Here is a 70952-nt window from a genome sequence, read left to right on the forward strand (position 1 = left end):
TTCGATATTGTGCAGGTAGTGTTATAAGCCCTAGGTAGCCTATGCACACACAGTTTACTGGGTTTTAATAGTCGTTTTCATGTCAAACCAGTGGAATATAATATTCTAATCTAATTCAAAAGCCTACTTGTCCGTGTTTTCTGTCCGACAGTTACATTCTCATTGGCACACAGACCAGGGGTGTATTCATTACGTCTTGCAACGGAAACCTTTTACCATTTAAGAACCAAGTGGAAGCAATCAAAATGGGAAATTAGCTACTTGAATTTGTCCAATAGAAACTCTCGTTTTCGTTGCAAAACGTTTTCTGTTTGGCGTAAACTGTTTCTGCAGCCGAAGCGTTTTGCAACAGAATCGTCGTAATGAATATATCCAGGGGTGTGTTCAGCAGAACGCAACGTTTTAGAACGTTCAGATAGAAATAGTCTACGTAGAACAAACATGCATCTAACACGTAGAATAAGGAATCACATTGGCGCCATTCGTGACATTTCTATCTGCAACGTTCGACAACGTTTGGCAGCTGAACATTGCCCTGACCTAGAATTGCTACTTAGAATTCGGACTAAACCAACACGCTGGGACGGGCGGGGGAAACAGTAGGAAATCTTGGCTATAATGTAGTAGGACGGACCGCTGGAAGCTCAGGCGAAGGGGGCGACACATTGCTCTTTAATATCGTTGGACGAATAATGTTGCTATTTGATTACTACAATCAGGCTATAGAACGTAGCCTACTACACGAAGCAGGCCCGAGGAATCATTCCAGGTGAGTTTTCGGGGAAAGTGTCGCTGTGGCCGCTTGCCTCTTGGCAAGGCTACACGCGGGTCCTCCTCCCAGGGACATCTCAGTCCGGTATCCGCTGTACCCCTGTTCCCGAAGGATGGCCATAAAACCCGCTGTACCTGGTTTGACACAAGGAGTGATCGTTTTTTCACATCAACGGTGATTTAAAAAAATATTTTGTGAAAACAGCGGATTATTTCACACAACGTTGACAGGATGTGTTATTACGCGCGGAGGAATATTTTTTTTAACACTATACAAGAGGAGGACCGATCGTGTTTCGCGAAACTGAAAATACGGTGCAACATGCATGTGCCACATTCTTCAACACAATTCGGCGCAGGCATTATACAATACAATTAATATTTGCTTTAAAAAGGCGTAGGCTATTTTAGGTTCACTAAATGGCCTAACATATGTAGCTCCTACCTACCCTATTTGGCTATCCACACAGAGAACCTATATCCTAAGTGGTATTAAGCTGAAGCGAATTTCGTTCACGACAACATTGTTACATTGTTACAGTACTGAACTTCAAAATGTAACACTGACTGCCGTGGGAGTGGCTTTATATTTCTCTTAGACAACGCTTCAAATGTTTCCCTTGAATTGTTGTCTGTTTTGTGGGCGCTGATTTGGACAAGCAGGGTTATGCCGTGGCAAAAGCCGTGAGACCCCCCCACCTTTCGGGGCCGACTTTGTTTGCGCTGGCCGGGGCTGTGTGTGTGTGTGTGTGTGAGAGGAGAGCGCAGTATAGTCCCTTCCCCCCAACTCTGGTGGAACAGGAACAACTTTTTTTTTTGATAAAAAAGTTGCTGGAGTTTGGAGCGCCCTGGAGTACTGAGGCCGCCAAATACTGGCCAGTGAGGCGCTGAGATTTCGGGGGGGGGGGGGGGGGGGGATTTCGTTTGCAAACCTAGTCTACGGTTATGTTATTTGACGGTGTATTTATGGCTGGCAATGTAATGCGGTAGTAGACTAGCTATACAGTTATAGGGCTACAGTACCCTATCTGGCTGTAACCTCTTGTATTGGCCATTCTGCAATTGGATCACTTGAAATCAAGTGATATCACTGATAATGCCCGATATGTAAACTAACCAAGGCCAGATAGGCCTACACGATTAAGTGGTATTGAATGTGTGTGTCAACGGCTACAGTCCTGCTGGTTTTCGTTTCTCCCAGTCACGTAATTGATCAATTATTATTATTGATTGGCTAGAGTCCAAACACCTGGTTACCCTGAACCTTAATATGTCTGACGGCAACAATACGAACCAGTAGACATACGCTGCCCCTTCTGGACTGAAGTCTTCTCTCTTCTAGTCCAGTGTTCACCACCAACCCTGAGTGCTTTTTTTTGTTCCAGCCCAGCACTAATACACCTGAATCGGCTCATCAAATCATTTTATTTGTCACATGCGCTGAATACAGGTGTAGACCTTAGAGTGAAATGCTTACTTTACAAGCCCTTAACAAACAATGAAATAGAGTTAAGAAAATATTTACAAAATCAATTAAGGAAAAAAAAGAAGAAAAAGTAACAAGATAATTACATATCAATAACAAGGCTATATACAGGGGGTACCGGTACCGAGTCAATGTATGGGGGTACTGGTTATTCGAGGTAATTTGTAAAGTGACTGCATAGATAATAAACAGCTAGTAGCAGCACTGTAAAAACAAATGGGACGGGTGTGTGTGTGTGTGTATATGTAAATAGTCTGGGTGGCCATTTGATTAATTGTTCAGCAGTCTTATGGCTTGGGGGTAGAAGCTGTTAAGGAGCCTTTTGGTCCCAGACTTGGCGCTCCAGTTTCGCTTGCTGTGCAGTAGCATAGAGAACAGTCTATGAAGTTGAGTTGTAAGAGCTCTGGGCAAGAAGAAAAGCTTGAACACCCCTCAGGTCTCCAGGACCAGGGTTGGAGACCATTTAACCTTTGAGCTAGGCTAGTTCTAGAGAGGGGAAACTAATTCCTAGATAGAATATATTCTAATAAAGAGGGGCTGAACTAGTTCACATTTGAAGAATTGGCGCTGTTGTATCGTTCATGGCAGTGTAACATGTCTTTATGCAACAGACGATTATTGGCTGAGTATAAAAACTCTGTCTCTCGTAGGTGTGTGTTTGGCTGCGGTGATCTGTGTCTGTGAGGGTGTTGCCAGTGACTGAGCAAGGATCAGCTCCTGTGTTCAGGTGGCTTTGTCTGAGTGGGAGGAGTCAGGGTTCAAAGGTTGTGGCTCTGGGGACCCAAGGGATGGATCTCCATATGAGGCCCTACTGAGAGGGCTGGGGACCTACTAAGGTAATCAATCAATCACTATAGTCTGTCTGACACACACACACACACACACACACACACACTACCTTTGCCTGTTTCAATGCCTGTTGAACATTCAAGGCTGTGAGGGGAGAAGAGATGACCCTGGATTGTTTTGGCCTAGCAGTGCTATCTGTGATCTATACATGGTGAAGACACAGGAGGCTCAGGGTGTTCTGCCTGAGAAAACCATCCACGCGGTTTATTTATCTGTTATCTAATCCATAGACTGTTAACCAAAAACCACTGCAAGGAAGAGGCCAGGGAAATGGATATGGGTGTATTAAGGACAATTTATTTTTCTCCTTCGTGAATTTGGCTCATGTTTCCTGTATAGTTCACTTCATGGCTTTTAAAATTAAAATCCCGGGGTAAAACTGTCCTCACATCAATATGAGATGATTAGTAGGAGAGAAATGTGTGTTAGGGATCTATTCAATCTGTGGTGCTGAAGATCTGCTTTATAGCGCGATTGACAGTTAAAAGCATCGTTTCCGTGGTCGCGGAGATTCACTGTAAACGTTGCATATTAGGGCTGTGACAATACCATTATTGCAATATTTTTTCTGTGGCAAATGAAAACATGAAGCAGACCAAACTTTTTGGACCTTTAAAAACCTGCTGTCAGTAAAATAAAGTGTGCTATAGCTTGGAAAATAAATAAATGTGACTAGATGACAACACAATGATGTTTGTTTCCAACATTTTTCCTAAAGAAGTGAAATCGGCTTTGTGTTCTGTTTCCTTGCCACGATACTAATGAGTATCGCGATACTTGTATCGTCCCGGCCCTACTGCATATGCCATGTCAATCGGAAACGATCATTAAATGAATGGTGATCTTCCACGGTACTTGTATCGTCCCGGCCCTACTGCATATGCCAGCTCAATCGGAAACGATCATTAAATGAATGGTGATCTTCCACGGTACTTGTATCGTCCCGGCCCTACTGCATATGCCAGCTCAATCGGAAACGATCATTAAATGAATGGTGATCTTCCACGGTACTTTAGCAGTACGGATTGAATCCAGCCCTATGTGTTTAGAGAGAGATGCATGATGTGCTTTAGCCACACACACGTACGTACGTGACTGACAGCAGGGCGTCAGTAAGGCAAGGCACACCAACATACACCCACACACTGTAGGTAGGTAAGTAGGGGAAACGGAACAGTGACACGACATGAGGAACCAGTCTTTCAGACATAGGCTATGACTCACTGTAGAAACCCATTCCCCAGCATGGCGAAAGCCACTCTCTGTCCCAGATAATATTCCTCTCCGTTTAACCATCCCACCAAATCTGTCTTTAAACTCCAGCTGACTTCTTAGACTCTCCAATCCCTTTTGTCATGTGCCTCTCCTCTCTGTAGCTACACGCTGTATAGCTGCTTTAACAGCTGAGGTCTAGAAACAGTCAGTATTGAACCTGGCATGTCCTACAAGCCCACAGAATACAGGCTGCTGGTGTGTTTTGTGCGTGTGTTGGGCTATCCTCACATCTGGGTCAGGCCGTAGTTGGGCTATCCTCACATCTGGGTCAGGCCGTAGTTGGGCTATCCTCACATCTGGGTCAGGCCGTAGTTGGGCTATCCTCACATCTGGGTCAGGCCGTAGTTGGGCTATCCTCACATCTGGGTCAGGCCGTAGTTGGGCTATCCTCACATCTGGGTCAGGCCGTAGTTGGGCTATCCTCACATCTGGGTCAGGCCGTAGTTGGGCTATCCTCACATCTGGGTCAGGCCGTAGTTGGGCTATCCTCACATCTGGGTCAGGCCGTAGTTGGGCTATCCTCACATCTGGGTCAGGCCGTAGTTGGGCTATCCTCACATCTGGGTCAGGCCGTAGTTGGGCTATCCTCACATCTGGGTCAGGCCGTAGTTGGGCTATCCTCACATCTGGGTCAGGCCGTAGTTGGGCTATTCCACAGAGTGATGCTGAGAATCCGATTTCTCACTTTAAAATGCAGCTCTATGCACAAAAGACAACTTTTAACAATTTCCTCTAAAATTTGACAAACACAGTTACTTGAAGAACGGTTTGTTAACAGAATAACGGCACCAACAGCACAAACCGTCATTCTGTTACCAAACCTGGCATCTGCACTGTTCTTCAAGTACATTTATTTTTGTACAATTCAGTGGAAATGGTTAAAAATAGTCCTTGTTCAGAGTTGTATGTTTTGTTTAACTCTGCAATCATTGTTTTTAGCTTGACATTCATTTTAAAGTGAGAAATCATCTGAGTCTCAGTGTCACTGTTACTGTGGATTGCCCATCTGTCACTCGTCCTCCGTGTTGCTGTGTGTTGACAGACAGTTTGGCCTGTGTACAGGCTGTTCCCCCTGGCCCTAGGTGGGGAATTGGAGACAGAACCACAGTCTCTGCTTGTACCCAGAAACATGGTAGCCACTAGCCTGGCAGTTGGTCTACAGATGACACCGCTAAAACAGTCAATATTGTCAGCAGGGTTGTGAGCATCCGGCACCAAATCGGAAGAAAACGGACCCAAATGTTTTGTTGCGGTTTGCCCTAATGAATGCAACCCGAATGAGCAAAATCATGAGCTATTTGTTCTTAATTAAGGGGTAATGGATGAGGTTAGGTAGATGGCATGCCGTCTCTCTTTTTGCATGGCCAGAATGTGATTGTACAGTTCCAGCTGGTAGGTTTGTCTTCTGGTCTGGTGCTGTTCCAAGGTTCCAGAACCCTGGGCTCCTTTATCGTTCCAGAACGTCTCATTACTTTGTTCCCCACTAAGGTTCCATATGATCCTTCTGCCCAGTCTCAGTGAAACTCTCTGTGTCTACCAGCCTGTGTGTAACTTGTGTGTCTGTGAATGTGCCTGCATGTCTATAATATGTGTGTTTCTGTGTCTGCCTGTGCGCTTTAATTAGGCAGGTCTTTGCCAGTGTGTTTAAACTTCCATGGGAATGACACACCAGGGTAAAGTGTGGTAATTCAGGGACAGACCATGGTTCATGTTCTCTCCACAGGGCTAATGTTGGCCTACAAGACAGGAGAGGAGGTGGGTGTGTGTGTGATGTAATCATCAAAGATAAGAATTACTGCCACAAATATGCCCTCTGCAGCTTTTATTGTGTAAGCCTTGGGTCAGTAGGACCTTATTCGAGGTGTGTGTACAGTATGTTAGACACAAAACAGACAGACTTTGAGCTCAGCTAAATCTGCTCTCTCTGTCCCCATGCTCCTCCCATTCCTCAGGATGACTAATCAATGACTTGGTCTCACGCCATCAAAAATGACCACACGAGGGCCTCCTGGGTGGCGCAGTGGTTAAGGGTGCTGTACTGCTGTGCCACCAGAGACTCTGGCTTCGCGCCCAGGCTCTGTCGCAACTGGCCGTAACCGGGAGGTCCGTGGGGCGATGCACAATTGGCCTAGCGTCTTCCGAGTTAGGGAGTGCTTGGCCGGTAGGGATATCCTTGTCTCGTCGCGCACCAGCAACTCCTGTGGCGGGCTGGGCGCAGTGCGCGCTAACCAAGGTTGCCAGGTGCACGGTGTTTCCTCCGAGACATTGGTGCGGCTGGCTTCCGGGTTGGATGCGCGCTGTGTTAAGAAGCAGTGCGGCTTGGTTGGGTTGTGTATCGGAGGATGCATGACTTTCAACCTTCGTCTCTCCCGAGCCCGTACGGGAGTTGTAGCGATGAGACAAGATAGTAGCTACGAAATTGTGGAGAAAAAGGGGTATATTTAAAAAATAAAAAATATGTAAAAAATTATCACACACTCCTGCTGCTCACCAGAAAATGATTGGGGGAGGGGAAGTGTACAGTATAGAAATGGACCACATAGATTTAACATCACAATATCCAGTTGTATGACAGACCATCAAATGTTTGCATGATAGACTGGAATGTTTCAATGTGTGTTACACACCAACATATTTATTTTGTTGTTGCACATCAAATTGAAATATTTGCATTGTGCTATTTCAGTGGTGCCTACATTTTAGCCGGGCGTATCCAGCTCCTTCGGGGGAAAGGGAAGTGTGTGTTGTGTTCCCTCTGTGGGGCACAGGGCCTCACAAGGCTCCCTCTGACCGCTGGGATTTCTCACAATGTTTTGAGCCGCAGGGAAATGTCCTCACAGCATGAGCTAAGGAGGAATGTGGACAGAGTGTGGGAGCGACCAGAGGGATGGAGGGAGGTAGTCACAAACGAGAGAACACTGCAGAGGGTGGGGAGGAGGGAGGGCAGGAGGAGGGAGGGAGGGCAGGAGGTGAGAGGACAGGGAGGTGAGAGGACAGGGAGGTGAGAGGACAGGGAGGAGAGAGGACAGGGAGGAGAGAGGTCAGGGAGGGCAGGAAGTGAGAGGACAGGACAGGAGGTGAGGTGAGAGGACAGGAGGTGAGGTGAGAGGACAGGAGGTGAGGTGAGAGGACAGGAGGTGAGGTGAGAGGGCAGGGAGGGTGAGAGGACAGGGAGGGCAGGGAGGGTGAGAGGGCACTGAGGGTGAGAGGACAGGGAGGGCAGGAGGTGAGAGGACAGGGAGGGCAGGAGGTGAGAGGGCAGGAGGTGAGAGGACAGGAGGAGAGGTGAGAGGACAGGGCAGGAGGTGAGAGGACAGGGCAGGAGGTGAGAGGACAGGGCAGGAGGTGAGAGGACAGGAGGTGAGAGGACAGGAGGAGAGGTGAGAGGGCAGGGAGGGTGAGAGGGCAGGAGGTGAGAGGACAGGGAGGGCAGGAGGTGAGAGGGCAGGAGGTGGGGTGAGAGGACAGGGAAGGCAGGGAGGTGAGAGGGCAGGGAGGTGAGAGGACAGGGAGGGCAGGAGGTGGGAGGGCAGGAGGTGAGAGGACAGGGAGGGCAGGGAGGTGGGAGGGCAGGGAGGTGAGGGGACAGGGAGGACAGCGAGGTGAGAGGGCAGGGAGGTGAGAGTGCAGGGAGGGCAGGAGGTGAGAGGACAGGGAGGGCAGGGAGGTGAGAGGGCAGGGAGCTGAGAGGGCAGGAGGTGAGAGGTCAGGGAGGGCAGGAGGTGAGAGGACAGGGCAGGAGGTGAGAGGACAGGAGGTGAGGTGAGAGGGCAGGGAGGGTGAGAGGACAGGGAGGGCAGGGAGGGTGAGAGGACAGGGAGGGCAGGGAGGGTGAGAGGACAGGGAGGGCAGGGAGGGTGAGAGGACAGGGAGGGTGAGAGGACAGGGAGGGTGAGAGGACAGGGAGGGCAGGGAGGGTGAGAGGACAGGGAGGGCAGGGAGGGTGAGAGGACAGGGAGGGTGAGAGGACAGGGAGGGCAGGGAGGGTGAGAGGACAGGGAGGGTGAGAGGACAGGGAGGGCAGGGAGGGTGAGAGGACAGGGAGGGCAGGGAGGGTGAGAGGGCAGGGAGGGTGAGAGGACAGGGAGGGCAGGGAGGGTGAGAGGGCAGGGAGGGTGAGAGGACAGGGAGGGTGAGAGGACAGGGAGGGCAGGGAGGGTGAGAGGACAGGGAGGGCAGGGAGGGTGAGAGGACAGGGAGGGCAGGGAGGGTGAGAGGACAGGGAGGACAGCGAGTTGAGAGGGCAGGGAGGTGAGAGTGCAGGGAGGGCAGGAGGTGAGAGGACAGGGAGGGCAGGGAGGTGAGAGGGCAGGGAGCTGAGAGGGCAGGAGGTGAGAGGTCAGGGAGGGCAGGAGGTGAGAGGTCAGGGAGGGCAGGAGGTGAGAGGACAGGAGGTGAGGTGAGAGGGCAGGAGGGTGAGAGGACAGGGAGGGCAGGGAGGGTGAGAGGACAGGGAGGGCAGGGAGGGTGAGAGGACAGGGAGGGCAGGGAGGGTGAGAGGACAGGGAGGGTGAGAGGACAGGGAGGGCAGGGAGGGTGAGAGGACAGGGAGGGGTGAGAGGGCAGGGAGGGTGAGAGGACAGGGAGGGCAGGGAGGGTGAGAGGACAGGGAGGGCAGGGAGGGTGAGAGGACAGGGAGGGCAGGGAGGGTGAGAGGACAGGGAGGGCAGGGAGGGTGAGAGGACAGGGAGGGCAGGGAGGGTGAGAGGGCAGGGAGGGTGAGAGGACAGGGAGGGCAGGGAGGGTGAGAGGACAGGGAGGGCAGGGAGGGTGAGAGGACAGGGAGGGCAGGGAGGGTGAGAGGACAGGGAGGGTGAGAGGACAGGGAGGGTGAGAGGGCAGGGAGGGTGAGAGGACAGGGAGGGCAGGGAGGGTGAGAGGGCAGGGAGGGTGAGAGGACAGGGAGGGCAGGGAGGGTGAGAGGGCAGGGAGGGTGAGAGGACAGGGAGGGCAGGGAGGGTGAGAGGACAGGGAGGACAGGAGGTGAGAGGAGCAAGTGTGTTGAAAGCACTGGAGTTGGAGGTATCAGGTTGTATCAAGCTATATTACGTACTCTGTGAATAAACAATCTAGGTTCAGCGCTTCTGTGCTGTTTCTGCCCTGATATTTGTCCTGGTATTTGTCCTGGTATTTGAGCAATATAAAAGTGTGTATCTTACGGTGTATGCACTTCTCTGTGTGAGAGCCAGAAAGTTGGAGCAAGAGAGAGAAGGATGAGGTGAGGTGTGTGTGTGTGTGTGTGTGTGTGTGAGACGATCAGTCAGTAGAGCTGCAGAGTGCCAGTCCTGCTGCCAGCTCTGACCCGTCTGGCCGACACGCATGGCACCATGCATGCCCAGGCACAGACGGCAGATGTGAGTCAGCTCTGTGTGTGTCTCCTGTAAACTTTTCCCTGTCTCTCCTGCCTGCAGGTTTTGGGGTCACACACACTTCTCTTCCCGGTGCAGTGATGGCCACATCATAACCCTGATGGACATGGTGAGTGCCTTCGCATGACATTACAACATTACATAACATATGATGCAGCATAGCAGTGGGGAGTGAGACTACTTTGTTTAGGCTACAAGACGCTAGTGCTAGCTCAGTTGAATACACATAGAGACCGGGAGAGAGAAGGAAGATGGACAGGGAGAGAGAAGGAAGATGGACAGGGAGAGAGAAGGAAGATGGACAGGGAGAGAGAAGGAAGATGGACAGGGAGAGAGAAGGAAGATGGACAGGGAGAGAGAAGGAAGATGGAGAGCGACCGAGGTGTGTGCTACAGGTATGTATAGTGAGTGAGTTAAGTATTTGGAACAGTCAAAGTTCATGGTAAATATTTGACATATTTGACATTCACAAGGAACAAGAGCTCACTTATAACTCTGTGTGTGCATATACGAATATGTGTGTGTGTGTGTGTGTGTGTGTGTGTGTGTGAATGCTTGTGTGTTTTGTCTTAGCATGGTGAATGTATGTCACACCCCTCCTGTGGCATCCCAGCTGTACATTTAGCCATTACCCTGCGTTCTGAGCGTTGTGTGTTATATACAAGGCATGGTGTGTGTGTGTGTGTGTGTGTGTGTGTATCTGGCACCGTGTACAGGAAGCCACCTGAACAGGTGAACTCCCAGGTGTCGGCTGTCAGCCGAGCAGGAAGAGCAGGGTATCCCCGCGTCAGACATGTTGGTGGGAATCACGACTCCGTGAATTTAACAGGGAGCTTCATAGAGATGAATGTTCCCTCTGCTCTCTCTGCTAAGTCCTGTGGTCTGTCTGTCTGGGGGGGTGTACAGTCAAAGGGATTTACTGTCTTTGTCTTAGACTGTCCATTAGAAGGTGTGTGTGAAGCTAAGCTAACATAGCCGTCCCTTAGACCTGAAGTAACCATAGGTGTAGACTAGTGGTACTGATAGTTGACATTGCAGTGTGGGGTGGTGGTGTTACATTGTGTGGAATCCAGGCTGGGTTGATACATGCTACCTGTGTGTTTGCATGTATATTTTCACTGTGATTGTGCAAGATTGGTTGTCTATGCTACTGTGCCAGTGGTTATACAGGCTTAGCTGGGTGTGTGCGTGCTTCTGTTTGTGAGTCATTGTCTTGCAGAGAGAGAAGAGAAGCGAGGGAGAGTTTAAGTGGAAACAAATAGTGGGAAAAACTGATTTAGAGTGGGAAGGAGAAGGACCGAGGGGAGAGAGAGAGAAATAAGGGGGGGGGGGGGGCGAGCTACTCACTGCTCTGTTGTGGCTGAGCTGCGAAATGGGATTTGCATAAATGAGGCTAAAACGTCAGCAGGCCTTTTACATCCAGCAGGCCTAAGAGGTGTGGGTGATTGACTGATCAGCTAGTTTATTTAATAGAGGGAGAGGAACCTCTCTGATTATCCCTTTCTGTATGTGTGTGTGTGTGTGAGTGCTTGTGTATGTGTGTGTGTGTGTGTGTGTGTGTTAGAGGTCAACCGATTATGCTTTTTCAACGCAGATACCTATTTTATTAGAGGACCAAAAAAAGCAGATACCGATTAATCGGCCGTTGAATTTTTTATCTAATTATTTGTATAAATATATATATATTTGTAATGATGACAATTACAACAATACTGAATGAACAATGAACACTTATTTTAACTTAATATAATACATCAATAAAATCAATTTAGCCTCAAATAAATTATGAAACATGTTCAATTTGGTTTAAATAATGCAGTATGTGCCATGTAAGAAAGCTAACGTTTAGGTTCCTTGCTCAGAACATGAGAACATATGAAAGCTGCTGGTTCCTTTTAACATGAGTCTTCAATATTCCCAGCTAAGAAGTTTTAGGTTGTAGTTATTATAGGACTATTTCCCTCTATACCATTTGTATTTCATGAACCTTTGACGATTGGATGTTCTTATAGGCACTTTAGTATTGCCAGTGTAACCGTATAGCTTCCATCCCTCTCCTCGCTCCTCCCTGGGCTCGAACCAGCAACACAACGACAACAGCCACCATCGAAGCAGTGTTACCCATGCAGAGCAAGGGGAACAACCACCAAGTCTCAGAGCGAGTGACGTTTGAAACGCTATTAGCGCGCGCATAACTAACCAGCCATTTCACATTGGTTACACCAGCCTCATCTCGGGAGTTGATAGGTTTGAAGTCATAAACAGCACAATGCTTGACTCACAACGAAGTGCTGCTGGCAAAACGCACGAGAGTGCTGTTTGAATGAATGTTTACACGCCTGCTTCTGCCTACCACCGCTCAGTTAGATACTTAGATACTTGTATGCTTGTATGCTCAGTCAGATTATATGCAACGCAGGACACGCTAGATAATATCTAGTAATATCATCAACCATGTGTAGTTAACTAGTGATTATGATTGATTGTTTTTTATAAGATGAGTTTAATGCTAGCTAGTAACTTACCCTGACTTACTGCATTGGCACAACGGGCAGTCTGTGTGTGTTTGGTTTCGGCTGTGTGTGTGTGGTTTCTGCTGTGTGTGTGGTTTCTGCTGTGTGTGTGGTTTCTGCTGTGTGTGTGGTTTCGGCTGTGTGTGTGTGTGGTTTCGGCTGTGTGTGTGTGTGTGGTTTCGGCTGTGTGTGTGTGTGTGTGGTTTCGGCTGTGTGTGTTGTTGGTGTGTTGTGTGTGTGTGGTTTCGGCTGTGTGTGTGTGTGTGTGGTTTCGGCTGTGTGTGTGTGTGTGGTTTCGGCTGTGTGTGTGTGTGTGTGGTTTCGGCTGTGTGTGTGGTGTGTGTGTGTGGTTTCAGCTGTGTGTGTGGTGTGTGGTTTCGGCTGTGTGTGTGTGTGTGTGTGTGTGTGTGTGTGTGTGGTTTCGGGCTGTGTGTGTGTGTGTGTGTGGTTTCGGCTGTGTGTGTGGTTTCGGCTGTGTGTGTGTGTGTGGTTTCGGCTGTGTGTGTATGGTTTCGGCTGTGTGTGTGTGTGTGTATGGTTTCGGGCTGTGTGTGTGTGTGTGTATGGTTTCGGCTGTGTGTGTGTGTGTGTATGGTTTCGGCTGTGTGTGTGTGTGTGTATGGTTTCGGCTGTGTGTGTGTGTGTGGGTTTCGGCTGTGTGTGTGTGTGTGGTTTCGGCTGTGTGTGTGTGTGGTGTGTGGTTTCGGCTGTGTGTGTGTGTGTGTGTGTGGTTTCGGCTGTGTGTGTGTGTGTGTGTGTGGTTTCGGCTGTGTGTGTGTGTGTGTGTGGTTTCGGCTGTGTGTGTGTGGTTTCGGCTGTGTGTGTGTGGTTTCTCCTGTGTGTGTGTGCTTTCTCCTGTGTGTGCGTGTGCTTTCTCCTGTGTGTGTGTGTGCGGTTTCTCCTGTGTGCGTGTGCGGTTTCTCCTGTGTGCGTGTGCGGTTTCTCCTGTGTGTGTGTGTGTGGTTTCTCCTGTGTGTGTGTGTGTGTGGTTTCTGCTGTGTGTGTGGTTTCTGCTGTGTGTGTGTGCTTTGTCTGTGTGTGCGTGTGCTTTGTCTGTGTGTGCGTGTGCTTTCTCCTGTGTGTGCGTGTGCTTTCTCCTGTGTGTGCGTGTGCTTTCTCCTGTGTGTGCGTGTGCATTCTCCTGTGTGTGCGTGCGCTTTCTCCTGTGTGTGTGTGTGCGCTTTCTCCTGTGTGTGTGCGCTTTCTCCTGTGTGTGTGTGTGCGCTTTCTCCTGTGTGTGTGTGTGTGTGTGTGTGCGCTTTCTCCTGTGTGTGTGTGTGTGTGTGTGTGTGGTTTCGGCTGTGTGTGTGTGTGTGTGCTTTCTCCTGTGTGCGTGTGTGCTTTCTCCTGTGTGTGTGTGTGTGTGCTTTCTCCTGTGTGTGTGTGTGTGTGTGCTTTCTCCTGTGTGTGTGTGTGCTTTCTCCTCTGTGTGTGTGTGTGCTTTCTCCTGTGTGTGTGTGTGCTTTCTCCTGTGTGTGTGTGTGTGCTTTCTCCTGTGTGTGTGTGTGTGCTTTCTCCTGTGTGTGTGTGTGTGCTTTCTCCTGTGTGTGTGTGTGTGTGTGTGCTTTCTCCTGTGTGTGTGTGTGTGCTTTCTCCTGTGTGTGTGTGTGTGTGTGTGCTTTCTCCTGTGTGTGTGTGTGTGCGCTTTCTCGTGTGTGTGTGCGCTTTCTCGTGTGTGTGTGTGTGTGCGCTTTCTCCTGTGTGCGTGTGCTTTCTGCTGTGTGTGCGTGTGCTTTCTCCTGTGTGTGCGTGTGCTTTCTCCTGTGTGTGCGTGTTCTTTCTCCTGTGTGTGCGTGTTCTTTCTCCTGTGTGTGCGTGTGCTTTCTCCTGTGTGTGCTTTCTCCTGTGTGTGCGTGTGCGGTTTCTCCTGTGTGCGTGTGCGGTTTCTCCTGTGTGCGTGTGCGCGCTTTCTCCTGTGTGCGTGTGTGTGTGGTTTCTCCTGTGTGTGTGTGTGTGTGTGTGTGTGGTTTCTCCTGTGTGTGTGTGTGCGTGTGGTTTCTGCTGTGTGTGTGCGTTGTGGTTTCTCCTGTGTGTTTGTGGTAAGGGGGTGTGTGTGGATTATGGTGTGTGTGTGTGTGTGGACTATGGTGTGTGTGTGGATTCTGTTGTGTGTGGGTGGATTCTGTTCTGTGGATTCTGTGTCTGTGTGTGTGTGGATTCTGGTGTGTGTGTGGATTCTGGTGTGTGTGTGGATTCTGGTGTGTGTGTGGATTCTGGTGTGTGTGTGGATTCTCCTGTGTGTGGATTCTCCTGTGTGTGTGGTTTCTGCTGTGTGTGTGTGGTTTCTGCTGTGTGTTGTGGTTTCTGCTTGTGTGTGTGTGTGTGGTTTCTGCTGTGTGTGTGTGTGTGGTTTCTGCTGTGTGTGTGTGATTTCGCTGTGTGTGTGTGTGTGTGGTGTGATTTCTGCTGTGTGTGTGGTTTGTGTGTTTTGTTTCTGCTTTGTGTGTGTGCTTTCTCCCGTGTGGTGTGTGTGTGTGTGTGTGCGCGTGTGCTTTCTCCTGTGTGTGTGTGTGTGTGTGTGTGTGTGTGCTTTCTCCTGTGTGTGCGTGTGCGCTTTCTCCTGTGTGCGTGTGCTTTCTGCTGTGTGTGCGTGTGCTTTCTCCTGTGTGTGCGTGTGCTTTCTCCTGTGTGTGCGTGTTCTTTCTTCCTGTGTGTGCGTGTGCTTTCTCCTGTGTGTGCTTTCTCCTGTGTGTGCGTGTGCGGTTTTCTCCTGTGTGCGTGTGCGGTTTCTCCCTGTGTGCGTGTGCGCGCTTTTCTCCTGTGTGCGTGTGTGTGTGGTTTCTCCTGTGTGTGTGTGTGTGGTTTTCCTGTGTGTGTGGTGCTGTGGTTTCTGCTGTGTGTGTGCGTGTGGTTTCTCCTGTAGTGTGTGTGGTTTTCTGCTGTGTGTGTGGATTCTGTGTGTGTGTGTGTGTGGATTCTGGTGTGTGTGGGATTATGGTGTGTGTGTGGTTTCTCCTGTGTGTGTGTGGTTTCTGCTGTGTGTGGTTTCTGCTGTGTGTGTGGTTTCTGCTGTGTGTGTGTGTGGTTTCTGCTGTGTGTGTGTGGTTTCTGCTGTTGTGGTGTGTGTGGTTTCTGCTGTGTGTGTGTGTGGTTTCTGCGTGTGTGTGTGTGTGGTTTCTGCTGTGTGTGTGTGTGTGTGATTTCTGCTGTGTGTGTGTGCTTTCTCCCGTGTGTGTGTGTGTGTGTGTGTGTGTGTGCTTTCTCCCGTGGTGTCGGTGTGTTGTTGGTGTGTGTGCTTTCTCCTGTGGTGTGTGTGCTTTTCTCCTGTGTGTGTGTGTGCTTTCTCCCGTGTGTGTGTGTGATTTCTCCTGTGTGTGTGTGTGTGCTTTTCTCCTGTGTGTGTGTGTGCGCTTTCCTCCTGTGTGTGCGTGTGCGCTTTCTCCCTGTGTGTGCGTGTGCGGTTTCTCCTGTGTGCGGCGTGTGCGTTTCTCCTGTGTGCGTGTGCGCTTTCTCCTGTGTGTGTGTGCGCCTTCTCCTGTGCGTGTGTGTGCGCTTTCTCCTATGTGTGTGTGTGTGCTTTCTCCTGTGTGCGTGCTTCTCCTGTGTGTGTGTGTGTTGCGCTTTCTCCTGCGTCGTTGTGCGCTTTTCTTCCTGTGCGTGTGTGGTTTTCCTGTGTGTGTGTGTGGTTTCTCCTGTGTGTGTGTGTTGGTTTCTCCTGTATGTGTGTTGTGTGTGTGTGCGCGTTGTGGTTTTCTTGTGTGCGCGTGTGGTTTCTCCTGGTGTGTGGTGTGTGTGTGTGTGTGTGTGTGTGTGTGTGTTTCTCCGGTGTGTGTGTGTGGTTTCTGCTGTGTGTGTGTGTGTGTGTGGTTTCTCCTGTGTGCGCGTGTGGTTTCTCCTGGTGTGTGCGTGTGGTTTCTCCTGTGTGTTTGTGGGAAGGGGGTGTGTGTGGATTATGTTTGTGTGTGTGTGTGTGTGTGTGTGTGTGTGTGTGTGTGTGTGTTTGTGTGTGGTGGATTCTGTTGTGTGTGTGTGTGTGGATTCTGTTGTGTGTGTGTGTGTGGATTCTGCTTGTGGTGTGTGTGTGGGTTCTGTTGTGTGTGTGTGTGTGTGTGGATTCTGTTGTGTGTGTGTGGATTCTGTTGTGTGTGTGTGTGGATTCTGTTGTGTGTGTGTGTGTGTGTGTGGTGATTCTGTTCTGTGGATTCTGTTGTGTGTGTGGATTCTATTGGTGTGATTCTGTGTGTGTGGATTTTGTGTGTGTGTGTGTGTGTGTGGATTCTGTGGTGTGGTGTGTGGTTGTGCTGGATTCTGGTGTGTGTGTGGATCTGTTTGTGTGTGATTCTGTTGTGTTGTGTGTGGATTCTGGTGTGTGTGTGTGGATTCTGGTGTGTGTGTGGATTCTGGTGTGTGTGTGGATTCTGGTGTGTGTGTGTGGATTCTGGTGTGTGTGTGTGTGGATTCTGGTGTGTGTGGATTCTGGTGTGTGTGTGTGGATTCTGTTGTGTGTGTGTGTGGATTCTGTTGTGTGTGTGTGTGGTGTGTGTGATTCTGTTCTGTGGATTCTGTTGTGTGTGTGGATTCTGTGTGTGTGGATTCTGTGTGTGTGGATTCTGGTGTGTGTGTGTGTGGTTTCTCCTGTGTGTGTGTGTGGTTTCTCCTGTGTGTGTGTGTGTGTGTGTGCGCGTGTGGTTTCTCTTGTGTGCGCGTGTGGTTTCTCCTGGTGTGTGTGTGTGTGTGTGTGTGTGTGTGTGTGTGTGGGTTTCTCCGGTGTGTGTGTGTGGTCTTGCTTGTGTGTGTGTGTGGTGGTTTCTCCTGTGCGCGTTGTGGTTTCTCCTGGTGTGTGCGTGTGGTTTCTCCTGTGTGTTTGTGGGAAGGGGGTGTGTGTGGATTATGTTGTGTGTGTGTGTGTGTGTGGTGTGTGTGTGGTGTGTGTGTGTGTGTGTGTGGATTCTGTTGTGTGTGTGTGTTGGTCTGTTGTGTGTTGTGGTGTGTGGATTCTGTTGTGTGTGTGTGTGTGGATTCTGTTGTGTGTGTGTGTGTGTGGATTCTGTTGTGTGTGTGTGGATCTGTGTGTGTGTGTGTGTGGATTCTGTTGTGTGTGTGTGTGTGTGTGTGTGTGGATTCTGTTCTGTGGATTCTGTTGTGTGTGTGGATTCTGTGTGTGTGGATTCTGTGTGTGTGGATTCTGGTGTGTGTGTGTGTGTGTGGATTATGGTGTGTGTGTGGATTCTGTTGTGTGTGTGATTCTGTTGTGTGTGGTGTGTGGATTCTGGTGTGTGTGGTGTGGATTCTGGTGTGTNATTCTGGTGTGTGTGTGGATTCTGTTGTGTGTGTGGATTCTGTTGTGTGTGTGTGTGTGGATTCTGGTGTGTGTGTGTGGATTCTGGTGTGTGTGTGGATTCTGGTGTGTGTGTGGATTCTGGTGTGTGTGTGTGGATTCTGGTGTGTGTGTGTGTGGATTCTGGTGTGTGTGGATTCTGGTGTGGAGTGTGGATTCTGGTGTGTGTGTGTTGTGGATTATGGTGTGTGTGTGTGTGTGGTGGATTCTGGTGTGTGTGTTGTGTGTGATTCTTGGTGTGTGTGGTGTGGATTCTGGTGTGGTGTGTGTGTGTGGTTTCTGGTGTGTGTGTGTTGTGGTGGTTTCTGGTGTGTGTGTGTGTGGTTTCTGCTGTGTGTGTGTGTGTGTGTGATTTCCTGCTGTGTGTGTGTGGTTTCTCCTGTGTGTGGTGTGTGTTGTGGTGGCGTGTGGTTTCTCTTGTGTGCGCGTGTGGTTTCTCCTGGTGTGTGTGTGTTGGTGGTGTGTGGTGTGTGGTGTGTGTGGTTTCTCCGGTGTGTGTGTGTGGTTTCTGCTGTGTTGTGTGTGTGTGGTTCTCTGTGTGCGCGTGTGGTTTCTCCTGTGTGTGCGTGTGTTTCTCCTGTGTGTTTGTGGAGGGGTGTGTGTGGATTATGTTGTTGTGTGTGTGTGGTGTGTTGTGTGTGTGTGTGTGGTGTGGATTCTGTTGTGTGTGTGTGTGTGGATTCTTTGTGTGTGTGTGTGGATTCTGTTGTGTGTGTGTGTGGATTCTGTTGTGTGGTGTGTGGATTCTGTTGTGTGTGTGTGGATTCTGTTGTGTGTGTGTGTGTGTGTGTGTGGATTCTGTTGTGTGTGTGGATTCTGTTGTGTGTGTGGATTCTGTGTGTGTGGATTCTGTGTGTGTGGATTCTGTGTGTGTGGATTCTGGTGTGTGTGTGTGTGTGTGGATTCTGGTGTGTGTGTGGATTCTGGTGTGTGTGTGGATTCTGGTGTGTGTGTGGATTCTGTTGTGTGTGTGGATTCTGTTGTGTGTTTGTGTGTGTGTGTGGATTCTGTTGTGTGTGTGTGTGTGGATTCTGTGTGTGTGTGTGGATTCTGGTGTGTGTGTGTGGATTCTGGTGTGTGTGTGTGTGGATTCTGGTGTGTGTGTGTGTGTGCTTTCTCCTGTGTGTGTGTGTGTGTGCTTTCTCCTGTGTGTGTGTGTGTGCGCTTTCTCCTGTGCGTGTGTGTGCGCTTTCTCCTGTGCGTGTGTGGTTTCTCCTGTGTGTGTGTGTGTGTGTGTGGTTTCTCCTGTGTGTGTGTGTGTGTGTGTGTGCGCGTGTGTTTTCTTGTGTGGCGTGTGGTTTTCTCCTGGTGTGTGTGTGTGTGTTGTTGTGTGTGTGGTTTCTCCGGTGTGTGTGTGTGGTTTCTGCTGTGTGTGTGTGTGTGGTTTCTCCTGTGTGCGCGTGTGGTTTCTCCTGGTGTGTGCGTGTGGTTTCTCCTGTGTGTTTGTGGGAAGGGGGTGTGTGTGGATTATGTTGTGTGTGTGTGTGGTGTGTGTGTGTGTGTGGATTCTGTTGTGTGTGTGTGTGTGTGTGTGTGTGGTGGATTCTGTTGTGTGTGTGTGTGGATTCTGTTGTGTGTGTGTGTGGATTCTGTTGTGTGTGTGTGTGGATTCTGTTGTGTGTGTGTGGATTCTGTTGTGTGTGTGTGGATTCTGTTGTGTGTGGATTCTGTGTGTGTGGATTCTGGTGTGTGTGTGTGTGTGGATTCTGGTGTGTGTGTGGATTCTGGTGTGTGTGTGGATTCTGTTGTGTGTGTGTGTGTGGATTCTGTTGTGTGTGTGTGGATTCTGGTGTGTGTGTGTGGATTCTGGTGTGTGTGTGGATTCTGGTGTGTGTGTGTGGATTCTGGTGTGTGTGTGTGGATTCTGGTGTGTGTGTGTGTGTGTGGATTCTGGTGTGTGTGTGTGTGTGTGGATTCTGGTGTGTGTGGATTCTGGTGTGTGTGTGTGTGGATTCTGGTGTGTGTGTGTGTGTGTGTGTGGATTCTGGTGTGTGTGTGTGTGTGTGTGGATTCTGGTGTGTGTGTTGTGGATTCTGGTGTGTGTGTGTGTGTGGATTCTGTGTTGTGTGTGTGTGTGGATTCTGGTGTGTGTGTGTGTTGTGGATTCTGGTGTGTGTGTGTGTGTGGTTTCTGTGTGTGTGTGTGGTTTCTGGTGTGTGTGTGTGTGTGTGATTCTGCTGTGTGTGTGTGACTTTCCTCCTGTGTGTGGTGTGTGTGCTTCTCCTGTTGTGTGTGTGCTTTCTCCTGTGGTGTGCGTGGTGCGGTTTCTACCCTGTGTGTGCGTGTGCGGGTATTCTCGTAGCGTGTGCCGGTTTTCTCCTGTGTGTGCGTGTGCGCTTTCTCCTGTGTGCGTGTGGCGCTTTCTCCTGTGTGCGTTGCGCTTTCTCCCTGTGTGCGTGTAGCGCTTTCCTCTCCCTGTGTGGCGTGTGCGCATTTCCTCCTGTGCGTGTTGTGTGGCGCTTTCTCCTATGTGTGTGTGTGCGCTTTCTCCTATGTGTGTGTGTGTGCTTTCTCCTGTGTGCGCGCTTTCTCCTGTGTGTGTGTGTGTGCGCTTTCTCCTGTGTGTGTGTGTGTGCGCTTTCTCCTGTGCGTGTGTGTGCGCTTTCTCCTGTGCGTATGTGTGTGTGTGTGGTTTCTCCTGTGTGTGTGTGGTTTCTCCTGTGTGTGTGTGTGTGGTTTCTCCTGTGTGTGTGTGTGTGTGTGTGTGTGCGCGTGTGGTTTCTCTTGTGTGCGCGTGTGGTTTCTCCTGGTGTGTGTGTGTGTGTGTGTGTGGTTTCTGCTGTGTGTGTGTGTGTGGTTTCTCCTGTGTGCGCGTGTGGTTTCTCCTGGTGTGTGCGTGTGGTTTCTCCTGTGTGTTTGTGGGAAGGGGGTGTGTGTGGATTATGTTGTGTGGTGTGTGTGTGTGGATTCTGTTGTGTGTGTGTGTGGATTCTGTTGTGTGTGTGTGTGGATTCTGTTGTGTGCGCGTGTGGTTTCTCCTGGTGTGTGTGTGTGTGTGTGTGTGTGTGTGGTTTCTGCTGTGTGTGTGTGTGTGGTTTCTGCTGTGTGTGTGTGTGTGGTTTCTCCTGTGTGCGCGTGTGGTTTCTCCTGGTGTGTGCGTGTGGTTTTCTCCTGTGTGTTTGTGGGAAGGGGGTGTGTGTGGATTATGTTGTGTGGTGTGTGTGTGTGTGGATTCTGTTGTGTGTGTGTGTGGATTCTGTTGTGTGTGTGTGTGGATTCTGTTGTGTGTGTGTGTGGTGGATTCTGTTGGTGTGTGTGTGTGTGGATTCTGTTGTGTGTGTGTGTGTGTGTGTGTGGATTCTGTTCCTGTGGATTCTGTCGTGTGTGTGTGTGTGTGTGTGGATTCTGTGTGTGTGGATTCTGTGTGTGTGGATTCTGGTGTGTGTGTGTGTGTGTGGATTCTGGTGTGTGTGTGGATTCTGGTGTGTGTGTGGATTCTGGTGTGTGTGTGGATTCTGTTGTGTGTGTGTGTGTGTGGATTCTGTTGTGTGTGTGTGTGTGTGGATTCTGTTGTGTGTGTGTGTGGATTCTGTTGTGTGTGTTGTGTGGATTCTTGTTTGTGTGTGTGGATTCGGTGTGTGTGTGTGTGGATTCTGGTGTGTGTGTGTGTGGATTCTGGTGTGTGTGTGTGTGGATTCTGGTGTGTGTGTGTGTGGATTCTGGTGTGTGTGTGTGTGTGGATTCTGGTGTGTGTGTGTGTGTGTGGATTCTGGTGTGTGTGTGTGTGGATTCTGGTGTGTGTGTGTGGATTCTGGTGTGTGTGTGTGGATTCTGGTGTGTGTGTGTGGATTCTGGTGTGTGTGTGTGTGTGTGTGTGTGTGGATTCTGGTGTGTGTGTGTGTGTGAATTCTGGTGTGTGTGTGTGTGGATTCTGGTGTGTGTGTGTGTGTGTGTGGATTCTGGTGTGTGTGTGTGTGTGTGGTGTGGATTCTGGTGTGTGTGTGTGTGATTCTGGTGTGTGTGTGTGGATTCTGGTGTGTGTGTGTGTTCTGGTGTGGTGTGTGTGTGTGTGGATTCTGGTGTGTGTGTGTGTGTGTGGATTCTGGTGTGTGTGTGTGTGTGTGGATTGGTGTGTGTGGTGTGTGTGTGGTTCTGTGTGTGTGTGTGTGTGTGGATTCTGGTGTGGTGTGTGTGTGTTGTGTGGATTCTGGTGTGTGTTGTGTGTGTGTGTGTGTGGATTCTGGTGTGTGTGTGTGTGTGTGGATTCTGGTGTGTGTGTGTGTGTGTGTGTGTGTGGATTCTGTGTGTGTGTGTGTGTGTGGATTCTGGTGTGTGTGTGTGTGTGTGGATTCTGGTGTGTGTGTGTGTGTGTGGATTCTGGTGTGTGTGTGTGTGTGTGTGTGTGGATTCTGGTGTGTTGTGTGTGTGTGTGTGTGTGTGTGTGGATTCTGGTGTGTGTGTGGATTCTGGTGTGTGTGTGTGTGGATTCTGGTGTGTGTGTGTGTGGATTCTGGTGTGTGTGTGTGTGTGGATTCTGGTGTGTGTGTGTGTGTGTGGATTCTGGTGTGTGTGTGTGTGTGTGGATTCTGCTGTGGTGTGTGGCTGTGTGTGGTTATGTGTGGATTGCTGGTGTGTGTGTGTGGATTCTGGTGTGTGTGTGTGTGGATTCTGGTGTTGTGTTGTGTGTGTGTGGATTCTGGTGTTGTGTGTGGATTCTGGTGTTTGTGTGTGGATTCTGGTGTTGTGTGTGGATTCTGGTGTGTGTGTGTGGATTCTGGTGTGTGTGTTGTGTGTGTGGATTCTGGTGTGTGTGTGTGTGTGTGTGGATTCTGGTGTGTGTGTGTGTGTGTGGTTTCTGGTGTGTGTGTGTGTGTGTGGTTTCTGGTGTGTGTGTGTGTGGTTGCTGTGTTTGTCTTCTGCTGTGTGTGTGTGATTTCTGCTGTGTGTGTGTGCTTTCTCCTGTGTGTGTGTGTGCTTTCTCCTGTGTGTGTGTGTGCTTTCTCCTGTGTGTGTGTGTGCTTTCTCCTGTGTGTGTGTGTGCTTTCTCCTGGTGTGTGTGTGCGGTTTCTCTCTGTGTGTGCGTGTGCGTTTTCCTGTGTGTGCGTGTGCGGTTTCTCCTGTGTGTGCGTGTGGCTCTTTCTCTGTGCGTGTGCGCTTTCTCCTGTGTGCGTGTGCGCTTTCTCCTGTGTGCGTGTGCGCTTTTCTCCTGTGCATGTGTGTGCGCTTTCTCCTATGTGTGTGTGTGTGCTTTCTCTCCTGTGTGCGTGCTTTCTCCTGTGTGTGTGTGTGTGCGCTTTCTCCTGTGCGTGTGTGTGCGCTTTCTCCTGTGCGTGTGTGGTTTCTCCCTGTGTGTGTGTGTGTGTGTGTGTGTGTGTGTGTGTGTGTGTGGTGTGTGTTTCTCCTGTGTGTGTGTGGTTTCTCCTGTGGTTGTGTGTGTGGTGTGGTTTCTCCTGTGTGGTGTGTGTGTGTGTGTGTGGTTGTGTGTGTGCGCGTGTGAGTTTCTCTTGTGTGCGCGTGTGGTTCTTCTCCTGGTGTGGTGTGTGTGTGTGTGTGTGTGGTTTCTGCTGTGTGTGGTGTGTGTGGTTTCTCCTGTGTGCGTGTGTGGTTTCTCCTGGTGGTGTGCGTGTGGTTTCTTCTCCTGTGTGTTTGTGGGAAGGGGGTGTGTGTGGATTATGTTGTGTGTGGATTATGTTGTGTGTGTGTGTGTGGATTCTGTTGTGTGTGTGTGTGGATTCTGTTGTTGTGTGTGTGTGGATTCTGTTGTGTGTGGTGTGTGGATTCTGTTTGTGTGTGTGTGGATTCTGTTGTGGTGTGTGTGGATTCTGTTGTGTGTGTGTGTGTGTGTGTGGTGTGTGTGTGTGTGTGTGGATTCTGTTCTGTGGATTCTGTTGTGTGTGGTGTGTGTGTGTGTGGTGTGGATTTGTGTGTGTGGATTCTGTGTGTGTGGATTCTGGTGTTGTGTGTGTGTGTGTGGATTCTGGTGTGTGTGTGGATTCTGGTGTGTGTGTGGATTCTGGTGTGTGTTGGATTCCTGTTGTGTGTGTGTTGTGGATTCTGTTGTGTGTGTGTGTGTGGATTCTGTTGTGTGTGTGTGTGTGGATTTCTGGTGTGTGTGTGTGTGGATTTTGGTGTGTGTGTGTGTGTGGATTCTGGTGTGTGTGTGTGGATTCTGGTGTGTGTGTGTGGATTCTGGTGTGTGTGTGTGTGTGTGGATTCTGGTGTGTGTGTGTGTGTGGATTCTGGTGTGTGTGTGTGTGTGTGGATTCTGGTGTGTGTGTGTGTGTGTGTGGATTCTGGTGTGTGTGTGTGTGGATTCTGGTGTGTGTGTGTGTGTGTGTGTGGATTCTGGTGTGTGTGTGTGTGTGTGGATTCTGGTGTGTGTGTGTGGATTCTGGTGTGTGTGTGTGTGGATTCTGGTGTGTGTGTGTGGATTCTGGTGTGTGTGTGTGTGTGTGTGGATTCTGGTGTGTGTGTGTGTGAATTCTGGTGTGTGTGTGTGTGTGGATTCTGGTGTGTGTGTGTGGATTCTGGTGTGTGTGTGTGGATTCTGGTGTGTGTGTGTGGATTCTGGTGTGTGTGTGTGGATTCTGGTGTGTGTGTGTGGATTCTGGTGTGTGTGTGGATTCTGGTGTGTGTGTGGATTCTGGTGTGTGTGTGTGTGTGTGTGTGTGTGTGGATTCTGGTGTGTGTGTGTGTGTGGATTCTGGTGTGTGTGTGGATTCTGGTGTGTGTGTGTGTGGATTCTGGTGTGTGTGTGTGTGTGTGTGGATTCTGGTGTGTGTGTGTGTGTGTGTGTGGATTCTGGTGTGTGTGTGTGTGTGGATTCTGGTGTGTGTGTGTGTGTGGATTCTGGTGTGTGTGTGTGTGTGTGGATTCTGGTGTGTGTGTGTGTGTGTGTGGATTCTGGTGTGTGTGGATTCTGGTGTGTGTGTGTGTGTGTGTGTGTGTGTGTGTGTGTGGATTCTGGTGTGTGTGGATTCTGGTGTGTGTGTGTGTGTGTGTGGATTCTGGTTGTGTGTGTGTGTGTGTGGATTCTGGTGTGTGTGTGGATTCTGGTGTGTGTGTGTGTGTGTGTGGATTCTGGTGTGTGTGTGTGTTGTGTGGATTCTGGTGTGATGTGTGTGTGTGTGTGTGTGGATTCTGGTGTGTGTGTGTGGATTCTGGTGGATGTGTGTGTGGATTCTGGTGTGTGTGTGTGTGTGTGTGTGTGTGTGGATTCTGGTGTGTGATTCTGGTGTGTGTGTGTGTGGATTCTGGTTGTGTGTGTGTGGATTCTGGTGTGTGTGTGTGTGGATTCTGGGTGTGTGTGAGATTCTGGTGTGTGTTGTGTGGATTTCTGGTGTGTGTGGATTCTGGTGTGTGTGTGTGTGTGTGTGGATTCTGGTGTGTGTGTGTGGATTCTGGTGTGTGTGTGTGTGTGTGGATTATGGTGGTGGTGTGTGTGGATTCTGGTGTTGGTGTGGGTGTGTGGATTCTGGTGTGGTGTGTGTGTGTGGATTCTGGTGTGTGTGTGTGTGTGTGTGTGGATTCTGGTGTGTGTGTGTGGATTCTGGTGTGTGTGTGTGGATTCTGGTGTGTGTGTTTGGATTCTGGTGTGTGTTGTGGATTCTGGTGTGGTGGTGTGGATTCTGGTGTGTGTGTGTGTGGATTCTGGTGTGTGTGTTTGGATTCTGGTGTGTGTGTGTGTGTGGATTCTGGTGTGTGTGTGTGTGGATTCTGCTGTGTGGTGGTGGCTGCTGCATGTGCGTTCTGTGACGACAGCAGTGTCAGCAAGAGGCCCAATTAGTGTCTCGTTAGTGTGTGATTGTAGGCAGACTGTGATTGACAGGACCTGCTGTGTGTGTGTGCACGCACTGTGCAGTTCTAGTGAAAGATTGATGTCAGTATAACTAGCTACACCAGGGAAAGTGAAGAGTGAGTTTGGCTATTTTAGTTCTCAGCCAACACTGCACGATTGGAAAGGACTCAATATACTAGTTTCCCTTTCAATCAGTCACTCGGTATAACGTACTACGGGGAGTCAGCGACCAATCGTATTTACCTGAAAACTGGTATCACGCCCAATGAATGCCGAGCCCACCTTCAGAAGCCCTTCATTCCTGGCAATAATACCAGGGCTCGCATTTTATTTCCTAAAGTCTTCGCTCTTCAGTTCGCCTTTCAAGCACACGACCACTATTAGATAGACTTAAGTGTCTTAGTGAGAGGAGAGTACTCGCCCCCCCCCTAGATGTTGTGAGTTTTGCTTCTTGGTATCCGTTTTGGAATGGGATTGTCTAAGGCGGGAGACAGCAGCAGCGGTGGTCGGAGTTGTATTGGGCTGTCAACCAAGCCGAGTGAGGCTCATTACGGTTTCTCTGGCAGTGTTCAATGTCCAGTTTCTGGGGATGATATACTACCCCTGGTTGGGTCTGGAGGGTTTTCTAAGTGTGAATAAAGCCCCACCCTTGGATTTGTCGGGGTAGAGTGAACCATTGGTTTGCTAATGCTCCATTTGACGGAGCTGTGTTGTAGGGCGGCAGATCACCTGGGGGTGGATTTGCCTTCTCCAAAAGCAGTGGAGTTCCTCCAGGTTTGGGGAAAGGTGTTTACCTCCTGTCATTGCTGTGTGAGTTAGCCTCCAGAGGCTAACAAGCACAATCCTAGCATGGTGCTTCTGAATAAACAGTGCCGGTTCTCCAGGGATCAGCTGGACAAGTGTGGCGGCCTGGTTGTTGAATGTGGTCACAATGCTGCAGAGGTATATCGATTTGCTGCAGAAGCTGAATAGGACCGTGGAGTTGCTGAAGCCGGTTTCAGAGCTTCTTGGTGGAATCTGTGCTACAGCTCTATCTCACTGTACGATCCTGACTGTGGGGGAAAGTATGGGGTCGAAGGTGGTGGCTCAGCGCCACCTCTGGTTGACGTTTTCCCAGATTCCTGAGAGGGACAGGCGTATGTATTTGGATGAGCCAGTTTTGTCAACAAGGTTACTTTGGCTCGGCTATGGAGTCCTTACAGGCTTGTTTCAAGGAGAAACAAAAACAGGACGCAGCTCTACGGGTCCTTTCCCATGAAAATCCTTTGCGGGGGCTGTTCCCAAGGCGTGATGGAAAGGATCCAGGCCAGAGGTGGGTTGACAGAGGGAGGCTTCAAGGTTGGTTTTTGACTGTCTTGGTGCATCTGGGCAGCGGTGGATATCTTGGTACAGACGCCGTGCTGGGTCGAAGAAGAGCGTGGTGAAAGCAGATCCTTCCGCGGCACGGTTTCTGGGTCTTGTTCAGGACTCTGTTCTGAATCATGCTTTTTTGTCCCAATAGAAGGGCAGTCACATTCTGGTTCTGTCTGGCATGGTTTCAGCTGGGGCACTCATGCCTTTTCTCTTGTGTCTGCGATTATTGGGTCTGATTGGGTCAGCATTCAGCACCATAGTACCCTCCAAGCACTTCATTAAGCTGGAGGCCCTTTGTCTCTACCCCGCCCTGTGCAATTGGGTCCTGGACTTCCTGACGGGCCACCCCCAGGTGGTGAAGGTAGTAAACAACACCTCTACTTTGCTGATCCTCAACACCGGGGCCCCACAATGTTGCGTACTCAGCCCCCTCTTGTACTCCCTGTTCACCCACGACTGCGTGGCCATGCACACCACGAACTCAATCATCAAGTTTGCAGACGACACAACAGCAGTGGGCTTGATTACCATCGACGACGAGTAGGCTTGATTACCAACAACAATGAGACAGTCAGGAAAACAACTTCTCACTCCACGTCAACAAAACAAAGTAGATGATTGTGGACTTCCGGAAACAGCAGATGGAGCACCTCCCTATCCTCATCGACGGGACAGCAGTGGAGAAGGTGGAAAGTTCCTCGGCATACACATCACGGACAAACTGAAATGGTCCACCCACATGGACAGTGTGCTGGAGAAGGCGCAACAGTGCCTCTTCAACCTAGGAGGATGAAGAAATTTGGCTTGTCACTTAAAACCCTCAAACTTTTACAGATGCACAATTGAGAGCATTCTGTCAGGCTGCATCACCGCCTGGTACGGCAACTGCACCGCACATAACCACAGGGCTCTCCAGAGGGTGGTGCAGTCTGCACAGCTCATCACCAGGGGAAAACTATCTGCTCTCCAGGACATTTACAGCACACAATGTCACAGGAAGGCCAAAAAAGATCATCAAGGACAGCAAACACCCGAGCCACTGCCTGTTCACCCCGCTACCATCACTAAGGGGATGTCAGTACAGGTACATCATAGCTGGGACCAAGAGACTGAAAAACAGCTTCTATCTTTATCTCAAAACCATCAGACTGTTAAACAGCCATCACTAACACACAGAGGCTGCTGCCTACATACAGACTTGATACCATTGGCCACTTTAATAAATGGATCACTTGTCAATTTAATAATGCCACTTTAATAATGTTTACATATCTTGCATTTCTCATCTCATGTGTATACTGTGTTTTATACCATCTATTACATCTTGCCTATGCCGCTCTGTCATTGCTCATCCATATACTCATCCATCAATATATATGTATATTTGCTTATTCCATTCCTTTACATAGATTTGTGTGTATTAGGTACTTGTTGTGGAATTGTTAGATTACTTGCTAGATATTGCTGCACTGTCGAAATAGCAGCATTTCGCTACACTCACAATAACATCAGCTTACCATGGTTTTATTTAACATTTTTAACTAGGCAAGTCAGTTAAGAACAAATTCTTATATACAATGACGGCCAAACCCGGACGACGCTGGGCCAATTGTGCGCCGCCGTATGTGTCTCCCAATCACAGCCGGATGTGATACAGCCTGGATTTGATGGCCTCTGATAGCTGGGGTGCCTCTGGGGCTTCTGTTGCTTCGTCTGGTCATATCCTGTCCCTCCATCAGTTGTTTGAGGTATTCCCGTGGATTCTGGTGTGTGTGGATTCTGGTGTCTGTGTGTGTGTGTGTGTGTGGATTCTGGTGTGTGTGCGTGTGTGTCCTCCTTGGAGGGGCCCGCGTCTGCTGTTGCAGGGGTTCTCATGGGCTGGGTAGTGCCCCGCAGGGTGATCATGACAGTATCTCCCTTAATGGGATGGGGAGCGTTGTTTTACATTTTTATTAGATTTTATTATATGTCACGTGCACAAGTACAGTGAAATGCCTTTCTTGCAAGCTTCAAACCCAATACGCAGTAATGAATATCTATGTAGCACCAAAAATAACAGGTAGATATGTATAGGGGTAAGGTGACAGGGATACTGGAGTGATACAGGTAGATATGTATAGGGGTAAGGTGACAGGGATACTGGAGTGATGGAGGGTAGATATGTATAGGGGTAAGGTGACAGGGATACTGGAGTGATGGAGGTAGATATGTATTGGGGTAAGGTGACAGGGATACTGGAGTGATACAGGTAGATATGTATAGGGGTAAGGTGACAGGGATACTGGGAGTGATGGAGGTAGATATGTATAGGGGTAGGTGACAGGGATACTGGAGTGATACAGGTAGATATGTATAGGGGTAAGGTGACAGGGATACTGGAGTGATGGAGGTAGATATGTATAGGGGTAAGGTGACAGGGATACTAGAGTGATGGAGGTAGATATGTATAGGGGTAAGGTGACAGGGATACTGGAGTGATACAGGTAGATATGTATAGGGGTAAGGTGACAGGGATACTGGAGTGATACAGGTAGATATGTATAGGGGGTAAGGTGACAGGGATACTGGAGTGATGGAGGTAGATATGTATAGGGGTAAGGTGACAGGGATACTGGAGTGATGGAGGTAGATATGTATTGGGGTAAGGTGACAGGGATACTGGAGTGATACAGGTAGATATGTATTGGGGTAAGGTGACAGGGATACTGGAGTGATGGAGGTAGATATGTATAGGGGGTAAGGTGACAGGGATACTGGAGTGATGGAGGTAGATATGTATAGGGGGTAAGGTGACAGGGATACTGGAGTGATACAGGTAGATATGTATTGGGGGTAAGGTGACAGGGATATAGAGTGATGGAGGTAGATATGTATAGGGGTAAGGTGACAGGGATACTAGAGTGATGGAGGTAGATATGTATAGGGGTAAGGTGACAGGGATACTGGAGTGATACAGGTAGATATGTATTGGGGTAAGGTGACAGGGATACTAGAGTGATGGAGGTAGTTATGTATAGGGGTAAGGTGACAGGGATACTAGAGTGATGGAGGTAGATATGTATAGGGGTAAGGTGACAGGGATACTAGAGTGATGGAGGTAGATATGTATAGGGGTAAGGTGACAGGGATACTGGAGGTGATACAGGTAGATATGTATAGGGGTAAGGTGACAGGATACTGGAGTGATGGAGGGTAGATATGTATAGGGGTAAGGTGACAGGGATACTGGAGTGATGGAGGTAGATATGTATAGGGGTAAGGTGACAGGGATACTGGAGTGATGGAGGTAGATATGTATAGGGTAAGGTGACAGGGATACTAGAGTGATGGAGGTAGATATGTATTGGGGTAAGGTGACAGGGATACTAGAGTGATGGAGGTAGATATGTATAGGGGTAAGGTGACAGGGATACTGGAGTGATGGAGGTAGATATGTATAGGGGTAAGGTGACAGGGATACTGGAGTGATACAGGTAGATATGTATTGGGGTAAGGTGACAGGGATACTAGAGTGATGGAGGTAGATATGTATAGGGGTAAGGTGACAGGGATACTAGAGTGATGGAGGTAGATATGTATAGGGGTAAGGTGACAGGGATACTAGAGTGATGGAGGTAGATATGTATAGGGGTAAGGTGACAGGGATACTGGAGTGATGGAGGTAGATATGTATAGGGGTAAGGTGACAGGGATACTGGAGTGATACAGGTAGATATGTATTGGGGTAAGGTGACAGGGATACTAGAGTGATGGAGGTAGATATGTATAGGGGTAAGGTGACAGGGATACTAGAGTGATGGAGGTAGATATGTATAGGGGTAAGGTGACAGGGATACTGGAGTGATGGAGGTAGATATGTATAGGGGTAAGGTGACAGGGATACTGGAGTGATGGAGGTAGATATGTATTGGGGTAAGGTGACAGGGATACTGGAGTGATACAGGTAGATATGTATTGGGGTAAGGTGACAGGGATACTGGAGTGATGGAGGTAGATATGTATAGGGGTAAGGTGACAGGGATACTGGAGTGATGGAGGTAGATATGTATTGGGGTAAGGTGACAGGGATACTGGAGTGATACAGGTAGATATGTATTGGGGTAAGGTGACAGGGATACTGGAGTGATGGAGGTAGATATGTATAGGGGTAAGGTGACAGGGATACTGGAGTGATGGAGGTAGATATGTATAGGGGTAAGGTGACAGGGATTCTGGAGTGATACAGGTAGATATGTATAGGGGTAAGGTGACTGAGTAGCAGCGTAAATGAAGATTGTATGTGAGTGTAGAGTCAGTATAAATGTGTGTGTATTGGAGTGTCAGTGAGTGTGTAGAGTCAGTATAAATGTGTGTGTATTGGAGTGTCAGTGAGTGTGTAGAGTCAGTATAAATGTGTGTGTATTGGAGTGTCAGTGAGTGTGTAGAGTCAGTATAAATGTGTGTGTATTGGAGTGTCAGTGAGTGTGTAGAGTCAGTATAAATGTGTGTGTATTGGAGTGTCAGTGAGTGTGTAGAGTCAGTATAAATGTGTGTGTATTGGAGTGTCAGTGAGTGTGTAGAGTTATGTGATTGTGCATAGAGAAAGTGCAAAAATCTAATACAAGGGTCAACTCAGATGGTCTGTGTAGCCATGTTAACTATTTAGTTATCTATTTCGCAGTCTTATGGCTTGGAGATACAGGCTGCTGAACAGCTTCTGTGTCAGACTTGATGTATCGGTACCACATGCGATGCGGTAGCAGAGAACAGTGTATGGCTTGGGTGGCTGGAGTCTTTGTGATGTACTGGGCTGTCTGCACCACCCTCTGTAGCTCGATGTGATTGCGGGTGGTGTGGTTGCCATACCAAGCAGTGATGCAGGCAGTCAAGATGTCCCAATGGTGCAGCTGTAGAACTTCTTGAGGATTTGAGGGCCCATGCCAAACCTTTTCAACTTCTTGAGGATTTGAGGGCCCATACCAAACCTTTTCAACTTCTTGAGGGGGAAGAGGCACTGCCATGCCTTCACAACTATGCACGTGTGAGTGGACCATTTTAACTCCTTAGTGATTTGGACATCTTGACCCATTCCACTGCAGCCCCGTCGATGTGGATGGAGGCGTGCTCGCACGGGGGGGGTGCACCCTTTGCTGGTTTCCCAGATATGAGACCAGTTCGGCAGGGTCGACGTAGATCTCTACGCATCGCGAGAAAACATGCTTTGCCTGTTCTTCTCAATGAGGGATCTGGGTGCTCTGTCGGGAACGGATGTTTGGCATATCAGTGACCTCCGACCCTGCTCTATGCGTTTCCTCCGGTGGACCTGATTCAGGCCACCGTGGAGAGGGTATGTCAAGGGGGTCTGTTGATTCTTCTCTTTGGCCCAGACAACCCTGGTTCTCGGGGATCGTCCGCCCGTTGGGCCAGGACCCATGGATGGTTCTGTGTTGTCGGTATCTATCAGGCACACAGGACAGTTTGGCACCCATGGCCACAGATATGTGATCTGTGGGTTTGGCCCATGAAAAATTAAATATGAGGGCTAGGGGTTTACCCTCAAACGTTTGATTACGCAGTCGGCCAGTGCACCTTCTACAAGAGGGTTATATACATTTAAGTGGTGCCTGTTTGAAGTTTGGTGTCATGTTTTTAGAGCTCTCTGGTGGACATTTTGATGTTCGTTCAAGAGCTTTTAGAACAGGGACTTTTTTTCCCCACATTGAAGGTTTATATGGCAGCCATTTTGACGTGTAAAAGAGGAGATTGACGGCTCTACCCCGGGGTCTCAACCATCTGGTATGTAAAAGAGGAGATTGACGGCCCGACCCCGGGGTCTCAACCCTCTGGTATGTAAAAGAGGAGATTGACGGTTCTACCCTGGGGTCTCAACCCTCTGGTATGTAAAAGAGGAGATTGACGGCCCTACCCCGGGGTCTCAACCCTCGGGTATGTAAAAGAGGAGATTGACGGCCCTACCCCGGGGTCTCAACCCTCTGGTATGTAAAAGAGGAGATTGACGGCCCTACCCCGGGGTCTCAACTCTCTGGTATGTAAAAGAGGAGATTGATGGCCCTACCCCGGGATCTCAACCCTCTGGTATGTAAAAGAGGAGATTGACGGCCCTACCCCGGGGTCTCAACTCTCTGGTATGTAAAAGAGGAGATTGATGGCCCTACCCCGGGGTCTCAACCCTCTGGTATGTAAAAGAGGAGATTGACGGTTCTACCCCGGGGTCTCAACCCTCTGGTATGTAAAAGAGGAGATTGACGGTTCTACCCCGGGGTCTCAACCCTCTGGTATGTAAAAGTGGAGATTGACGGTTCTACCCTGGGGTCTCAACCCTCTGGTATGTAAAAGAGGAGATTGACGGCCCTACCCCGGGGTCTCAACCCTCTGGTATGTAAAAGAGGAGATTGATGGCCCTACCCCGGGGTCTCAACCCTCTGGTATGTAAAAGAGGAGATTGACGGTTTTACCCCGGGGTCTCAACCCTCTGGTATGTAAAAGTGGAGATTGACGGACCTACCCCGGGGTCTCAACCCTCTGGTATGTAAAAGTGGAGATTGACGGGTCTACCCTGGGGTCTCAACCCTCTGGTATGTAAAAGTGGAGATTGACGGTTCTACCCTGGGGTCTCAACCCTCTGGTATGTAAAAGAGGAGATTGACGGCCCTATCCCGGGGTCTCACCCTCTGGTGGTTCTGTTCCTGAAAGGCGTGCGTTGGTTGAGATGTGTGTTCAAGCCTATGGCACTGATCTGGGACCTGGCTTTGGTCATGGATGCTCTGTGTGAACCTCTGTTTGAATCATTGGAGTCTGTGGACCTGAAGGTTCTTTCCTACAAGACTGCCCTGCTCATGTCTTTGGTGTCATCCAAGAGCGTTGGAGATCTCCATCCGCTATCAGTACACCCTTCCTGTTTGGAGTTCACAACTGGCAACTCCAAAGTCCTAATGCAGCAATTGCTACAAAGGTTATGCCTATGTCTTACAGGTCCCCTGGCTTTCGAGTTGTTCCCTTTCTCACCTCCTCTGTTTGTTTCCAGTGAACAAAGTAGGTTGCATGGTCTGTGTCGTGTGTGCACTTTATGCATATATATGGATAGGACAAGGATATCTGTGTTTGTGACCAGCTTTTTGTCTGTTTCGCTAGTCCAGCTCGGCGTAGTGTCTTATTGGATTGTGCAGGTTCGAAAAGTATTCAGACCCCATGACATTTTCCGAGTTTTGTTACGTTACAGCCTTAATCTAAAATGGATTAAATAACAAACAAATCCTCATCAATCTCCACACTACCCCATAATGACAAATCAAAAACGGTTTGTTAGACATTTTTGCAAAGGTATTAAACATAAATACCTTATTTAGATAAGTATTCAGACCCTTTGCTGTGAGACTGGAAGTTGAGCTCTGGTGCATCCTGTTTCCATTGATCATCCTTGAGATGTTTCTACAACTTAATTGGAGTCTACCTGTGGTAAATTCAATTGATTGGACATGATTTGGAAAGGCACACACCTGTCTATATAAGATCCCACAGTTGACAGTGCATGTCAGAGCAAAAAGCAAGCCATCAGGTCGAAGGAATTGTCAGTAGAGCTCTGAGACAGGATTGTGTCGATGCACAGATGTTTGCAGCATTGAAGGTCCTCAAGAACACCGTGGCCTCCATCATTCTTAAATAGAAAACGTTTGGAACCACCAAGACTCTTCCTAGAGCCAGCCGCCCGGCCAAATTGAGCAATCGGGGGAGAAGGGCTTTGGTAAGGGAGGTGACCAAGAGCCCGATGGTGACTCTGACGGAGCTCAAGAGTTCCTGTGTGGAGATGGTTGTCCTTCTGGAAGGTTCTCCCATCTCTGCAGCACTCCACCAATCAGGCCTTTATGGTAGAGTGGCCAGACGGAAGCCACTCCTCAGTAAAAGGCACATGGCAGCCTTCTTGGATTTTGCCAAAAGGCAGCTAAAGTACTCTGACCATGAGAAACAAGATTCTCTGGTCTGATGAAACCAAGATTGAACTTGTTGGCCTGAATGCCACGTGTCACGTCTGGAGGAAACCTGGCACCATCCCAACTGTGAAGCATGTTGGTGGCAGCATCATGCTGTGGGGATGTTTTTCAGCGGCAGGGACTGGGAGACTAGTCAGGATCGAGGGAATGATGAATGGAACAAAGTACAGAGAGATCCTTGATGAAAACCTGCTCCAGTGCACTCAGGACCTCATATACTGGGGAGAAGGTTCACCTACCAACAGGACAATAATGTCCTTGAGTGACCCAACGAGAGCCCAGACTTGAACCCGATCTAACATCTCTGGAGAGTCCTGAAAATAGTTCTGCAGCAACTCTCCCCAACCAACCTGACAGAGCTTTAGAGGATATCCAGCAAAGAATGGGAGAAATTCTGCAAATACAGGTGTGCCAAGCTTGTAGCGTTATACCCAAGACTTGATGCTTCGATCACAGCCAACGGTGCTTCAACAAAGTACTGATTTTATTTATTTATTTATTTTACCTTTATTTAACCAGGTAGGCAAGTTGAGAACAAGTTCTCATTTACAATTGCGACCTGGCCAAGATAAAGCAAAGCAGTTCGACAGATAAAACGACACAGAGTTACACATGGAGTAAAAACAAACATACAGTCAATAATGCAGTATAAACAAGTCTATATACAATGTGAGCAAATGAGGTGAGAAGGGAGGTAAAGGCAAAAAAGGCCATGATGGCAAAGTAAATACAATATAGCAAGTAAAATACTGGAATGGTAGTTTTGCAATGGAAGAATGTGCAAAGTAGAAATAAAAATAATGGGGTGCAAAGGAGCAAAATAAATAAATAAATAAAAATTAAATACAGTTGGGAAAGAGGTAGTTGTTTGGGCTAAATTATAGGTGGGCTATGTACAGGTGCAGTAATCTGTGAGCTGCTCTGACAGTTGGTGCTTAAAGCTAGTGAGGGAGATAAGTGTTTCCAGTTTCAGAGATTTTTGTAGTTCGTTCCAGTCATTGGCAGCAGAGAACTGGAAGGAGAGGCGGCCAAAGAAAGAATTGGTTTTGGGGGTGACTAGAGAGATATACCTGCTGGAGCGTGTGCTACAGGTGGGAGATGCTATGGTGACCAGCGAGCTGAGATAAGGGGGGACTTTACCTAGCAGGGTCTTGTAGATGACATGGAGCCAGTGGGTTTGGCGACGAGTATGAAGCGAGGGCCAGCCAACGAGAGCGTACAGGTCGCAATGGTGGGTAGTATATGGGGCTTTGGTGATAAAACGGATTGCACTGTGATAGACTGCATCCAATTTGTTGAGTAGGGTATTGGAGGCTATTTTGTAAATGACATCGCCAAAGTCGAGGATTGGTAGGATGGTCAGTTTTACAAGGGTATGTTTGGCAGCATGAGTGAAGGATGCTTTGTTGCGAAATAGGAAGCCAATTCTAGATTTAACTTTGGATTGGAGATGTTTGATATGGGTCTGGAAGGAGAGTTTAACCAGACACCTAAGTATTTGTAGTTGTCCACGTATTCTAAGTCAGAGCCGTCCAGAGTAGTGATGTTGGACAGGCGGGTAGGTGCAGGTAGCGATCGGTTGAAGAGCATGCATTTAGTTTTACTTGTATTTAAGAGCAATTGGAGGCCACGGAAGGAGAGTTGTATGGCATTGAAGCTTGCCTGGAGGGTTGTTAACACAGTGTCCAAAGAAGGGCCGGAAGTATACAGAATGGTGTCGTCTGCGTAGAGGTGGATCAGGGACTCACCAGCAGCAAGAGCGACCTCATTGATGTATACAGAGAAGAGAGTCGGTCCAAGAATTGAACCCTGTGGCACCCCCATAGAGACTGCCAGAGGTCCGGACAGCAGACCCTCCGATTTGACACACTGAACTCTATCAGAGAAGTAGTTGGTGAACCAGGCAAGGCAATCATTTGAGAAACCAAGAGTGTCGAGTCTGCCGATGAGGATATGGTGATTGACAGAGTCGAAAGCCTTGGCCAGATCAATGAATACGGCTGCACAGTAATGTTTCTTATCGATGGCGGTTAAGATATCGTTTAGGACCTTGAGCGTGGCTGAGGTGCACCCATGACCAGCTCTGAAACCAGATTGCATAGCAGAGAAGGTATGGTGAGATTCGAAATGGTCGGTAATCTGTTTGTTGACTTGGCTTTCGAAGACCTTAGAAAGGCACGGTAGGATAGATATAGGTCTGTAGCAGTTTGGGTCAAGAGTGTCCCCCCCTTTGAAGAGGGGGATGACTGCAGCTGCTTTCCAATCTTTGGGAATCTCAGACGACACGAAAGAGAGGTTGAACAGGCTAGTAATAGGGGTGGCAACAATTTCGGCAGATAATTTTAGAAAGAAAGGGTCCAGATTGTCTAGCCCGGCTGATTTGTAGGGGTCCAGATTTTGCAGCTCTTTCAGAACATCAGCTGAATGGATTTGGGAGAAGGAGAAATGGGGAAGGCTTGGGCGAGTTGCTGTTGGGGGTGCAGTGCTGTTGTCCGGGGTAGGAGTAGCCAGGTGGAAAGCATGGCCAGCCGTAGAAAAATGCTTATTGAAATTCTCAATTATGGTGGATTTATCAGTGGTGACAGTGTTTCCTATCTTCAGTGCAGTGGGCAGCTGGGAGGAGGTGTTCTTATTCTCCATGGACTTTACAGTGTCCCAGAACTTTTTTGAGTTAGTGTTGCAGGAAGCAAATTTCTGCTTGAAAAAGCTAGCCTTGGCTTTTCTAACTGCCTGTGTATAATGGTTTCTAGCTTCCCTGAACAGCTGCATATCACGGGGGCTGTTCGATGCTAATGCAGAACGCCATAGGATGTTTTTGTGTTGGTTAAGGGCAGTCAGGTCTGGGGAGAACCAAGGGCTATATCTGTTCCTGGTTCTAAATTTCTTGAATGGGGCATGTTTATTTAAGATGGTTAGGAAGGCATTTAAAAAAAATATCCAGGCATCCTCTACTGACGGGATGAGATCAATATCCTTCCAGGATACCCCGGCCAGGTCGATTAGAAAGGCCTGCTCGCAGAAGTGTTTCAGGGAGCGTTTTACAGTGATGAGTGGAGGTCGTTTGACCGCTGACCCATTACGGATGCAGGCAATGAGGCAGTGATCGCTGAGATCTTGGTTGAAGACAGCAGAGGTGTATTTAGAGGGGAAGTTGGTTAGGATGATATCTATGAGGGTGCCCGTGTTTAAGGCTTTGGGGAGGTACCTGGTAGGTTCATTGATAATTTGTGTGAGATTGAGGGCATCAAGTTTAGATTGTAGGATGGCTGGGGTGTTAAGCATGTTCCAGTTTAGGTCGCCTAGCAGCACGAACTCTGAAGATAGATGGGGGGCAATCAGTTCACATATGGTGTCCAGAGCACAGCTGGGGGCAGAGGGTGGTCTATAGCAGGCGGCAACGGTGAGAGACTTGTTTTTAGAGAGGTGGATTTTTAAAAGTAGAAGTTCAAATTGTTTGGGTACAGACCTGGATAGTAGGACAGAACTCTGCAGGCTATCTTTGCAGTAGATTGCAACACCGCCCCCTTTGGCAGTTCTATCTTGTCTGAAAATGTTGTAGTTTGGAATTAAAATGTCTGAATTTTTGGTGGTCTTCCTAAGCCAGGATTCAGACACAGCTAGAACATCCGGGTTGGCAGAGTGTGCTAAAGCAGTGAATAGAACAAACTTAGGGAGGATGCTTCTAATGTTAACATGCATGAAACCAAGGCTATTACGGTTACAGAAGTCGTCAAAAGAGAGCGCCTGGGGAATAGGAGTGGAGCTAGGCACTGCAGGGCCTGGATTCACCTCTACATCGCCAGAGGAACATAGGAGGAGTAGAATAAGGGTACGGCTAAAAGCTATGAGAATTGGTCGTCTAGAACGTCTGGAACATAGAGTAAAAGGAGGTTTCTGGGGGCGATAAAATAGCATCAAGGTATAATGTACAGACAAATGTATGGTAGGATGTGAATACAGTGGTAAACCTAGGTATTGAGTGATGAAGAGAGAGATATTGTCTCTAGAAACATCGTTGAAACCAGGAGATGTCATTGCATGTGTGGGTGGTGGAACTAATAGGTTGGATAAGGTATAGTGAGCAGGACTAGAGGCTCTACAGTGAAATAAGCCAATAAACACTAACCAGAACAGCAATGGACAAGACATATTGACATTAAGGAGAGGCATGCTTAGTCGAGTGATCAAAAGGGTCCGGTGAGTGGAGAGGTTGGTTGGTGATTTAGACAGCTAGCCAGGGCATCGGTAGCAAGCTAGCATAGGATGGAGGTCTGTTGTTAGCCACCTCTTGCGTTCCGACAGTAGATTAGTGGGGTTCCGTATGGTAGAGGGGATTAATCCAAATCACACAACAACAACAAAAATAAAAACAATAGATATAGTTATAGAGGCCCAAGAAGAAAACATAATAATAATAATAAAAATAAAAAAATTGTCCGATTGTCTATTCAGATAGCAGCCGGTAAGACAGCTAACGGTTAGCAGGCCGCAGATGGGCGTTCGGGTAACGTCGCGACGGAGGAGCCAGCCGAATAACTCCTTCGGGTAGATAACGTCGGCAGTCCAGTTGTGAAGGCCCGGTGGGGCTCCGCGAAGGCAGTAAAACGGGTCCGGATAGGTGACTGCAGCCCAGGTGTGATTGATGGAACTCAGGAGTGATTGACGGAGCTTGCTAGCTCCGGAATAATTGATGTTTGCTCCGGAATTGACGAAGGCCGATAGTCACACGGATAGCAGCTAGCTAGCTGTGAGATCCGGGTATGAATGTCCAGAGAGCAGTCGAAATCCAGGGACATGGAGAGAAAAATTGGTCCGGTATGTTCCGTTCCGAGCCGCGCTGCGCCGTACAGAACTGGCGATAGATTTTCGAGCTAAAGGATAGCTGATGACCACAAACCGTGGTTAGCTGAATACTAACGATTTGCCAGTAAAGGAGCTAACTAGCTTCTGGATTAGCTTCTGGCTAGTTTCAGGCTAGCTTCTTGGAGTTTCTGGCTAGCTTCTTGGAGGATTACAGATCTGAGGTAAATAATACTTTTTTATAAATATACATTGGTGAGGCGGGTTGCAGGAGAGTGTTTTGAAGATGAGTTGATGGAAAATAAAAATAAAATGTATGTGAAAAAGTTGTAAATATATATATATACAGGACACGACAAGATGTCGTGATGTAAATGTGATATCTCCCATTTTTTTTGTTTTTGTAAATGAGCATAACTGTCTTAAATCATGTTTTTGCTTAGTCATTATGGGGTATTGTGTGTAGATTGAAGGGAAAAAATGATTTGATACATTTTAGAATAAGGATGTAACGTAACAAAGTGGAAAAACTCAAAGGGTCTGAAACTTTCCGAAGGCACTGTATGACTGTAAAGGACAAGGGTTCCCTAACGGTGTGAATGCTCATTCCACTAGGGGTGTGGTGGCTTCTCGGGCATTGTTCCGGGGTATGATGATTGGGGATATCTGAGCTGCAGCGAGTTTGGGTTCCCCACATACCTTTTTGAGGTTTTATCGCTTGGATATAACTGCTCCCAGTGTGGTTCATAGTGTTCTTGTGGCTGGATCTGAGAGTGGAAGTTATGCAGCACGCAGGACACGCATTTTCCGGGTTGCCACGGTTCCCTGTGTGTTTGAACCTCGGACGGCCATGGTTCATCGACTGTTCGATGCCATTCAGAACGTGTGTGTGCTTTACCAAGCCGCGACAGGTGTTCTATTGTTTTGGACTTGCGGTTCCTTGTACGAGTTCTGACATTTCAAGCTCGCAAGGTAAGTATTGTTCTTGGAACCGTGGGGTCTATGGACTTGGTCTGCAGTGGCATCGTGTCAATGCGCATAGCCAATTTGCAGCAGGTTCTGGTTCCCTATATGGGGCTCTGACAGTTCAGGCTTCTCAGGTAAGTATTAGGGGAAAAGGTAGCTTCTGTAAGCCCTTTTTGGAGCTGGTGGAACATATGTCTGCTTGGGTTGCCGTGGGCTTCCTAGTTTGGAACCCTCTGAGCCGGCTTGGGGCGTGATTGTATTTCCCCATAGTATATTATAATGAGTGACCTACTGAAGGAGGACGTACAGTTATGAATATAACTACTGTTCCCTGAAGGAGGGTATGAGGTATAACATATTTTAGCCCCGCTTCGTCAGAGGGTTTGGGCTCGCTGATGCACGGTATTGAAGTGAGGAAATGAATGCGTGCCCCAGTATTTAAAGCTAGGAAGGTGAGTTTTCTAAGAGTGGGCTCGGCATCCATTGGCTTGTTTGGTGTGTTTTCAGTTTACTTCAGGTGAATGTGATTGGTCGTTGGTAATGTACAGTTGAAGCCAGAAGTTTACATACACTTAGGTGGGAGTCATTAAAACTAGTTTTTCAACCACTCCACAAATTTCTTGTTAACAAACTATAGTTTTGGCAAGTCGGTTAGGACATCTACTTTGCATGTGTCATGTCTTTGGCTATGCCGGATTAAGTGATATCACATGCTATTCTATAAAATCCTTTCTCCGTAATTAATATTACCTGATTGAGCTAATCATGTAAATGTAATTAACTAGAGAGTCGGGGCACCACAAAATAATATTTCTAGAGCTGTTATTTTCCGAATAAACCCTTAAAGACCTAGTAATATTTTACATCAATAGCAGTCAATATTAATCGTCTCATCTGAAAGCTGTAAATTCTTCACGAACCCTGGCTAACAAGTTGAATCAGCAATACAAAATTGGGTTTAATTATTGATTTACTAAATACCTAACTAATCACACAGAATTAAATATACACATAATGAATCATACCTTGATTACAAATTACGTCATAAAGGAAAATGTCCCTAGCGGGCGGTCAGATACGACAGCTTGTTACACAAAAGAAAAGGTTTGAGTGAAAGAGCGGGAAGACTGAGGGACAAAGGGAGAAGCTGTGCTATCGTAAACAGTATCTTATGCATTCTTATGCATTCTAAATTACCGCCCATTTGGAAAAGGAAAATGCAATAAATATTTACTCGGAGCTGCGCTTCGGTAGGCTGGTGGTAGATGGAAGGCCGTGTTTCCCAACCGAGTCCTTTGAAGAATGTCTCTGGTGGTAAATTGGCTACGTTGTAGTAACGTCGTTGTGTTGTAGACGGGATACTCTGTCTGTTCTTTCCTAGCCCACGTTTGCAGCTGCTGTTGCTAACTCAATAGCTAGGAGGTATCACTTCTGTAGTGAATAAGAGTTCAAAGTTCAAACCATTCGCAACCAAAGCTCACTCTGAGGTTGGCTTAGTTCTGTAGTTGACATCCGAACCATTCTGACATCGGACCGTCGTCCTCACATCCTCGTAACAGGAGGTTACATTTTCGTCAAGGCTTTATATAGTGGAGCGAGAAGGGTGTGTCTGAAAAGTTTATAACCCATGTCTCTTTACAGGGACGGGCCACTGATTGAGCAGAGCCCTAACCTTATGAAAACCCAAATCTCTCATTTGGAAGCTAGAATTACATTTAATCTCTTCACCAATAATTTTATATTCAAACATTTTAAATTGAACAACAATTCCAAGTGAATCCGATAACTATGATGTGTAGACTTTCCACTGTAGAGTTTGTCATCCTATCATTGATGAGAATTTTCCAGATGACAACCGAACTGACATCATATTCATTAAGTACCACCGCATATGTTCAATTGATCAGATTACCAGAATATAGTTAATTCCCCCCACCGTCTGATGTTCCCAGAATCTCTATGTTAACCAAAGGGTTTTCAAATGTAACATCAGTAGAGTAGAGAGAGGAAAAAGGGGGGAAGAGGTATTTATGACTGTCATAAACCTACCCCCAGGCCAACGTCATGACACAAGTCATTTTCCAATAATTGTTGACCGACAGACTGTATCACAGTTCCAGTGGGTCAGAAGTTTACATTAAGTTGACTGTGCCTTTAAACAGCTTGGAAAATTCCAGAAAACGAAGTCATGGCTTTAGAAGCTTCTGATAGGCTAATTGACATCATTTGAGTCAATTGGAGGTGTACCTGTGGATGTATTTCAAGGCCTACCTTCAAAGTCAGTGCCTATTTGCATGACATCATGGGAAAATCAAAAGAAATCAGCCAAGACCTCAGATTTATTTTTGTTAGACCTCCACAATTCTGGTTCATTTTTGGGAGCAATTTCCAAATGTCTGAAGGTACCACCTTCATCTGTACAAACAATAGTACGCAAGTATAAACACCATGGGACCACGCATCCATCATACCGCTCAGGAAGGAGATGTTCTGTCTCCTAGAGATGAACGTACTTTGGTGCGAAAAGTGCAAATCAATCCCAGAACAACAGCAAAGGACCTGGAGGATGCTGGAGGAAACGGGTACAAAAGTATCTATATCCACAGTAAAATGAGTCCTATATCGACATAATCTGAATGGCCACTCAGCAAGGAAGAAGCCACTGCTCCAAAACCGCCATAATAAAGCCAGACTACGGTTTGCAACTGCACATGGGGACAAAGATCGTACTTTTTGGAGAAATGTCCTCTGATGAAACAAAAATAGAACTGTTTGGCCGTAATGACCATCGTTATGTTTGGAGGAAAAGGGGGGGGGGGGCTTGCAAGCCGAAGAACACCATCCCAACCGTGAAGCACGGGGGTGGCAGCATCATGTTGTGAGGGTGCTTTGCTGCAGGAGCGACTGGTGCACTTCACAAAATAGATGGCATCATGAAGAAGGACAATTATGTGGATATATTGAAGCAAAATCTCAAGACATCAATCGGGAAGTTAAAGCTTGGTCACAAATGGGTCTTCCAAATGGCTTAAGGACAACAGGGTCAAGGTATTGGAGTGGCCATCACAAAGCCCTGACCTCAATCCTATAGAAAATTTGTGGGCAGAACTGAAAAATCTTGTGCGAGCAAGGAGGCCTACAAACCTGACTCAGTTACACCAGCTCTGTCAGGAGGAATGGGCCAACATTCCCCCAACTTATTGAGTGTATGTAAACTTCTGACCCACTGGGAATGTGATGAAAGACAAAAGCTGAAATAAATCATTCTCTCTACTATTATTCTGACATTTCACATTCTTGAAATAAATTGGTGATCCTAACTGACCTAAGACAGGGAATTTTTACTAGGATTAAATGTCAGGAATTGTGAAAAACTGAGTTTAAATGTACTTGGCTAAGGTGTATGTAAACCTCCGACTTCAACTGTATGTATATATATATATGCCACAAGATGGGCTGTTTGTAATAGTTGAATTGCCCTTTGTGATTTCAGCCGTACACACGGTTGTCTGACCAACAAAATGCAAATTAAATGCTGAAAGTAGTAGCCTAGTTATTTATTCATGCATGCAAACAAAAATACTGAATAGCAGTTTGGCTTAGAATACACAGTAGTAGGCCTAGTAAACAAAATATCAGATTGATTTAAAGGCATGACACAATCTATATTTAGGCTAATTCCATTAACAGTAAACAAACACAGTAAATAAGGCCAATGGAGATCCAACTAATCCAAACAACATACGTTTTTGGACAGAACCTGCGGCTAGGGTAGGATTTTAGGCTAACATGGGCTGGCTCGGCTCCTCTATTCCAAGATCAACAGGAACAGTTGGAGGTTGAGCCATTATCCTGGCGGCACTTGTGGAAGGGTGGGTAGGCTCTGCACACGGAGCTAGCTGAGCTCGGGAGCATCATTGCACGTAGGGGAAAAGTACCCAAACATCATACTTGAGTAAAAGTAAAGATACCAGTAAAATAATACTTGAGTAAAAGGCTAAAAGTATTTGGTTTTAAATATACTTAAATATCAAAAGTAAATGTAATTGCAAAAATATTCTTAAGTATCAAGTTAGTGGAAATCATTTCAAATTCCTTATATTAAGCAAATAAGATGGCACCATTTTCTAGTTTTTTTTCAATGTACAAATAGCCAGGGGCACACTCCAACATTCCGACATAATTTACAAACAAAGCATGTGTGTTTAGTCCGCCAGTCCGCCAGATCAGATTCCGTGAGGATAACCAGGGATCTTGATAAGTGTGTGAATTGGACCTGTCCTGCTAAGCATTAATATTTCATTAATGTTTCACCCAACAGTACATTTGTTTCTTTAGGAATGTAGTGAACTATATATAAAGTACAGATAACAAAAAAAGACTTAATTAGTACTTTAAAGTGTTTTTACTGAAGTACGTTACACCACTGATTATCGCTGCTGGGCAGCGAACCTTTGTGGTTTGATGTTTCTGCTCTATGCTCTCTTTCTCCAATTTCTGATATCCATTGTGGCAGATTAACTGGTTCGAGCTAGCTAAGGCTAATAACACTAACACTTTTTACAGCTAGCTAAGGCTAATAACAATAGCACTTTTTACAGCTAGCTAAGGCTAATAACACTAACACTTTTTACAGCTAGCTAAGGCTAATAACAATAGCACTTTTTACAGCTAGCTAAGGCTAATAAAACTAACACTTTTTACAGCTAGCTAAGGCTAATAACACTAACACTTTTTACAGCTAGCGAAGGCTAATAACACTAACACTTTTTACAGCTAGCGAAGGCTAATAACACTAACACTTTTTACAGCTAGCTAAGGCTAATAACAATAGCACTTTTTACAGCTAGCGAAGGCTAATAACAATAGCACTTTTTACAGCTAGCTAAGGCTAATAACAATAACACTTTTTACAGCTAGCTAAGACTCTAACTAAACTCTGTAGTTGTGGCTCGCGAGGCAGAGTTGAGCAAGCAGCTTCAACGGTAGACTTGACCCCACCCTTATAAATCAAAATAAAATATGACAGGCGGCGTATGACGTTTTTCACTTTCACCTACCACAGGGATGAGAATAATTTTTTCCCTGCTTTTATGGAAACACGAAGGTGTCATACCTAACCGCCCAGGGGCTTTCCATAGCCCCCCTACACTGCTGTGCACCCTCCCCATTGTGCTGACAGTCACTCTGTCACTCAAAAGCCAACTTGTCACTCAGTAGTTCTAACTTTTTTGCTTTTTATTTATATAGGGACATGCAACTAAAACTGGGGCGGTGGGGCTCAACCTAGTAGAGACTAGTTTGACACCTGGTTACACACTGACTCGTGTGTGTGCAAGCCTGTACAGTAGTGTTTCTAGTTAACCCGTGTAGGAGCAGCTAGCAGTGTGTTGGTCTGTTCCAGTCCCAGCATCGCTCACTCGCTCCCTCTCACTCTTTCTCCCTCCCTTCAGGAGACCTCTGGAGCCGGTTACAGTATTTGAGTGTTTTTGGAGGAGTTCCTAAATATTTTCAGGATGACAGTATGATCTGACTGTGCTGCTCACTGCCCATTCTCATGTCATTACCAGAGGGGCAGAAAACACACACTGCTGCAACATAGAGAACACACACACACACACACACACACACACACACAGTATAAGAACTTGTATGGACTCGTCAGTAGGAATCCAGTCATAATTGAGTGCTCAGTTTAGTATTCTGTTGGTTTCTCCAGTCAACCACATTCAGGGACTCCCACCACTTCTACCAGAGAGGATGATACACAACGGAATTCTTTACAAACATGTTAGAACCAATGACCATGAGACATCAATAAGTTGTTGTAAAGGTGTTCTCACATTTCTCTAACATTTCTGTCTAATGATTATCTTCTGTTTTCTCTCCACAGAGTGCCCAAGGGCTGTGAGAGCCCCTTGGGGAATCTTCAGGCACAAACAAACTCTCTTACTCATACAGAAGCACTCTCTCTCACACACACACACACACTTATTAAAACAAACACACACACAGAGCATGTTGGAGGTCCAGGAGGAGAGGCCTGCCGCGGCAGGAGGGACGGCAGCGACACATTTCAGCAAGAAAGAGCGAGGAAAGAAAGAACGAGAGGAGGCCAAGGACGGCCGGGGGAATCTTGGGAATATCGGGAACAGTGCTCTGGGTTCGGGTGGCCGAGGGAACGGCAGAGGGAAAGCCCCTCACACACACACAGGCAGCCCCCACCAGCTCATCACCCCACCCTGCTCTGTGGTGCTGGGAGCCCCCTCCATTCATCACAACAGACTGAAGAACTCCCCATCCACCAACACACAGAGGTGAGGGAGAGCAAGTGTACTGTGTGTGTGTGTGTGTGTATAGTGGTGGTGGTAGTAGTAATGTGTGTCCTTGAGTTAGGGAGTACACTGTGTTTGAATGCGCTTTCTGCTGACTCATGTTTCTGGAGCCAATGGAAACCAGCTTCTGCCCTGCCAAACCCCTGCCAGTCTTCTCTCTCTCTCTCTCTCTCTCCTGTCTCTCTCTCTCTCCTGTCTCGCTCTCTCTCCTGTCTTGCTCTCTCCTCTCTGGCTGAATGTGCCTGTCATTTAGGGTGTGGTATAGTGATCTCTGCCAGTTGGACGGTTCCTGTTCTCCTGAACTGTACTTTACTCATGGCCATTCAGAAGCAGACGCCCTGCTCTGCCTCTCCTCTTGGGATCAGAGCCAAATATAAGCCTCTGGCTGGGATTATTCCTACTGCAGTATTGGCCAGTGAGAAAAGTGTGTTTCCTTCCCTCTGTCTGCTCCTATACTCTAACTGTACAGCACAGTGGTTAGTAGCTATAATGATGGATCATGGTAGGCTGGGGGATTTCCCACAGCGTAAATCCTGGACACAGTAGGCCCACTGTTTTAGTCGGTTCATATTTGGGCACCTCCATACAAACAGAGCTGCTGAGTGAGTGTGTGTCTGCATGCACATTTGTGTGTGTGTGATTTTAACTATTTTGTCAGTCTCCCCTCCCGGCAGTGGAAAGAGGGGAGTGAGGGGAGATTGGGAGGGGTTGATGGGACAAGAGGTCAGTCTGGTTCACTCCAAGCCAGCTGTCTGACTCTCTGGCCTCTTACAGCTGAGCCTCCCCTAGTCAGGGGTCTGTTTACTGGGCACACGTTAACTCCAGCCCCAGACTTCAGCCTGTTCCCTCTGTGTCCCTGGTAGCATTTGTGTCATGGTGGGAAGTAGACTGTGTGTACTACTGGGGGAGCCACACCTGTTGTGACACACACACAGTCTTGTACAACTAACCTTGTGGGGGCACAATTCAGTCCCATTCAAAATCCTATTTTCCCTAACCCCTTACCCTAACTTTAACCTGAAAACCAACCCTAGCTCCTAAACCTAATTCTAACCTTAACCCCCCTAGAAATAGCATTTGACCTTGTCGTTACTAACAAAATGTCCCCAGGTGGTACATTTTTTGTTTACTATTCTTCTGGGGACTTCTGGTCACCACAAGTATAGTTAAATATGTCCACACACACACACACACACACACCATTGATAAGCACTTCTTCCCTCTCTCAGTCCTAAACCCAAGCCAGAGGGAATGGTGCGCTCCCCTCCAGTCATGTCCCCCTCCGGTGGCGCTGCCCAGATGGACTCCAAACTTCCCAATCAGAGCAAACCAGGAAGCGCCGGCAGCCAATCGCAGGCCTCGCCATGCGACCCCAAGACAGTGGGTGGTAAGGGCTCCCAGCAGGGCGGCATGTCAGGGGTGGGTCCAGGAGGTATGGGGGGTCTGAAGAATGGCCAGGGCCTGAACTCTGGGGGACAGGGGACAAAGGTCAAGGTGAAGAGGGAGAGGAGCACCTCAGTGGAGTCCTACAACGAGCAGCAGCCAGGCATAGCCACGCCCACCAGCGACGACAAGGGTGAGTAGTACACTGCACTCTAAATAGTGGTCAAATATGTCAAGTGGTATTAAGTAGTGTACTTTTTTTTTTACAAATCCTAACCTACCTTACACTTTCTAAACTTCCATTTCCATGAAACTAAAGTGCTTACATCTTGCCTCTGACACAATAGCTGCTGAAGTTCGTGGGCATGTTACGTGTCCATGCTGTCTGTGTGAACATGTGGTGTTGTGGCTGTAGAAACATCAGCAGGCCCCTGAAAGCGTGTCATTATGGTCACACACTGACTTGATATGCTGCTCTCTCTCCTCTCCTCCTGGGAGTCTGGTGGACAGGACTGCGCTCTGATAAAGGAGGGGGAGGGAGTGTGTTTGTGTATTATTGATAGAGAGCTCAGCTGTAACTGTATAAGTGCGGCACACGGTTACACACTGACTGTGTGTGTGTGTGTGTGTGTGTGTACAGACAGTAACAGGGTGAAGAGGATGTGTGTGGCTGAGAGGAGGCAGCCCTACAGTGGAGCTGACTGGTGTTCTGGAGGAGAGAGTGATGAGGACGACAAAGGATTCTTCAGTGAGTGTCTGTCCTTCCGTCATCCCCATTTCCACCTGCTAATGTAAACTACAGTAATATGATCCTCTGTCCCTCCCCAGACTGTAACTCCAGTGACGTGAAGCCCCAGGACGCCAACTCCCATCCTCCCCCCAACGCCGGACTCAGCCGCTCCTCCACACCCTCCCACAATGCACTAGGAGGCCAGGGCGCAGCGTCGGAGTCGGGTGGTCAGAAGGCTGGGTCTAAAGTGGTTTACGTCTTTACTACAGAGATGGCCAACAAGTAAGGGAGATCGCAGGGAAACCATGTTATTGGTCCTAATTGCCCATGATGTGTTAGTGATTGAGCTGTAGTAATTGTAGTTGCAGTGTGTGACGTGTTCCCTCAGCAAACTCAGTGTTCCACACACCAGGTTATTCTGAGCTTGGTTTGGATAGACCACACACACCTGAGGAAGATGTGAAAGCCTGCAGTTATGCCTTGTTTTCAGTGTGCTTGCCTGAAAGTGTGTTCTTGTTTCAGTTGCCTCCGATTTACACAGTCCTATGAACGGAGAGGGAGATGAAAGTGGAAGATGTGTGTGAAACTGTTTGTTTAGTCTGTCGACCTCGGCATTTCCTTCATGCCCTCTGCTAACACTGCCCTCATTCTGCTGCCACAGACACAGACACAAATGTGACTGTCTGGTCTCTGTTCCTCAGGGCTGCTGATGCTGTTCTAACAGGCCACTCAGAAAACATCATCAACTTCCACATGAGAAACATCTCCAACAGCAAGGACAAGATCCCCCTCCCACCCCTGGTAATAACACACGCACACACTGCCATGATGTGATGACTAGACATGTAACTTGGCATACAGTCAGCTTTGATAAATACTTTATTTACAAACCCTCATTTACTCAAACCTCATTTCTTATCCTGCTGCCTTTATCGCTTTTTCCTTTCTCTGTTTTAGAAGGATCAGGCAAGACCCCTCCGAGGAGACTCCAAGCCCTCCCAGCAGTCCTCATCTCATTCCTCAGACAAGAACCACCAGACAGGGTCTAAACCTGGCCCGACTGATCAAGCGCCACCCCAGCCCCCTCCCCAGGGGGTAAAGCCTGGTTCACTCACCCAGGATGGGGCCTCCTCAGCAGACATGGACCCCAAGAACCTCCATGGCAGCAGCCCTGGTAATACCATGGGTTCAGGTGACCAGACCCCTGGGTGCCAGCCCCAGTCTGAGCAGGGCATGCCTCCTCTGAACCCCCCTCAGCCTGGTGAAGGAGGAGGGCTGGGGCCCATAGGGATGGGTCAGCCTGGTCTGACCCCCCAGCAGCAACAGCAGCAACTGGCCCAGGAACTTCTCAACATGGAGGCTAACACAGAGGGCCTGTCCCAGGAACAGCTAGAGCACCGCCAGCGCTCCCTCCAGACCCTGCGAGACATCCAGCGCATGCTCTTCCCAGATGACCGCGATGCCCCACCGCCACCCGGTCCTATTGGGGGACTCCCCCAGTCCCACGACGGCATGCCCGATGGGGGGCCCAGGAGGCCGGAGCAGGGCCCTCTCCAGGCCATGATGGCCCAATCCCAGAGCCTAGGTCCACCAGGGGGTTCGGGAGGGTCCCGACCCCAGGGAACCCCATTTGGCCCCCCACATGGTCACCCCAGAGACATGCCCCCTTTCCCAGATGAGCTGGGCCACATGATGGGTCCTGGAGGGTGTGGGGATGGAGATCACATGACCCCGGAGCAGGTAGCCTGGCTGAAGCTGCAGCAAGAGTTCTACGAGGAGAAGAAGAGGAAACAGGAAATGCATCACCGCCCACTTCCTCCCGACATGATGATGCACCCCCACGGGCCGCGTGGCATGATGCGAGGGCCCCCACCACCCTACCAGATGGGACCCGGAGAGGTGTGGGGGCCAGGAGGGCCACCAGAGCACTATCACGATCGCATGGCCATGGGCCCCAGAGGTATGCCTCCTCACATGCAGAGGATGCCTGGGTTCCCCCAGGGCATGATGAACCCTGACATGGAGGGACCCCCCAGGCCCGGGATGGGCTGGCCTGAAGACATGCCCCCGAGGATGGGGGACGGCCGGGGGTTCCCAGGAGGGCCAGGGGGTATGTTCGGAGGTCCAGGGGTGCGGGGAGAGCGCTTCCCCAACCCCCAGTCAGTCCAGGAGGCCATGTTTCACCAGGGCATGGGGGGCGACAAGGGACCGGGCCTTCCTCCACAGATGATGATGGAGATGCAGAGGATGATGGGACACCAAAGAGGTGGCATGGAGCCGGGCAACGGGGGCGGGATGATGTTTCCCAGGATGCCCGGCGAGGGCCCCATGAGCCCCTCTTCCAGACTGGTTGTGATGGGGAGCCGGGACATGGGCCCTGAGTTTGGCATGGGCCCCCATGGGAACCCCCAGCTACGAGAGGGGCCTATGAACATGAGCCCAGACGAGATGATGAGAATGAGAGGGCATCCAATGGACAACATGGGGCCCCAGGGAAGGCAGATGCACTTCACAGACCAGCCCCAGCCAGGGGACTTCCCCATGGGACCCGCACGGCCCTTCCCTGGTGGTCCTGGCGGTATGAGGGGCCCTCATGGAGAGCAGGTCTATGCTGGCCCGGAGCACAGGACCACCCCTACGGGGGGCAATGGCCGCCTCAACCACCACCCGCCCTCCGCCGGACCACCCCAGGGCCAGAGGGGACGTAAGCCTGCAGAGCTGATCATCCAGCCAGGAGGGGGCAGCTCACCCAGTATTAACCCCCTCAAGTCCCCTCCTTTGAGGCAGGTACAGTCCCCCATGATGGGCTCTCCCTCTGGGAACCTCAAGTCCCCCCAGACCCCCTCCCAGCTGGCTGGTATGCTCTCCGGCCCTCCGGGACCCAATGGCCCCCCTAACACTGCCAACTCGGCTCCCATGAAGTCTCCTCACTCTATGATGGGGTCTGCTGGTGCCTCCCCTGTAAATATGAGGTCCCCATCCCTCCCCAACCCTTCTCCAGGGTGGGCCTCTTCCCCAAAACCCCCCATGCCCAGCCCAGGAATCCCTCAGCAGCAAGGGGGTAAAACCCCCCTCAGTATGACCTCACCTAACATGATGGGAAATATGGAGCAAGGTACAGTACTTTTCTGGATTTCTCTTCTTTCTCCCTCCACTGCTCTCTTCTCGCTCTCCTTTCTCTTCTTTCTCCCTCCACTGCTCTCTTCTCGCTCTCCTTTCTCTTCTTTCTCCCTCCACTGCTCTCTTCTCGCTCTCCTTTCTCTTCTTTCTCCCTCCACTGCCCTCTTCTCGCACTCCTTTCTCTTCTTTCTCCCTCCACTGCCCTCTTCTCGCTCTCCTTTCTCCCTCCACTGCTCTCTTCTCGCTCTCCTTTCTCTCCTTTCTCCCTCCACTGCTCTCTTCTCGCTCTCCTTTCTCTCCTTTCTCCCTCCACTGCTCTCCTTTCTCTCCTTTCTCCCTCCACTGCCCTCTTCTCGCTCTCCTTTCTCTCCTTTCTCCCTCCACTGCCCTCTTCTCGCTCTCCTTTCTCTCCTTTCTCCCTCCACTGCTCTCTTCTCGCTCTCCTTTCTCTTCTTTCTCCCTCCACTGCTCTCTTCTCGCTCTCCTTTCTCTCCTTTCTCCCTCCACTGCCCTCTTCTCGCTCTTTCTCTCCTTTCTCCCTCCACTGCCCTCTTCTCGCTCTCCTTTCTCTTCTTTCTCCCTCCACTGCCCTCTTCTCGCTCTCCTTTCTCTTCTTTCTCCCTCCACTGCTCTCTTCTCGCTCTCCTTTCTCCCTCCACTGCTCTCTTCTCGCTCTCCTTTCTCCCTCCACTGCCCTCTTCTCGCTCTCCTTTCTCTCCTTTCTCCCTCCACTGCCCTCTTCTCGCTCTCCTTTCTCTCCTTTCTCCCTCCACTGCCCTCTTCTCACTCGCCTTTCTCTTCTTTCTCCCTCCACTGCTCTCTTCTCACTCTCCTTTCTCTTCTTTCTCCCTCCACTGCCCTCTTCTCGCTCTCCTTTCTCTTCTTTCTCCCTCCACTGCTCTCTTCTTGCTCTCCTTTCTCCCTCCACTGCTCTCTTCTCGCTCTCCTTTCTCTTACCTGCTTTCATAAACAACATTACTAATGTTGAGTTCAAGACAGAGATAATATTCATTTTGAGAGTTTAAAAAAATACTTACTACCTGATGGAGATGCATGATTGGGTGAAGATGACATCATGTCTTGAATAGAGGGCTGTTTTGTAACGTCCCTCCTCCTGCAGCACTCTGTCTGTTGTCCAGGCAGTCTAAACAGACCTCTGTTGTATATCTGGGAGTACAGGCTAGAATTTGTCTCCATCAGTTTCAAATCAAATCATTTATAAGTCAATAAGTCAATTGAAAGCATCATTCTCATCCATGTAAACACATTTTCCCTAATCAGAAAACATTTTCCCCATTTCAGGTAAATTGCTCCCCCTTGTGGCAATGTAACTTCACTGTATCTAAATTCATTAAAATCATTATTTACAATTGACATGTATTGTATGTCAATCTGAAACGTGTTTGACACATGTACCCTGGTTACTTAAAAGAAGGGACAACCAGGGTATTTTTTGCTACTTAATGAATAGGACTCATGTAAAGAGTTTACTTTCATATCTCTCACCTCTCCACAGGTGGTAATGGCCCCCTCTCGGCCCCCCCCTCGTCAGGAGCCCAGTCTGGCTCCATGCCCCTCCAGGGGGGTCCAGGCAGCGCCCCGACCGGCAGCCCTTACTCCCTACCCCCCGAACCTACGCTATCCCAGAACCCCCTCTCCATCATGATGTCACGCATGTCCAAATTCGCCATGCCCAGCTCCACCCCCCTCTATCATGACGCCATCAAGACCGTGGCGAGCTCAGATGACGACTCGCCCCCTGCGCGCTCCCCGAACCTGCCCTCCATGAACAACAACGGTGAGTGGACAGAGACATGCTTAGATGTCATGTTATACCGCATTCAAATAAATAAGTATTTTGAGATTTAATGTATATATTCTGTAACACTTTTTCTTAGAGCTTTGACTTTATGGTTTACCCGACATGATTGAAGAGGAATTAAATTATAACATGCTGTCTGTGCACTAATGTCCCTCTCTCTCTCTGTGGCCCTCTGTAGGTATGGGAATGAACCACCACCAAGGTCCTCCTCGTATGATGGGCCCCGGCTCCTCTGGCCCCATGCCTGTCCTCAGCCCCCTGGGTATGACCCCCGTGGGTTCACAGCCTCTCTCCCACGGAATGCCCCAGCAGATGCCCTCCCCAAACCCCCCCAACATGGGCCCTGGCCCGGGCATGATGCCTCATGGCATGATGATGCATCCTAACCCCCAGGACCAAGGCATGGGTAACCCCCAGATGATGCCCCAGGGGCGCATGGGCTACCCCCACCGAGGGCAGGGCTACCCCCTCCCCCAGTCCCCCTCCCAGCAGGGCGCCTACTCCCCCCACAATGGTCCTGTGCCCCAGGGCTTCCCAGGACACCCCATGGGCTTCCAGGGAGAAGGGGGTCCTATGGGGGGTCGGATGGGGAACATGCCTCCTGGAGGTGGAGGCGATGGAGGTAGGCCCAACAACCCTGGAGGACCACAGTTCAACATGCACGGAGAGTTTAGTGATGTAGACCTGCATGAGGTGATGCGAACTGGAGCGTCCGGTATGCCAGAGTTTGACCTGTCCAGGATCATCCCATCAGAAAAGCCCAGCCAGACGCTGTCCTACTTCCCTAGGGGAGGAGGAGATGGCCCCGGCCCAGGGGGGAAACCTCCACACATGCAGGGAATGATGCAGGGGATGATGGGGGAGGGCCCCCCAAGGATGGGCATGCCCATGCAGGGGCTGGGGGGGATGGCTGGGGGGCCGGGAGGCACTATGGGCCCCCAGGATATGCCCATGGGAAACCCTTCCCATAATCCTATGAGGGCACATGGGCCCCCAGGGTTCATGGGTCAGGGTATGATGGGACCTCAGCACCGGATGATGTCACAGGGGGGTCCAGCGGGCATGATGCAGGGAAAGGAGAGGGGGGTACTCTACAACCACCCTGGGCCTGGGGGGTCGCCCAACATGATGATGTCTCTGCAAGGCATGGGCGTCCCCCCCCAGCAGACGACGATGATGATGATGGGGGGGCAGATGAGGCCACGTGGCATGGACATGGACATGGGGTTCAGCCCAGGGCCTGGAATGTTCTAACACACAACTCATAGAACCATGGACCTCGAATGTTGTGAGCTCATATACAGAATTGGATGGAATGTGTCACGGCAGAAAAGAGAGAGATGGATTAAAACATAGAAAGTAAGGAATGACAGACAGAGATTGGTACTCTGGCATGAAACATGTATCGGAGAGGAGTGATGCCGTTAATGGCTTGTGGGGTCTACATAGCCCAGTACTTGTCTTTTGCCACAAGCATTTAATTTGGTCTCTTCAGAAATGTCTGAATGTATGGGATTGTTGTGCTTCAATGTCACAATTAAACTGTTCCTCAAGTGTTTTTTTTGTGTTAAATCTCTGACTATAAGGTTTGAGTGTCGAAGAGGAATGAGATAAACCACCTTGGAGGACTGTACCGCTAGCTAGCTGTAAATCAACTTTTTCAAATCAGTAAACAAAATCAACAACGGATTTTCCCAGCAAAGGATTAAGGAACTTACACATGGAATAAAAAGACTTTGTGAAATAAAATCGTATTTTGTGAAGATTAATGGAATTATATCTTCTCTAGCTCCATCGTTTTGACTATTTCTGTCCTGTGTGTGTGTGTGTGTGTGTGTGGGTACGAGCCTGCGACGGTGTGTGTTTTGTGTTGTAAGTATGTATAGGAATTCTATCAGTGACCTCTAAGCTCTCTTACCCACCTTTTCATTGGGGGAGGGATGCCACTCTAAAGAACAGTACTGTTTACCATTGGTGGGATATTTTCATTTTTGTCTTTTAATTTCCTTTAAATCCATTGTATAACAAACCAAACTATGACCTCATAGAGATAATGGTATTATTAAAAAAGCACAAACATTGACAAACTGTAGTGTCTTCTTTCTCCCATTTCAACTCTTCTACCAGACAGTTTGTGCCATTTCTGATTCCTGTTGCTGTTGGGTCTTCTGTTGACTCTGGGATTTCATTCCCACAGCATTAATCTGATAGAAGATTAACTGAGTGGGACCAGACATAACAGGTGAGCTAGGGCTCTACTCTTTTCTGCTATATGTCGGCTCAATAGGAAATTGCTTTCAAATTTCAAGCACTCTATAGTGCTGATCTTCGGCGATACACTGGCTCGATTCAATATGCATCAAGAAAGCCAGACGCCAACCAGAGTTCTTCCTGGCCCTGCTTCTAACCACCAAATGACACTTACAAACTCAAATGTGTATACATTGTACTATAAATTGGTAAGTCAGAGCCTCCTATCACATTCATTTGTGTGTGTGTGTGTATATATATATATATATCAAATTTATTTATATAGCCCTTCGTACATCAGCTGATATCTCAAAGTGCTGTACAGAAACCCAGCCTAAAACCCCAAACAGCAAGCAATGCAGGTGTAGAAGCACGGTGGCTAGGAAAAACTCCCTAGAAAGGCCAATACCTAGGAAGAAACCTAGAGAGGAACCAGGCTATGTGGGGTGGCCAGTCCTCTTCTGGCTGTGCCGGGTGGAGATTATAACAGAACATGGCCAAGATGTTCAAATGTTCATAAATGACCAGCATGGTCGAATAATAATAAGGCAGAACAGTTGAAACTGGAGCAGCAGCACAGTCAGGTGGAAGTTGAAACTGGAGCAGCAGCATGGCCAGGTGGACTGGGGACAGCAAGGAGTCATCATGTCAGGTAGTCCTGGGGCATGGTCCTAGGGCTCAGGTCCTCCGAGAGAGAGAAAGAAAGAGAGAAGGAGAGAATTAGAGAACGCACACTTAGATTCACACAGGACACCGAATAGGACAGGAGAAGTACTCCAGATATAACAAACTGACCCCAGCCCCCCGACACATAAACTACTGCAGCATAAATACTGGAGGCTGAGACAGGAGGGGTCAGGAGACACTGTGGCCCCATCCCATATATATACACAGTTGAAGTCGGAAGTTTACATACACCGTAGCCAAATACATTTTAACTCCATTTTACACAATTCCTGGCATTTAATCCAAGTAAAAATTCCCTGTTTTAGGTCAGTTAGGATCACTTTATTTCAAGAATGTGAAATGTCAGAATAATAGTAGAGAATTAATAATTTCAGATTTTGTTTCTTTCATCACATTCCCAGTGGGTCAGAAGTTTACATACACTCAATTAGTATTTGGTAGCGTTGCCTTTAAATTGTTTAACTTGGGTGAAATGTTTCGGGTAGCCTTCCACAAGCTTCCCACAATGGGTCCCTGTGGAACGCTTTAGACACCTTGTAGAGTCCATTAGGAAGTTGTTCCTAATATTTGGCATACTCAGTGTATATACCTGTTTAAATAGTTCCCCTTGGATCTACACATGTGCTTTGAGTTGCATGGCTCTAGTTGAAGTGCAAAGTAGCCTCTTGTGTACATCCTCATGACAACAAGCACCTTCATATGATCAGACAAAATCACATTTCCATGTGTTTCCATTACTAATGGAAATCTCTCCCTCAAAGGGATGCCTGTGTTTGTTTTTCATTTTCCTCCCATCTCCTGTATTCAGAGAGTGACCTTTCACTGGCATGCAGGGATGAAACCAAAACAAGGGAGGGCTTTTCACTCCAAATGGATGTGAGATCAGAAACCGTTGTAGACCTACAGCACATAATGGCTTAGAAGGTCTTGGTATCCAACGGGGATAGACAAACAGTGACAAAGCATTGGAAAATGTAACTGAAATGATGCCACAATGTACACTGCTAGCTTGCCTACAACAAGGCTTGTTTTGTTGGATAGGTCTAAGTGACTGGCTTGTAGTAATAAACACTGACCTTGCCTTTCTGTAAGCCTTTTATTCATCAGGGGCTGAGGGTGAGATATCATCTTAATGAACAGTGTGAAAAGGAACAACTGTAAAATGGTGGCAAACAGAACAGATCCAGAATGCAATTCAGCAATTCATTTTTGCTCCACTCCATTGAGCCTGACACAATGTGAAGCCCCTGCTCGAGCTACAGCGGGGGAGAGAGCAGTAATGATGCGCACACACACACACACACACACACACACACACACACACACACACACACACACACACACACACACACACACACACACACACACACACACACACACACACACACACACACACACACACACACACACACACACACACACACACACAAAAAGGATCCTACATTCATATTCACCATAGGGAAGGTGGTCCTCTCCCTACCCTGTAAGGGGTGAGGGACCAGAGGTAGAGGAGCAGGACAAATGGGCAGAAGTCATCTCATTCCCCTTCATCATTGTTTACACAGTACCTGAACCAAACACTTATCAGAAATTGGTAAAACTTTATTTGGGTGGTCCGTCTGTGTATGTGCTACAGACTATCTATACACTATGCAGACTATCTACATCAGTAACATTTCAACTAACTGCTGTATCTCCTAGCCCTGACCTTAGCCCTAACCTTAACCCTTATCCTAGCCCTAAACTGAACCCTAAGCCTAACAGTAACCTTAGCAAGCAGTTGCTTATCAACAGATAGTTTGTTGATAGTATGACCATGTACAGATGGACTATCCAGACAATACAAATAAAAGGGCACCCAGAAATGTTAAACAAACATGCCTGTTTGTTTTTATGCCCTTGAGAAATGTAGAAACAGAGAGAGCGTGAGTGAGTGTCAAATCAAATCAAATTTTATTTGTCACATACACATGGTTAGCAGATGTTAATGCGAGTGTAGCGAAATGCTTGTGCTTCTAGTTCCGACAATGCAGTAATAACGAACAAGTAATCTAACTAACAATTCCCAAAAAACTACTGTCTTATACACAGTGTAAGGGGATAAGGAATATGTACATAAGGATATATGAATGAGTGATGGTACAAAGCAGCATAGGCAAGATACAGTAGATGATATCGAGTACAGTATAACATATGAGATGAGTATGTAAACAAAGTGGCATAGTTAAAGTGGCTAGTGATACATGTATTACATAAGGATGCAGTCGATGATATAGAGTACAGTATATACATATGCATATGAGATGAATAATGTAGGGTAAGTAACATTATATAAGGTAGCATTGTTTAAAGTGGCTAGTGATATATTTACATAATTTCCCATCAATTCCCATTATTAAAGTGGCTGGAGTTGAGTCAGTGTCATTGACAGTGTGTTGGCAGCAGCCACTCAATGTTAGTGGTGGCTGTTTAACAGTCTGATGGTCTTGAGATAGAAGCTGTTTTTCAGTCTCTCGGTCCCAGCTTTGATGCACCTGTACTGACCTCGCCTTCTGGATGACAGCGGGGTGAACAGGCAGTGGCTCGGGTGGTTGATGTCCTTGATGATCTTTATGGCCTTCCTGTAGCATCGGGTGGTGTAGGTGTCCTGGAGGGCAGGTAGTTTGCCCCCGGTGATGCGTTGTGCAGACCTCACTGTCCAGTGAGCTGCAGTGAAGTGAAGGAGAGCTGCAGTGAAGGAGAGACCGCATGTTTTCGTTGCAGGCCGTGTCAGTGGCACAGTATTGTCCTCAAAGCGGGCAAAAAAGTTATTTAGTCTGCCTGGGAGCAAGACATCCTGGTCCGTGACTGGGCTGGATTTCTTCCTGTAGTCCGTGATTGACTGTAGACCCTGCCACATGCCTCTTGTGTCTGAGCCGTTGAATTGAGATTCTACTTTGTCTCTGTACTGGCGCTTAGCTTGTTTGATAGCCTTGCGGAGGGAATAGCTGCACTGTTTGTATTCGGTCATGTTACCAGACACCTTGCCCTGATTAAAAGCAGTGGTTCGCGCTTTCAGTTTCACACGAATGCTGCCATCAATCCACGGTTTCTGGTTAGGGAATGTTTTAATCGTTGCTATGGGAACGACATCTTCAACGCACGTTCTAATGAACTCGCACACCGAATCAGCGTATTCGTCAATGTTGTTATCTGACGCAATACGAAACATCTCCCAGTCCACGTGATGGAAGCAGTCTTGGAGTGTGGAGTCAGCTTGGTCGGACAAGCGTTGGACAGACCTCAGCGTGGGAGCCTCTTGTTTTAGTTTCTGTCTGTAGGCAGGGATCAACAAAATGGAGTCGTGGTCAGCTTTTCCGAAAGGGGGGCGGGGCAGGGCCTTATATGCGTCGCGGAAGTTAGAGTAACAATGATCCAAGGTCTTTCCACCCCTGGTTGTGCAATCGATATGCTGATAAAATTTAGGGAGTCTTGTTTTCAGATTAGCCTTGTTAAAATCCCCAGCTACAATGAATGCAGCCTCCGGATAAATTGTTTCCAGTTTGCAGAGAGTTAAATAAAGTTAGTTCAGAGCCATCGATGTGTTCAGAGCCATCGAGTGTGTGTGTGTTTGTGTGTATAAGAGGGAGAGAGAGAAAAGAGAAATGTAGAAACAGAGAGAGCGTGAGTGAGTGTGTGTGTGTTTGTGTGTGCAAGAGGGAGAGAGAGAAAAGAGAAATGTAGAAACAGAGAGAGCGTGAGTGAGTGTGTGTGTGTTTGTGTGTGCAAGAGGGAGAGAGAGAAAAGAGAAATGTAGAAACAGAGAGAGCGTGAGTGAGTGTGTGTGTGTTTGTGTGTGCAAGAGGGAGAGAGAGAAAAGAGAAAGGTAGGGGACAGAAAATGCATTCCTCTCTACCTTGCAGCCCTACCCAGTAGAGGGCTTGGCTTGACAATCTCAGAATTAAATTAAACTAGTAGGTGTTTTGTAACAGATGTCTCTTTCCATTCATCAAAAGACAGATGTACAGATTGGATTGATTTATTGGTTTAAATAAAACCAATAAATCAATCCAATCTGTACATCTGTACAGAAAATAGGGACCAAATAGGGACCACAATGGAAGTCCCCAACTTCATTGTGCAATCCAGGACATTTAAAAAAAAAAATTGTTCTGATGGATTTTCTTTTCTTCTGACTATTTGTCAGAAGAAAAGAAAATCCATCAGAACAATTTTTTTTTTTTTATGTCCTGGATTGCACAATGAAGTTGGGGACTTCCATTGTGGTCCCTATTTTCTGACATAAATAGATATGCAATTACATAGATACATACAGACAGATTCCAGAGATATAGACAAAAAAAGGCTTAACTTCCAGATGAGCATGAGAGGGGAGTCCAATTGTTCCAAGCTTGTTTTGGCTGGTCTGTAGCTTATTCTTTAGATGTTTGTGGCTGCTGGTGAACCATGACGAGCAGGCATAATCAAAGTGACACTGGCCTAGCGCACTGCCAGAGTCTTCATGTCTCTGGCTACTGTGTTCTTAGGGACCTTCAATGCTGCAGAAATTCCCCAGATCTGTGCCTCGACACAGTCCTGTATCGGAGCTCTACGGACAATTCCTTCAACCTCATGACTTGGTTCTTTCTCTGACATGCACTGTCAACTGTGGGACCTTATATAGACAGCTGTGTGCCTTTCCAATATGTCCAATCAATTGAATTTGCCACATGTGGACTCCAATTAACTTGTAGAAACATCTCAAGGATGCTGAATTTCGAGTCTCATAGCAAAGGGACTGAATATTTATGTAAATAAGGTATTTCTTTTTTCTTTTTTGTTGACAGTGCATGGGTCTGAATTCTTATGTTCTAAAAACCTGTTTTCACTTTGTCATTATGGGTTACTGTGTGTAGATTGATGATGACAAAACATTTATTTAATCCATTTTAGAATAAGGCTGTAATGTACAAAAAGTCTGAATGCATTGTATTTCATCTGTAGCCTAGTAAACTGTGTGCTTTCCAATGATGTCAGATAAAAACATGTAATGACATGTACTTTACTTACATATAAGGTTGGATGTAAACCTCGTTATTAGCTAGGCTTCCACCAATTTCCAGACAGATTTTCATGCAAATATTCTAATATCCGCATAAAAACAATGTGTATTTTCCCTCCAGAGATCTATTTCCATCAAATTGACTTGTTTTGGATAAAAAGCTGTGCGTGATGACGTATTACACATAAAATACTTGTCCTGTTACATTCCCACGCACCTGTTACATTCCCACGCACCTGTTACATTCCCACGCACCCGTTACATTCCCACGCACCCGTTACATTCCCACGCACCTGTTACATTCCCACGCACCTGTTACATTCCCACGCACCCGTTACATTCCCACGCACCCGTTACATTCCCACGCACCCGTTACATTCCCACGCACCCGTTACATTCCCACGCACCCGTTACATTCCCACGCACCCGTTACATTCCCACGCACCCGTTACATTCCCACGCACCCGTTACATTCCCACGCACCCGTTACATTCCCACGCACCCGTTACATTCCCACGCACCTGTTACATTCCCATGCGCCTGTTACATTCCCATGCACCTGTTACATTCCCATGCACCGGTTACATTCCCATGCACCTGTTACATTCCCATGCACCGATTTAAATGGGTTTCCATTGCCTTTTCAACTCTACTGATTGTTTTGTCCCCCCCTAAAAATGGTGTTACAGTATACTGTGCATTCAGAAAGTATTCAGACCCATTGACTTTTAACACATTTTGTTACGCTACAGACGTTTTCTAAAATGGAGTACATAAAGAAATGTACTCATCATTCTACACACAATACCCCATGATGACGAAGTGAAAACTGGTTTTTAGAGATCAATCAATCAAATGTATTTATAAAGCCCTTTTTACATCAGCTGATGTCACAAAGTGCTATACAGAAACCCAGCCTAAAACCCCAAACAGCAAGCAATGCAGATGTAGAAGCATTAGTTTGATATGTTTGCATGTATTTAATCAAATAAATACCATATTTACATAAATATTCAGACCCTTTGCGAAGAGACTCAAAATTGAGCTCAGGTGCATCCTATTTCCATTCATCATCCTTGAGAGGTTTCTACAACTTGATGGAGTCTGGGGTAAATTCAATTAATTGGACATGATTTGAAAAGGCACACGACACACCTGTCTATGTAAGGTCCCACAGTTGACAGTGCATGCTAGAACAAAAACCAAGCCATGAGGTCAAAGGAATTGTCCGTAGAACTCCGAAACGGGATTGTGTCGAGGCACAGATCTGGAGAAGGGTGCCCAAAAACATTTCTGCAGCATTGAAGGTCCCCAAGAACACAGTGGTCTCCATCATTCTTAAATGGAAGAAGTTTGGAACCACCAAAACTCTTCCTAGAGCTGGCCGCCAAGCCAAACTGAGCAATCGGGGGAGGAGAGCCTTGGTCAGGGAGGTGATCAAGAACCCGATGGTCACTCTGACAGAGCTCCAGAGTTCCTCTGAGGAGATGGGAGAACCTTCCAGAAGGACAACCATCTCTGCAGCACTCCACTAATCAGGCCTTTATGGTAGAGTGGCCAGACGGAAGCCACTCCTCAGTAAAAGGCACATGACAGCCCCCAGTACTCTGACCATGAGAAACAAGATTCTCTGTTCGGATGAAACCAAGATTGAGCACTTTGGCCTGAATGCCAAGCGTCACGTCTGAAGGACATGGTGGTGGCAGCATCATGCTGTGGGGAAGATTTTCGGCGGCAGGGACTGGGAGACTAGTCAGGATTGAGGCAAAGAGGACAACAACCCGAAGCACATAGCCAAGAAAACGCAGGAGTGGCTTCGGGACAAGTCTTTAAATGTCTTTGAGTGGCCCAGCCAGAGCCCAGACTTGAACCCGATCTAACATCTCTGGAGAGACCTGAAAATAGTTGTGCAGCGATGCTCCCCATCCAACCTGACAGAGCTTGAGAGGATCTGCAGAGAAGAATGGGATAAACTCCCCAAATACAGGTGTGCCAAGCTTGTAGCTTCATACCCAAGAAGACTTGAGTCTGTAATTGCTGCCAAAGGTGACTCAACAAAGTACTGAGTAAAGGGTCTGAATACTTATTTAAATGTGATATTTTCCTTTTCATAAATGTGCAAACATTTCTAAGAACCTGTTTCTGTTTTGTCATTATGGGTATTGTGTGTAGATTGATGAGGGAAAACAACTATTTAATCAGTTTTAGATTAAGGCTCTAGCGTAACAAAATGTAGAAAAAGCCAAGGGGTCTGAATACTTTCTGAATGCATTGTATAGCGAATGTACCCACTCTGGTCATGGCACTTGTGCTCTAGCCAACAGCTCACAGATTGAGTGCGAGTATAGACTACATGAGATTATTATGGACAAAAGAGCAATATTATTTGTATTTGTCAAACTGCAGCCAAGGATGGATCAAAACATCAAGACCCTCAATATTTATTGAAAAAGAGCATCAAGCTCATCACCCTGCATTTTCACCACCCTGCGAGGTTCATCATAATTTATTTCATCTGTAGCCTAATAAACCACATGCTTTCCCGGGTCGTAGTGGCAGGACCACACAACATGTCATCGCGTGACTACAAGTTTACTTTGATATGATGGTAATTATAACAAAATGTGTGCATAAAGGCATTTCTACTGCCAATTCTCGCATAATGAATTTTACCGTCACAAAAATATTTCACTTTGTCTTGAGTATTTTGATTCGTCAACATTTGGAAAGTTTACAGACACAAATGCTGTTTCCATCAGGCCTGTCATTTTTCATCCGACATAAACGTTCATAAAAAGGTTGAATGGGAACCTGGTTAGTGTCAAGTGTTTTGAGGATGCTGGAATTAGATTTTGGACAAACTTGCACATACCTACAGGAGACTTTTGAAGTAGCCTAATCAGATTAAAACATTGTGACTGTTTGGCCACATATAAAATGTAATACATTTGAAAAGTTACACGATAAATATTTAGGTTCTAGGTTCTAGGTGCGCGATGAATAGCTGCTCGGATTGGAGAGGAGGCAGAGCGGCCGTTAAAGCTGTTGAAATCGCTCTGCCATTGCCTGGTTGCAAAAATTCGAATTGAAATTTCAGTTTTTGTGACAAAACTAGCAAGTATAGTGTAGATAATCATTGTACAATCTAAACCGCTGTGAAATATATTTTCCATAACCAAAAATATTGTTTTCAGCTGGTTCAAGCTGGTGAACAAATCCGGAAGTAAAAGATGCAAAAACAACATTTAGAACACATAGAACAGATCTACTGCTTCATAGACTCGCTTTCAATGAGAATGACAGAACAAATCAAATCAAATTTATTTATATAGCCCTTCGTACATCAGCTGATATCTCAAAGTTCTGTACAGAAACCCAGCCTAAAACCCCAAACAGCAAGCAATGCAGGTGTAGAAGCACGGTGGCTAGGAAAAACTCCCTAGAAAGGCCAATACCTAGGAAGAAACCTAGAGAGGAACCAGGCTATGTGGGGTGGCCAGTCCTCTTCTGGCTGTGCCGGGTGGAGATTATAACAGAACATGGCCAAGATGTTCAAATGTTCATAAATGACCAGCATGGTCGAATAATAATAAGGCAGAACAGTTGAAACTGGAGCAGCAGCACAGTCAGGTGGAAGTTGAAACTGGAGCAGCAGCATGGCCAGGTGGACTGGGGACAGCAAGGAGTCATCATGTCAGGTAGTCCTGGTGCATGGTCCTAGGGCTCAGTTCAGTTGAAACTGGAACAGCAGCATGGCCAGGTGGACTGGGGACAGCAAGGAGTCATCATGTCAGGTAGTCCTGGGGCATGGTCCTAGGGCTCAGGTCCTCCGAGAGAGAGAAAGAAAGAGAGAAGGAGAGAATTAGAGAACGCACACTTAGATTCACACAGGACACCGAATAGGACAGGAGAAGTACTCCAGATATAACAAACTGACCCCAGCCCCCCGACACAAACTACTGCAGCATAAATACTGGAGGCTGAGACAGGAGGGGTCAGGAGACACTGTGGCCCCATCCGAGGACACCCCCGGACAGGGCCAAACAGGAAGGATATAACCCCACCCACAGATCTATAACTCACATTTCTATGCGAATTTGGTTAAGGCGCCCAAAAAGTTAAATATTGCGTCTATAAGCTTTACTGAATAACTCTGCCTGCAGGGGGCATATGTGGCCACGTTATTTCAGGATGACTTGATGATCTGCAATAGACAGCGCATCTCAGTACCAGAAGCATAAATATAGCCAGACTGGCCTGCTACTGTGCCTTTCGAGATGCTATATACTGTCCAGAGTAGACTCACAACTTATCCAAATGTAAAGAAACATTCAAATCACAGGGATTTTGCACCGTTATTGAAATGACATTTTCACTGCAGCCAAGAGTTGAATTTTGTACTCACTTGAAAACAATAAACGCATATAGTCATTGCATTGTGGTGTTGTAGGCTAGTCTACGTTATTAATAGGGGAGATTTTTGAGCTGTGTGTGTCATGTCTTCACTGTTCTTTCATGCAATCTTTCATGGACACACAATCCACCTACCGCTATTGTCATAGATAGACAGTTAGACTGGAAGACTATATTGACCTGTGGTATAGTAAAAGTTAGCACACGGAAAAGTGTAGTGCAAAAGGGAAGCACCAAAACAGATGAGGAAATTTGGCTAAAATGGAAGAAACTATCTAGTAAACCTTTTGGTAGCAAGATTACAAGATTGTTATATTTATGCACCAAATTGTTGTTTTATTTAACAGACTAAGGTTCTTAGGACACTCTCTCTCCTTTCCGAGTTAACTCTGGGACTAAACACCTCCCTCTGCAACTGGATCCTGGACTACCTGATGGAACTCCCCCAAGTGGTAAGAGTAGGCAACAATACGTCTGCCACGCTGATCCTTAACACTGGGGCCCCTCAGGGGTGTGTACAGTCCCCTCCTGTATTCCCTGTTCACCCACGACTGTGTGGCCAAACACGACTCCACCACCATCATTAAGTTTGCTGACGACACAACAGTGTTTTCCCCCTCAGGAGACTGAAAAGATTTGGCGTGGGTCCCCAGATCCTCAAAAGTTTCTACAGCTGCACCATCGAGAGCATCCTGACCAGTTGCATCACCGCCTGGTATGGCAACTGCTCAGCATCTGACTGGAGGACGCTACAGAGGGTAGTGTGAACAGGCCAAGCTTCCTGCCATCCAGGACCCATATAATAGGCGGTGTCAGAGGAAAGCCCATAAAATTGTCAGAGACTCAAGTCACCCAAGTTATAGACTGTTTTCTCTGCTAAAGCATGGCAAGCGGTACCGGAGCGCCAAGTCTACGACCAAAAGACTCCTCAACAGCTTCGACCTCCAAGCCATTATACTGCTGAACAATTCATAAAAATCGCCACCGGATCGCCATTGATTTACATCCCCCCTCTCCCCTCTCGTACACTCACTGCTGCTACTCGCTGTTTGTTTGTTACTTATGCATAGTCACTTTGCTCCCACCTACATGTACATATTACCTCAAATAGCCTGTACCCCTGCACACTGACTCGTTACCGGTGCCCCCTGTATATAGCCTCCACACTGACTCGGTACCAGTGCCCCCTGTATATAGCCTCCACACTGACTCGGTACCGGTGCCCCCTGTATATAGCCTCCACACTGACTCGGTACCGGTGCCCCCTGTATATAGCCTCCACACTGACTCGGTACCGGTGCTCCCTGTATATAGCCTCGTTATTGTTATTGTGTTACTTTTTATTATTACTTTTTATTTTAGCCTACTTGGTAAATATTTTCTTCTTCTTGAACTGCACTGTTGGTTAAAGGCATGTAAAGTGAGCATTTCACAGTAAAGTCTACATTTGTTGTATTCGGCGCATGTGGCAAGTAAAGTTTGATTTGATTTGATAACTGAGAGGAGTGTTTATGGAGCTTGGGCTGGCAACTGATTAAGTGATGTCTCGGTGATAAAAATAAAATAAAAACCTGCTGAAAGGAAAATTCCAATCTAAAATAATTCAGGGATTGTAATTGTGACTTGGCACAATTTTTTATACATTTTTTATTTAAATTTCACCTTTATTTAACCAGGTAAGCTAGTCGAGAACAAGTTCTCAATTACAACTGCGACGTGGCCAAGATAAAGCAAAGCAAAGCAGTGCGACACTGCTAGGTAAAGTCCCACCTTATCTCAGCTCGCTGGTCACCATAGCATCTCCCACCTGTAGCACACGCTCCAGCAGGTATATCTCTCTAGTCACCCCCAAAACCAATTCTTTCTTTGGCCGCCTCTCCTTCCAGTTCTCTGCTGCCAATGACTGTAACGAACTACAAAAATCTCTGAAACTGGAAACACTTCTCCCTCACTAGCTTTAAGCACCAACTGTCAGAGCAGCTCACATATTACAGCACCTGTACATAGCCCACCTATAATTTAGCCCAAACAACTACCTCTTTCCCAACTGTATTTTATTTATTTATTTATTTTGCTCCTTTGCACCCCATTATTTTTATTTCTACTTTGCACATTCTTCCATTGAAAAACTCCCATTCCAGTGTTTTACTTGCTATATTGTATTTACTTTGCCACCATGGCCTTTTTTGCCTTTACCTCCCTTCTCACCTCATTTGCTCACATTGTATATAGACTTGTTTATACTGTATTATTGACTGTATGTTTGTTTTACTCCATGTGTAACTCTGTGTCGTTGTATGTGTTGAACTGCTTTGCTTTATCTTGGCCAGGTCGCAATTGTAAATGAGAACTTGTTCTCAACTTGCCTACCTGGTTAAATAAAGGTAAAATAAAGGTAAAATAAATAAATAAACTAACAACAACACAGAGTTACACATGGAAAAAACAAACGTACAGTCAATAACACGATAGAAAAAAAAGAAAGTCAATATACAGTGTGTGCAAATGGCGTAAGGTGGTAAGGCAATAAATAGGCCATAGTAGCAAGTAATTACAGTTTAGCAAATTAACACTAGAGTGATAGATGAGCAGATGATGATGTGCAAGTAGAAATACTGGGAGAAGTCTCCAACTTCAGCCATTTTTGAAATTCGTTCCAATCATTGGCAGCAGACAACTGGAAGGAAAGGCGGCCAAAGGGGGCGTTGGCTTTGGGGATGACCAGTGAGAGCGTGTGCTACGGGGGGGGGGGGGGGGGGGGGTGTTGTTATCGTGACCAGTGAGTGAGATAAGGCGGAGCTTTACCTAGCAAAGACTTAGATGACCTGGAGCCAGTGTGTCTGGCGTCAAATATGTAGCGAGGGCCAGCCTACGAGAGCATACAGGTCGCAGTGGTGGGTAGTATATGGGGCTTTGGTGACAAAATGGATGCCACTGTGATAGACTGCATCCAGTTTGCTGAGTAGAGTGTTGGAGGCTATTTTGTAAATAACATCGCCGAAGTCGAGGATCGGTAGGATAGTAAATTTTACAAGGGTATGTTTGGCAGCGTGAGTGAAGGAGGCTTTGTTTGCAAATAGGAAGCCGATTCTAGATGTCATTTTGGATTGGAGATGTTTAATATGAGTCCGGAAGGAGAGTGTACAGTCTAGTCAGACACCTAGGTATTTGTAGTCCACATATTCTAAGTCAGAACCGTCCAGAGTAGTGATGCTAGTCAGGCGGGCGGGTGTGGCCAGCAATCGGTTGAAAAGCATGCATTTAGTTTTACTAGCGTTTAAGAGCAGTTGGAGGCCACGGAAGGAGTGTTGTATGCCATTGAAGCTCGATTGGAGGTTAGTTAACACAGTGTCCAAAGAGGGGCCAGATGTATACAGAATAGTATTGTTTGAGTAGAGGTGGATCAGGGAATCACCAGCAGCAAGAGCGACATCGTTGATATATACAGAGAAAATAGTCGGCCTGGGAATTGAACCCTGTGGACCCCCATAGAGACTGCCAGAGGACCGGACAACAGGCCCTCTGATTTGACACACTGAACTCTATCTGAGAAGTAGTTGGTAAACCAGGCGAGGCAGTCATTTGAGAAACCAAGGCTGTTGAGTCTTCCGATAAGAATACGGTGATTGACAGAGTCGAAAGCCTTGGCCAGGTCGATGTAGGCAGTGTGTGGTTAGCCAACATTAAAGCAGATAAAAATGGTTGATGCAAGAGTCAAAACCACTATCTGTATGTGATGATAGAACTATGATGCATAGGTGGAGAATTAGATTTGAATCACAGAAAGTTGACATAACTCAACTTTTATAGCTTACTCCAACGTTATGATTGTGTGTGTGTGTACGCGTGTGTGTTTCTGTGGTTGTGTGAATGGTGTACTTAAGTGAACACGTTTACTGTTTGTTCCATGTGCATGAAGTATGCATTACCTGCTCATTTTGTATCTATAGTTGAGTAGGAGTTATATTTTCAATAAAATACCTAATTCATGTTACCTTGTTTCTGCAGGAAACGAAAACAGGAACAGACAAGTCATTGTGATTAGCGCAGAGAGGTCAGTAGCTTAACTCAGAGGGGTTGGGTTAAATGAGGAAGATATTTGTCCCACCAGCCGGATGTCTTTTCCTGTTTTCTAAAACTCCTACTGTTCTGCTCATGTGTTTCTTTTACGCACTAAACACTTTATGAGGCCTCCTGCTTATGTTTATGTTGTCTTGAAAATGTGCACAATGTAAGGTTTTAGAAAACGGGAAATGTCTTCCTGAGGGAGGAGCGAACATGCCTTTTCTGAAAGGTCAGGCTACGAATACAGTTGTAACCTCTTGAACCTATGGGGGCGCTATTTCATTATTGGAAAAAAAAACGTGCCCGTTTTAAACGCAATATTTTGTCACAAAAAGATGCTCGACTATGCATATAATTGACAGCTTTGGAAAGAAAACACTCTGACGTTTCCAAAACTGCAAAGATATTATCTGTGAGTGCCACAGAACTGATGCTACAGGCGAAACCAAGATGAAACTTCAAACAGGAAATGAGCAGAATTTGAGGCTCTGTTTTCCATTGTCTCCTTACATGGCTGTGAATGTGCCCTGAATGAGCCTACGCTTTCTGCCGTTTGCCCAAGGTGTCTGCAGCATTGTGACGTATTTGTAGGCATATCATTGGAAGATTGGCCATAATAGACTACATTTACCAGGTGTCCGTCCAGTGTCCTTTGTCGAAATTGGTGCGTAATCTCCCAGCTGCACGCATTCATCCATGTGATTCAGGGGAGAGAGGAGA

At 47.5% G+C, this 70952-nt stretch overlaps 1 protein-coding gene across 3 annotated transcripts; it reads left to right on the forward strand.

Annotated features, from left to right (window-relative positions):
* The first annotated feature begins 620 nt into the window (after window positions 1-620).
* On the forward strand, window positions 621-55859 carry LOC109869629 (B-cell CLL/lymphoma 9 protein). 3 transcript variants are annotated; one of them, XM_031799532.1, is made up of 10 exons: window positions 621-769; window positions 9793-9859; window positions 46280-46703; window positions 47951-48297; window positions 48745-48852; window positions 48933-49116; window positions 49536-49635; window positions 49792-51949; window positions 53471-53752; window positions 53955-55859. In XM_031799532.1, exons 3-10 carry the CDS (start codon window positions 46405-46407, stop codon window positions 55028-55030), a joined length of 4554 nt encoding a protein of 1517 aa, XP_031655392.1. In that variant the 5' UTR covers window positions 621-769; window positions 9793-9859; window positions 46280-46404; the 3' UTR covers window positions 55031-55859. The 3 variants fall into 3 exon arrangements, with proteins under 3 accessions (XP_031655392.1, XP_031655401.1, XP_031655397.1); XM_031799541.1 differs by lacking the exon at window positions 621-769 and adding an exon at window positions 800-946 and having other exon boundaries at window positions 53955-55857; XM_031799537.1 differs by lacking the exon at window positions 621-769 and adding an exon at window positions 2401-3093 and having other exon boundaries at window positions 53955-55857.
* Window positions 55860-70952: the final 15093 nt, after the last annotated feature.

Source organism: Oncorhynchus kisutch, linkage group LG2 (genome assembly GCF_002021735.2).
Source record: "Oncorhynchus kisutch isolate 150728-3 linkage group LG2, Okis_V2, whole genome shotgun sequence".
Classification (NCBI taxonomy): domain Eukaryota; kingdom Metazoa; phylum Chordata; class Actinopteri; order Salmoniformes; family Salmonidae; genus Oncorhynchus; species Oncorhynchus kisutch.

Bases quoted from the DNA above. Each gene is read 5' to 3' on its own strand.
- LOC109869629 (XM_031799532.1), top strand. From the start codon at position 46,405: ATGTTGGAGGTCCAGGAGGAGAGGCCTGCCGCGGCAGGAGGGACGGCA. The intron at 46,704-47,950 runs GTGAGGGAGAGC...TCCCTCTCTCAG, and splicing joins CCATCCACCAACACACAGAG to TCCTAAACCCAAGCCAGAGG. The intron at 49,117-49,535 runs GTAAGGGAGATC...TCTGTTCCTCAG, and splicing joins ACTACAGAGATGGCCAACAA to GGCTGCTGATGCTGTTCTAA.